This window comes from Ailuropoda melanoleuca, chromosome 5, assembly GCF_002007445.2.
Source record: "Ailuropoda melanoleuca isolate Jingjing chromosome 5, ASM200744v2, whole genome shotgun sequence".
NCBI lineage: Eukaryota > Metazoa > Chordata > Mammalia > Carnivora > Ursidae > Ailuropoda > Ailuropoda melanoleuca.
In genome coordinates this window covers 128,786,491-128,858,579 of record NC_048222.1, presented here as the reverse complement: position 1 = coordinate 128,858,579, position 72,089 = coordinate 128,786,491, and the positions used below count along the sequence as shown (strand labels likewise).

Below are 72,089 nucleotides of genomic sequence, written 5' to 3'. Positions count from 1 at the left end.
CTCGAATACATAGAGTCAGTAGAGAGCTGGATTTGGGTGTGGGGAAACCAACATACAATGTCCAATACAGAACCCATACAGGGTTCCAAAACAATTCTTACCACTTGCTTCCTTCCTACTCTGTCCCTCATGAAAATATTTTTTTAAAAAGTAGAGAACGCTTAAGGAGATTTCTAGGGGAAATAGTCATCAAACTCATTTAAGTCCTCACCTGGCATCCACCCAATCTGCTCAGACACCCAGGGAACCTGTTTCTTTTGTTTGATCGCTTTCATTCTTGTAGCAGTTGTTTCCTCTTGGCCCACCTCTGATTTCAATTGCAGCCATGGTGGACATTTCTATGCATGCCACTAAAAATCTTCCACCTCAGACATCTGCCATATTCTCTCCATTTTCCTGCCCCAGGGTTTGCAGCAAACCGAAAAGAATTCATTGGCCCAAACATGTGAGTAGTCCAGAAGTGCAAGAAGGTTTATTTTCCTAGAGATAATCCTTCTCTAGGGGCAGAGAGGAGTCAGTAGACAATGCCCCAATCTTCTGCACTTACACAATCTTGAGGAGCATTCTACATGCTCCTTTGAGGGTCCCAGCTAGTTGAACATGGTGGAAACCAGCCCAACAAATCACTCTTATCTGTTTGTCTTCGCCCTCTGCCTAACTCCCCCATCTCCATCAGTCCTGCTTCTTGGGATCACCACATGGAGATGTAAGGAGGCCTGAGCTCACATCCTTGTCTCAGGCCTTTCATTGGGGGGACCCAAACTAATTCTCCTCATTGGAACTCTGTGATAATTTTTACCTTTTGGCATTTCCACAGTATCCTTATTTTTACATACTACCTTTTGAGGGGAAGCTAGGCTTGATTCCTCTACAGAAACTAAAAATCTAGGTATGTGAACAGTAATTCATTATACAAATGTAACCATGTCATATGTTTTTCTGTTGGGAGAAACAAATATATCAGAGAGTATTTTTCTCTCAGAATCGCTTATTGGACCAAGGTATTGACTGATTATTGTAAATGTGTATGTGTCTAAGGGAATCAGCAACAATACGAAAGCATTTACAAAGTAGTCAGTGTGCCAAGTATCTGGTCCAATGATATGAGATAAAAATCTACAATCAGACATGATTTCTACTCTCAGATCATTTGTGGAGTGAAGATGGTGTGTGGGCATGGTCAGGTAAACAATGATCCATGTGGTATGTGCTATAAGGATACACAGATCTTGGTGACTGATGAAATGGGGAATGGGAACAAAAAAGACGTAGGGATCTTGGATGACTACAGGCTTTCCGGCCTGGGTGACTGGGTGGGTGGGACAAAATTAATCAAGACAGAAAATGCAAGAGCAATAACAGATTTAAAGAGAAAGATGACGTGTTGAACTTTAAATATCTGTAAATTATTCAGGTGGAAATATCTAGTAGATATAGGTGTAGAGGTAAGGAAATCTGGATTGGACTGCAGATTTGGAAATCACTGATGCATAAAGTTAATGCTATAGAAATAAATTAGATCAGCAGGAAAAGAAAAGGGAAGAAAAGCAAGTGGAAGATTAACCCCAGGAAACAGCAGGACTAATGAAAGGATTAAGAAACAGGAACCAGCAATTAGACTGAGAAGGACTGACTACAGAGGGAGAAGAATCGGATGGGAGTGTTTCTCAATTCTTGAAAACCAAGGGAAGAGAGGTGCAATTTACGGTGCCTGATGCTATGCTGTAGAGAGCTTGAGTAGGATAGATAAACAGGAGGGCCTTCAGCGTCAGTGACCTCAGATATCAATTTCAGTAGAGGAGTGGACAAAGGACATCTGGTACATTATTTGACTCACCGCAGCCTGTGTCTCCTTAGTAGCCATACAAGAAGGGCATTAACATTACCTTCTAGAGCCTCTTCTTAGAATCCCAGCTTCTTCTGACGACCGGAAGCAGATTTCTTCACTTTCCTTTTTTCCTTCTCCTTCTCCCCAAACATACTGAGATTTACCTTCTTCCTATGTGAAGGATCGTTCTCTCCTCCCCCAGATTTTTTTTTGCCATAGAGAAGATGCTGCTGTTTCTTGCCTTATTTGCACACCAAATTCTGGTAAAAAGAACTGTTATATGAACAGAAACTCTCAGAGCTGGTGCACAGCTTCTAATTTGTATTAATGAATTCGGCAATAAACACCCCCGCTGGACCATCACTCCACCAATAAGGCTATGTTGCACATGCCAGATTATTGGGTTAAAAACAATTTGACTGAAAAGACAAATTGGTACAAACCCAGAACTGGTTGCAAAACCATATTTCCAGTCACTTGTTTCATGTATTTTTAGGCACTGATGCTTATTTTACTTTATAATGACGAGTCATGTAAAGAGACTAGTCGGGCACTTGCGGAGGCTTTGCTAAGTGCAGAAAAATTACAAACAAAGCACAACAACAACAACAGCAACAACAAACCTGATTTTTTTTTTTTCAAAATGGTTGTGGGAATCACCGAAAATCAGAAGTAAATGGTGATGTGAAACATGATATGAGTTACAGCAAGCTGTTTAACCCGAAGGCAATAAATGCTGAGAGGGTTTGGGAAACTGCTTTTTGTGCTGTGAGCTGGTTGTATGAGTGTAGAGCATTGTGTGGAAGCTGGCTTGGCGATTTGGTAAGATGATTATAAATTTGGTTCTAGATATCATGAATTTGAGATAGGTCTGGATACAATCTAGAGAATCTAGAGAATAGGATGGAAAAGTTGAACAGGAATGCATAAATGGGAAAGGAAAAGCTGAAGAGAAATGAGGCTGGAGATTTGAGAGGCCGTCCACACAACTGTGGGGCTGGGTAAGATTACCAATGTAGAATATAGAGGGAGGTAAAAGGTTTGATGAGACTGCTAGGTACCTACCCAATATCCGTTCTTCTATCCTCCTTAGTAAGAGAAGGCTGACTTTTAGCTGAGCACATCACCTCCTGAAATAAAAGAACACATTTCCTAACATACCACAGAATTGTTGGTCACATGACTAAGTTCTGGCCAATTATTTATTGTCACAAGTGTTGTACGGGACTTCAAGGATAGAGCAAGTCCTCTTTCTCCATTTCTCCTCCCTATTGCCTGGAATGCAAAGGTAATGGCTGATCCTAGCATTCATGTTGGTCGTGAAGTGGCCTTGAGGAAGTCACACACAGTAGAAACACCTGAATTTCTGTTAACTTCCTGAGGCTGTTACATACCAGCTCTGGACACTCTATAACTAGATTTTCTCTTATTGGAGAAAATAAACCCTTGTGTGTATAACCCACTATAGTTGGGTCTTTCTTACTTTCAACTGAATGTAATCTAACTAATGCAAACAGGGTAAAGAAGGAAAGAAGTGCTAAAGAAAAAGACAAGACAAAATTAGAGAAGGAAGAATAAGATTGGGACAGAGTGTATCATGGAACCAAGGGGGGAGGAAAGATGAAGAGGATCAACAATATTAAATATCGAAGAGAATACATTTCTTTGTAAGCACATTAAACTCATGGTGAGGAAAGCAGATCTATTTATTAATGATAATGGAGTATGCACCATTTATATAGTGTGACAAAGCACCTAGAGCTTATAATTTTCTATTATTCTAAAAGACTTTATAATACATCTCTTAATTCTCTTTTACCTGATGGTAATCTGAACCACAAAACTTTATAAATTGTATTTCATGTTTAAGTTTGACAATAATGACTATATTGTAGAATGGATAGTAGCAAAGCGGTGGCAAAAAAATCTCTATGGGCAGAATGAAATTTAAAAGTCTCTAAAGAAATTAATGTAGTGATTTCCAATGGCTTCTGAATTATACAATAGTAGTGGATTTTTTTGCTTATTTAGTTCTCAGTGTCTTTATTCTGAGAGAGGAAATTTATATCCATCTTAATGACAATGCTCATCTTTGTTGATCTACTCTTATTTCTCTCAAAATATACAATGCTAATGTATATCGGTTTATATTTATGATACTATCATTACAGATGTATTCAGTAGCCGTAATAGCATTATTCTTCTCCCATCACTGCCCCTGAATACTGTACCAGCTCTCCATCTCCCAAAACTGAATAATATGTGAGGCAGATTCTAATCTTTTACAATCATTTTGGGATAGTGGAACAATTCCTATTTTCAGCTAATAAGAACAGGTTAGTCTAACATCAAAATCTAAATCTTTCATCCAATTAAACCTTCTACTTGCCAGCTTAGAATTGACTCATGGGTTTAAACTAGCCATAGGGAAGGAGGGAGTGGGATACTCTGCTCTTTCATTGTCCTTTCTCTCCCCTGGCAAACACACATTTTTGCTACCCTTGGTTCCTTCAGGGCCAGGGACAGAAGAGGGACAAGAAGTAAAGCATGATGCTTTAACTACTTGGTGCTGTTGACTATACTTTCTCACACTGGGGATTCAAATACTGACCCTTTCATGGCACACATTTGTGAATTCCTCAGAGATCTCCACTTGCCCTGGTTCTTGACTTAGGTGATTTCCTCTCCAGATGACCTCTTGTGATATCCCATCAGCTTCTATTTGGTGGTAACCCCATGTGACCTTGTTCTGCCATGATTTCCTTCCCCCAGTGGATAGCCTTTTGGGTTGGAGCCCTTTAGGAATGGCTCTCAATGTGGCCATTCCACAACCCGTTCACCCAGAACTTGCCTGGGGAACACGTGGCATCTGTGGTCTGCCCAGTCCTAATGCTGCTCTCTCCTCTTGTCCTGCCTACCCTCTTGGGCTGCTCTGGTTTCTTATTCACATGTGTCCCTAAGCTTCTGGGAGCACACATGAGTTTGACCCCAGAACTCATCTCTGTGCACTCTGGTGGTGGCAGCACATGGTAAGTGTTGCACCAAGAGATGTGAGGTCAGATAGATAACCTGTTTTGTTCTGGCAGATAACCCTCATCTGTAAGAAAACTTCTCTTGAGGCCTCCCAGATGCACTTAGGGAACATGTAGCTCTTATCTTTCCTCACGTGGAGAATAGGGGAAATGCCTTCTCTACCATGAACTCGGTGCAAAGAATTCTCTTCCCAGGGAGTCCTTTCTTTCAACAGATATTTCCCTCTCACTAAATAGAGATGCTTGATGATGATTTTCCTCTCACTAATAGTATGCTTGCCTTCTTCCATAATGTATGCAGTTTTTTACGTAGTTTTGACTGAAGTGTTGAAGATGGGTGTTATTTATCTTAATTCCTAGAGGACAACTTGTCATCAAACTATTTATAGATATCATTATTCCCAAGTTTTGGTCACAAAACTGAATATATCTACTGAGTGGTTTCTCTATGCTGAAGTCTGATTCACTTGAGAAGTAATGCCATGTCTATGCTGAAAGACCCTCAAGCACGTAGAACTGGAATAAAATAACAGAGATTTATTACCAGAGAAACTAAAATAAATTGTACTCATCTATCAGTGTGGCAGGAATGCTGAGAAGCTAGATCCAGGACCACCTCCCTTGAGCCTCTCTCCTGTCTTTCCTCAATTTATTCTAGATTTACATACCCTTCTGGAGACAGGGCAGCATCATGGTTAAGAATGCAAACTCTGGGGTCAGTAAGCATGGTAGCATTAAGAACATGAGCCACATCAGAATCCAATGTCTTTCACAGGGAAACCCGAGGAAAATTACTTACTTCCCCTCACTCATTCATTTTTCTCCTTTATACAAGAGTATTAATGATAGTAATAATAATACCTACCTCATAGGGTGGCTATATAAACACAGTGCCCATATTTAGTGCACTCCCTCTATAACCTCCTTTCATATTCTTTACTAACCTGTTTTCTTTTTCTTGTCTTTTAGGGGGAAAAAAAATTATTGTTGAATAAGCATTAAGCCTGAATGCACATCACAGGCAATCTGCTAAAAGATTGCAGACAGAAAGATCTCATCCCCAGTTATATACATATCTTTAAGATGAACCATAACTAGTCCTCAAGTAAGACAGTTTGATAGTACCATTTGTCACACATAGTTTATCCTCACTTTACCTCGTAATTAGAATGATCCTCTGTGCTAGCTAATTGACTTTATCTGAAGAAAAAAAAACTTCCCATTTTTATGGCAGGAGATGGTGTTGTATCTTGGAATAAGGCACCCATCTAAGCTAGGTTCCTATCCTCCTACACAAACTGGGCAACAGAGGTTCTTGTTTCCTTTGCTCTGCCCTGAATTACCTAGCAATTTGATCTTTTCAGTACTTTTCTTTTTTAAGATTTTATTTATTTATTTGACAGAGAAAGAGACAGCCAGCGAGAGAGGGAACACAGGCAGGGGGAGTGGGAGAGGAAGAAGCAGACTCCCAGCGGAGGAGCCCGACGTGGGGCTCGATCCCAGAACGCCAGAATCACGTCCTGAGCCGAAGGCAGACGCTTAACGACTGAGCCACCCAGGCACCCCTTTTCAGTACTATTTAAGGAAGTTCAACTTTTTTTTAAAAATTGAGATATAATTGACAAATAGCTTTATATTAGATTCAGATGTACAACATAATAATTCAGTATTTGTATATATGGTGAAATAATTACCACGGTAAATCTAGTTCTTCCAATCTTATGAATCTTTATATACCAATGTAAGATATCTGGAAAATCTCACCAGACTTGAATATCAAATCATTCTTATTTTCTTTTTCAAATATTTCTCAACACTTTTCTGGAACCGTCTACCTTAGTGAAATCCTAAGTCTCTTGGTCAGTTCAGGTTTCTTTCTAAGGAGCAAAGGCCAAACTCCTTGGTAGTGACTGGTGCTTTCTTCTGAGAAGAGCTGCTGGCCTATTTTTTATCTGTTTCCTGGAAAATGCCTAGTAATCGTCTTGTGGTCATTAAGGACTAAATAGTAGTCACAGTTTGAACTAAGGACTGAGTAGTGGGCCATGTGTATAATACTTACCCTCCTTTGCCAGTACCTTTATTTATAGTAACAAACTCTTAAAAAACAAAGAAAAGCAAATAGCATATCCACATTATAATAGAAGATGCTTAGGGATAATGGAATAAAGCCACTGCCGCTGAGGCAGGGGCTAGGAGTCACCTTGTTCCACTTACTAGCTGGACCCTGTCAAAGCTGGCCGAGAGGGGTCTAAACAGAACCCCGACACACAGATCAAATCACAGGGGCCTTTATTTATAATAAAGAGGGCAATTACTAAGCAGACTGGAAGTACTTCTTACCCACAGGACATTAGCTTCCTTTCGAGTTCAGGGAACCCCTTACTTTGCAATACTGACAACACTATCTGTCTGAAGGAGTTTAGTTCTAAGAAATACCTCATTATTATAACTTTGTGGTTTGTACCCAAAGGAGACTGAAGTGGAGTGTAATGACCTCTGGGTCTGTATTTTGACGTATACGTCATAGAACCAAGTATTAAGTGGCATTTTATAGTAAAGAGAACTTTGACAGAATCCAGGACAGTCCTATTTATAAAAACATTGATATGAATGTAGATTTACAAGTGGGCACATCACCAAAATTTAAGTTTAAAAGTAGAATGTAAAAAAAATCATGGAGAAAGACAAATTTATGGAATAATTTTATCACAAATACTTCCTAGTCTAGAGCTTCAAACCCTTTGAACCAGTTTCTTTAATTGCACTGCCCCCTGGTGGTAAGATGATTTAGTCCATTGACAGAGGCAGGTTGGGAAAGAAGGAAACACGAGAGACTGTAACAAGGCAGGGGCAACAGGTCAGATAGAAAAGAAGTGTGCTGGAAGAGTAGTCAGGAGATCCTGCCAGTGAGAATGTTGGGGATAGCCCTTGGCACCTTGTACGAGCTGCTTTGCTGCCCATCTATGTTGGTCAGTTCTCTTGAATTCCTTAGGACAGACAAGATTTTGCTTGGTTTGTTTTGTTTCGTTTTGCTTTGCTTTGAAGCCTTGTGCAGGGTAGGTGTTGTGATATGAGTCACACTTCTCAGCCACCACTATCCTTGTGGTCCCTATCATCTTGGAGAAATGTGGCCTAGGAAATTGGATGGTACTAGTCCACAAGCATATGCTTGGCAGAGGAGACGGCAGAATAGCTCAGTGGCCCAGAGGAAGCCCCTCTGCAGAGCATTTTGCTCTTTTTACCACCTTGGAGGCTGATAGTCAAAGGAGGGACTTGGTGCTTGTTTATAATTTATGCCTATCTAATTTCCACGAGGTGAGGAGGCCTATAATGAAGATCACATTTAGAGAGATGCTTGAAAAATAAAAAAGGAAAACTAGCAATGCTGAGGAACAAGCAGAAAGTGCAGGGGTTGAGGCACCAGGTGATTGTCACAACTGAGCATTACATTTAGTTCTATATTTCCTCCTAGCTATGGAAAAACTGGAAATACAGGGAATAATATAGTGTGCATTGCATGAAAGGAGGAAATACAAATGTCCTTCAGAGATACATAGTTTCTGTGACTGGATGGAGGTGTTAGCCAAAGCTGCAGTGGGAATCATTTGCAATAGATAAATGTATCAAATCAACATCCTGTACACTATAAACTCACACAATGTTATAAGTTAATTATATCTCAATAAAACTGAGGCAAAATTTTAAATGATTTAAGAAATAACAGAGTTCCTGGCATTACATTCCAAGAGAAATTTATCCTAGAAATGCTAGACTCATAAATAAACACCAAATTGAAAGGCATCCAAATGCATAGTTGGTTCTCTTCCACGGGAGCTTGCGGCTACTTTATCTAGTTGAGTACTGGCTGTGATGAATAGTTCCCATTTGTCAGTCGTTCCCAGCCTCTGGTGGGACCCCTAGTGGTCCATGGAGTTATTGCAAAGGGTCCATGAATCTAGATTCTAGATGCATAATTTCAGGAGTGAAAAATTAATGTTTTGTGCAAATGTACCAATATTTTTTTTAAAATGTAAGGATGACTAGAACTAGCAAAATATAAATTTATATGAAAGAATACTAAATTCACACTAGTTTTTGGTTATTATATATTTTCTTAGTTAGATTCTACTAATAAAATTGTTAAGATTTGATATTACAGGTAGGTCCTTTTACTTGACAGAGCTGTGAACCATCACTGGTGCAGATGGTCTAGATGGTGTTACTGCTCTGAGCAGAGAAGGCAGACTCCCCACCCCCACCCCTACCCCTTCCCTAGCCACTACTCTCAATAACTGTTTTTCATGTTCTGAGATGAGCTCCAAGAAAGGCACCCATGTGCTCAGATGCACTGAGGCTTTGTTCGGTAATCAGCTTTGTGGTTTTAGGAGGCCCAAAAGAACTTCAGGGCTTTCCACTCTGAGCACTTTGTTCAGGAAGCTTAAGAGACTTGTTGTGGTTTCAGAAGTGACATGCTTGAAGTTCTGGAGTTGGCACAAACTACTGTTCCTGCTCAAACGGATGGTAGGAAGAGAGGCAGCCATAGGGGCTGGTGGCCCAAAAACCGAAGCTGTGGTTATCTCCACAGACAACAGCTCTTTAGCAAGCTTGCAATTGCTCCATACCCCTTTCATGTGGGCAAAGAAAAAACTTTATCAGACAGAGAGTCTCTATTCTCTTGAAACGCTGGGGTAAGAGTAGAGGAAGTTGGGCAGTAGATCGGAGCAGAATTTACAATAGGGAAAATCACGTTTCTGTTGAGTTCTTCCTTATCACAGGGGCGACTCCACTCCCCTGGATGCGTCACAGATGCTTGTGTGCTGGCTGAGGCTCAGACTGTGACACAAGGCCCCCAGGGAGGAGAAGGCAGAGCTCTCTGAAGCAAGCCTGAAGTCTCAAGCCACTGTGCTCTGGATCACCTGTCTTGGCTTGCAGCCAATGGCTACAAGATTCCAAAGCTAAAATGGGCATTGCAAAGCCTTGTGAGAGAAACATTGTTACACAGTATTTCAGCGTTTGCCGTTGCTGCAGTGCCATTAAGCAAGCCAGCCAATCACCACCCAAGGACAAGCTGACACATTTGTTAAAGAAACTACCAAGGTCAGATTTCATATGTCTTTAGTTATAACTCTAAGGGCACATATACACATATAAATGTAAGCATCTAACCAAAAATGTCTTTTCTACTATTTATCATAGCCCCTCAGTTGTACCATTGGAAATTTATTTCTTTGAGTCAAAAGTCTTTCGATCTCTCTTAGAATACAAGCATTCTGAGGCACCTGGGTGGTGCAGTCCATTGAGCAGCTGACTCTTGGTTTCTGCTCTGGTCCTGATCTCAGGGTCATGAGATCAAGCCCCACATCAGGCTTGAACTCTGTGCAGAGTTGGCTTGAGTCTCTTTCCCTCTCTCTCTGCCTCTCCCTACCTCTCTTTCTCTTACTTTCTCTCTCTCTCTCTTTCTCTCTGAAATAAATAAAATAAATCTTAAAAAAAAAAAAGAATACAAACATTCTGGTGGGTATATCTGGTAGGAATAGAGGAAATGACTGGTGTCTGAAGGTGAGGCAGAGTGCTGGAATGGAATGATAAAAGAAAATAAAAAGGCCAGATAGATTGTGCTTACAGCTTGGAATGCTTCGAATAGTAATCCCTATGGTCAGAAACAGGGTGGCTAAAGGCACAACCACAGCCTGGACAGAGTCTGACTAGCTTAAGGCCCAAATTCTCAGCTCCGCTTCCTTTCCTGCCAGGGCCTCCTCCCCTCTGACTGACCTAACATCATACTTTAAACTCTTTCCTTACTCCCTTTGCTCCAGCAAACCTGTCATACAAAAAGCACTGAACCAAGATCATCACTATCTTGATTCTTTAAGTAAGGAATTCCACTTCTGTTTCCTCATATAAAAGACGGTTAGTGCCATCATGGTTCCCTGATGCTAAAATAACAAACAGACAGACAAACAGAAACATATCTTTCTTGCCTTTCTGAAATCTGGAAACATTTTTAAATGTGTACATTTAATATGTTAGTGTTTCTTTTTATATATATATCTCAAAAAAGCTGTTACTAATAAATACATGATGTATCTTCTGATTAATAGTCCCATAGAATTTATATATATAGTTTGTTTTTGTTTTGTTTTCGTTTTGGTCTTTCTCACAAGTTAATGTAAGGAATGAATGTGATAATTCTCGTGAAAACTTGGCAGTATATCAAAGTAGACAATAAAATCCCATGGGATTTTTTTCCTAGAGGGCCTCCTATCTCTTGAATGATGGTTCAAATGATTCCCAATGACGTCCTGTGCAACAGACACACGAGGCTCTCTTTCCTAAAGGCACAATGTTATAAGGTTGGGTTCTATTATTAGAAAACTCTTTAATATTGTAAAAATGTCCTGATCATTAAAATAAAAGAGAGAAAATACAAATGTATGTTCTTATAAACATTAAAAGTAAATATAATATATTGGGGCACCTGGGTGGCACAGCAGTTAGGCGTCTGCCTTTGGCTCAGGGCGTGATCCTGGCGTTATGGCATCGAGCCCCACATCGGGCTCCTCTGCTATGAGCCTGCTTCTTCCTCTCCCACTCCCCCTGCTTGTGTTCCCTCCCTCGCTGGCTGTCTCTATCTCTGTCGAATAAATAAATAAAATCTTTAAAAAAAGTAAATATAATATAAATTACATATGTTATATATATCATATACATTAATTAATATTTATTAAAAGGAAGCATTATAGATAGATGTTCCTTTAGGGATTTTTCTGCATGGTCTGGGTTGACCAAGGCTTCTTAAAATATGAATCCAGTGAGATTTTGTTAGGAAATGTCTGCTTATTTTCCAAAATATCCCCTAGAAAACATAGTTGGTCTTGATTACTCTACGACTTGTTAAGGTATGATGACTGCTTTAGAGATGTTGGCTGTTGGGGTTCTGGCAGACCAAGGTTTGGCTACAGACCAACCTTGTGGTACCTCTCAGTGATACCACATAAATGGCCCCCACTCTTCTTCTTGGTCTATTCTTTAGAAAATTTTTATATAGGAGGTATTCTATCTCAAGTCTCAGACTTTTAGGATGTATAGTGTCAGGGCTACTGGGGGTCTGAATGTGGTCAGCATTTTCAGATTCCAAGAATTTGATTTTCCTGAAGTAAGATGTAAATTCTTGGCAATCGAGATTCAAACTTAGAACCCCTGGCCTTGTGTCCTGTGGGAATATTTTTGGTTACAAAAATATGTTATTTGTTGAATAACTACTATGTGCTAAGTTCTATACTAGGCATGAGATATGCAAAGATGAATACATGCTCTTATAAACTGATAAGAAAATATGATAAGGACATGAACTACAAATTCACAGAAGAAAATTCCAAAAGGTCAATAAACATTTAAATGTATGTGATTCACTAGCAATTAAAAATATGTAAGTTAAGGGTGTCTATGGGGAGCCTGGTGCTGCCAGACACAGGTGACCATGTGGCAGCTGCTGACTTGAGCCAGGGGACCACTCCTGTGAGCAGCGTTGTCAGATTCTTGGGCAGCCCCACCTACCATTGCTGGGCTACAGATGCTGCTCCAGGAGGCAACTTTTGAAGATATTTCCATTCCTGAAAAGCCCAAGATTAGATTTGTTGAAAGGGCACCATTTGTGCCAAAAGTGAGAAGAGAATCTAAAAACTTGACTGACATATATGGACCTTCTACTGAAGCTACTGAGTTCACGGAAGGCAGTTTTTCAATCTTGGCACTTGGTGGTGGTTACCTCCATTGAGGCTGTTTTGAAATGGTGCGCCTGACAATGAACCACTCTATGGACCCCAAGAACATGTTTGCCTTATGGAGAGTGCCAGCCCCTTTCAAGTGCATCACATGCAAGGGTATGAGACAGCACATGGGGGAGGCAAAAGTGCCTTTGGCTACAACGTGACTCCTATGAAGGTTGGCCATCTCATTATAGAGATGGGTGGGCATTCTGAATTCAAAGAGTTACAACGTTTCCTTGACCAGGTTGCCCACAAATTGTCCTTCTCAGCAAAAGCTGTGTGCATGAGACTCTAGAGAAGATGTGGAAAGATCAAGAGGAATGAGAATAGAACAACTGAAACCTCTAGATTTTTGAGCAAGTAGCCACTGCCAAACCTGGGGATATGGAAAGTCCTGAGCCTGTATGACTTGACCCAGAAGGGGAGGTCCTGGGGCAAATTCTATATGCCTGAATATGTGTGGTGAGAATGTGAGAAATAAATGTACAAGGCTACTGAGAGAGAAAAAATCTACATTTTTATGCCCCTCAGCCTACCCTTAAAGTCTTTAGGTAGCTTTGGTGTCTAACCAAGGAGCAGCATATGAATAAATGATTTCTAAAAACTTGTACAATATTGATTGATTTTTTAAATCTTTTTCAAGTTTTTATTTAAATTCCAGTTAGTTAATATGCAGTGTAATATTAGTTTCAGGTGTAGGATTTTGTGATTCATCACTTACATACAATTAAGTAATGCTCATCACAACTGCCCTCCTTAATCCCCATCATCCATTTAACCCATGCTCCCACCCACCTCCCCTCCAGTAACCCTCAGTTTGTTCTCTGTAATTAAGAGGCTGTCTTCTGGTTTGTCTGTCTTTTTTTCGCCCGCTATGTTCATCTGTTTTGTTTCTTAAATATGAGTGAAATCATGTGGTATTTGTCTTTCTCTGACTGATTTATTTCACTTAGCATAATACTTTCTAGCTGCATGTCAATGCAGATGGCAAGCTTTCATTCTTTTTTATGGCTGAGTAATATTCCATTATATATATATATATATATATATATATATATATATACACACACACACACACCACATCTTCTTAACCCATTCATCAGTCAGTGGATATCTGGGCTTTTTCTGTAATTTGGCTATGATTGATAATGCTGCTATAAACATTGGGGTGCGTGTATTCCTACAAATCACTATCTTTGTATCCTTTGGGTAAATACCTAGTAGTGCATTTGCTGGATCATAGGGTAATTCTATTTTTAACTTTTTGAGGAACATCCATACTCTCTTCCAGAGTGGCTGCACCAATTTTCATTCCCACTGACAATGTAAGAGTGTTCCCCTTTCTCCACATCCTCGCCAACATCTGTTGTTTCCTGTATTGTTAATTTTAGCCATTCTGACTGCTGTGAGGTGCTATTTCATTGTAGTTTTGATTTGTATTTCCCTGATGAACATCTTTATATGTCCCAGAAAAAGAAGAGAGAGAAAAGGGGGTAGAAGGTTTATTTGAGAAAATTATGGTGGAAAACTTCCCTAATCTGGGGAAGGAAACAGACATCCAAATCCAGGAGGTACAGAGAACTCCCATCAAAATCAACAAAAGCAGGCCAACACCAAGACGTAGTATAACTAAATTTGCAAAATATACTGATAAAGAAAAAATCCTAAAAGCAGCAAGGCAAAAGAAATCCCTAACTTATAAGGGAAGACCTCTAAGACTAACAGCATATCTCTCCACAGAAACTTGACAAGCCAGAAGGGAGTGGCATCCGAGATGCCTTTCAACAGATGACTGGATTAAGAAGCTGTGGTCCATATATACAATGGAATATTACTCAGCTATCAGAAAGAACAAATTCTCAACATTTGCTGCAACATGGACGGCACTGGAGGAGATAATGCTAAGTGAAATAAGTCAAGCAGAGAAAGACAATTATCATATGATTTCTCCCATCTATGGAACATAAGAACTAGGATGATCGGTAGGGGAAGAAAGGGATAAAGAAAGGGGGGGTAATCAGAAGGGGGAATGAAACATGAGAGACTATGGACTATGAGAAACAAACTGAAGACTTCAGAGGGGAGGGGGGTGGGGGAATGGGATAGACTGGTGATGGGTAGTAAGGAGGGCACGTATTGCATGGTGCACTGGGTGTTATACGCAACTTGAAGCATCGAACTTTGCATCGGAATCCGGGGATGTACTGTATGGTGACTAACATAATATAATAATAAAAAAAATATATTTAACTCTCACTTGTCCTGTAGGAGTTAGGATCCTGCCCTGATGAAAACAGATTCTGAAAATGAACAACATTATGTCATATTGAAGTTTTATCAGCCTAAAGATACCTGGGAATTTTAGGATAATTCCTGCTAGAATGAAGAAATAGACTGAGTCAGTCAAGCCTATTGTATCTCAACCAATTGGGAGCTCAAACAATTCCATCACTTCCCTAAAATCTTCAGAAATCCTTAGTTCTGACTTCAAGAAATAGGCAACAAAACAGTATCTGACATACCCAGTATAATGGCCATAATAAAAACAATGGAAAATAACAAGTGCTGGCAAGGATATAGAGAAATTGGAACCTTCATACATTGTTGGTGGGGATATAATAATACAGCTACTGTGGAAAACAGTACGGCAGTTTCTAAAAACATTAAACATCGAATTACCATATGACCCAGCAATTTCATTAAAAAAAAAAAAAAAGAAGGGAGTGGCATCATATATTCAACACACTGAATGGGGAAAATCAGCCAGGAATACACTAACCAGCAAGGCTGTCATTCAGCATAGAAGGAGAGATAAATAGTTTCCCAGATAAACGAAAACTAAAGGATTTCATGGCTACCAAATCAGCCCTGCAAGAAAAATTAAAGGGGACCCTTTGAGTGGGAAGGAAAGACCAAAAGCCACAGACAGGAAAGGAACAGAGAAAATATCCAGAAACAATGACAAAACAAGTAGTAACATGGCACTAAATATATATCTATTGCTAATTACTCTGTATGTAAACGGACTAAATGCTCCATTCAAAAGACATAGGCTATCAGAATGGATGAAAAAACAAGACCCATGTATATGCTGCCTACAAGAGACTCATTTTAGACCTAAAGACACCTGCAGATTGAAAGTGAGGAGAGGGAGAAACATTTATCATGCAAATAGACATCAAAAGAAAGCCAGAGTAGCCATACTTACACCAGACCAACTCGATTTTAAACCAAAGACTGTAACAAGAGATGAAGAAGAGCACTATATCATAATAAAGGGGTCTATCCAATAAGAAGATCTAACAATTGTAAATATTTATGCCCCCAACTTGGAAGCACCCAAATATGTAAATATCTTGACTTTCGAAGTGCATTATATTTACATTAAATAAAGTTTGAGGATTACTCAGGAAAAAAAATATATATGTAAGTTAAAATGAGAAGTCATTCTTTTCTTTTTTTGCTCTGTTTAAAAATAATGGCTCTATCCAGTGTTAAAGAAAGTGTGGGTAACTTTCCTATACTGTTGATGAAACACTACCTTTCTAGAGGAGTTTGGCAATATGTATCAAAAGAAAAATGTTTATCTTTTACCAGACACTTCCCATTTGGGAACTTAAGCAAAGGCAATAACGGAGAAAGGAGCTCAAAGATATATATATATAGATTTTCATTGGAGTATTTTTTATAATAATGGTTTCACATGAGCCTTCATATAGCGTAATTTACGCTATAGCCTTTCAGTAGATTGCTGTGCGGTTGATTATTCCTATGTTAGGAAAGCTATCCACAATATATCATTAAGTAAAAATAACAGAATGCTCTATATGGGCTCATCCTATTTCTGTTTTTAAAGAAGTATACATACTTATATGCATACTAAGAAATTAAGAAAGATCATCCAAGGTGAGAAACATGGACCAATCTTCCATTTCTTTTTTATACTTCTCTGTAGCTCTTTAATTTTTTTTTGCAATGAGCCTTAATTACTTTTATTATATGAAAAAAGCTATTAAAATATAAATATCAAGCACTTTGCCCTCAGGGATATCACATTTGTATACACTGGCATATTTTTCCAAGCTGAAGTAAAAGTTATCTAATAATTCTAGAATTCGCAGAACTGGCAGAGCTAAGCTGTGAGTTCACCTCTCTTTTCAAAGTCCAAAGCCCAGTTCCAGGAAGAGAGCAGGGGACCCAGACAAGTCTTGCCTTGCTGTCCTTCAGTGAGCCAGCCACTCCAATCCTTTTCTCAGCATTTTCCTGCTTATGGTAAATCAGATCCAGGTGATGTTATTTTCTTGAGCAGAGGAGGAACTAAAATTAATCAAAAGGTTCCCAAGTTCCAAGCACTCTGTTGAATACTCAGATATCCTCTACTGATGAGGTGAGTGTTAATAGACAAAGTAAGTGTCCTTAAATCAACAGGATCATGCTTCAAATCTAGTCCTCTGATTCCAAAACCCACGCTCTTTTCATGGGTTCCTCAATGTCTACTTCTGTGTATTTGTGTGTTCTCCAACATATAGTTCCTGCTTTAGTGTGAAATAGTTTGTGCCTACATGTTTGCACTTAATTGGGTCTTCCTTAGAAGAGGTCTATAGTGGGCACATTTCTCTCATGCCCTAGCCTTCTTTTACTGACTTAGAGACCTGCACACTCCACCCACCCATCCATCCATCCTTTCATCCATCCACCTATCTATCCTTACATATATCATCTCCACTTACCTATCCTTCCATCTAGTATTTGTTAGGAGCAATATAGTTTAGAATTTAAAAGCAAGGTCCGGGGCGGCTGGGTGGCTTAGTCATTAAGCCTCTGCCTTTGGCTCAGGGTGTGATCCGGAGTCCTGGGATCGAGCCCCACATCAGGCTCCTCTGCTATGAGCCTGCTTCTTCCTCTCCCACTCCCCCTGCTTGAGTTCCCTCTATCGCTGGCTGTCTCTCTCTCTGTCAAATAAATAAATGAAATCTTTATAAATAAATAAATAAATAAATAAATAAATAAATAAATAAATAAATGCAAGGTCCATAGAACCAAATTGGCTGGGTTCAAATCATAGCTTTACTATTTACCAGATATGAGACCGTGGACAAAACACTTAAATACTTTATGACTACTTTCTCTGTAAATTGAGGATAATAACAGTACTTACCTCATAATGTTGTGCACATTAAATGAATTAATCAGTCTAAAGTCCTTGGAGTAATACCTGGCATATAATAAATACATTTCTATCATGATTAATATCATGTGCCAGGCACTAGGCTCGATACTAAAGTTTCAAAATAGAACGAAACAGGGTTTCTGCCTTCAAGACTAGCTTATAGTCTAGAGGAAGAGACAGGTACACGTATGACCATAATTCTGTGGGGGCAGCCCTGGAGAGGGTGGGCATCAAGGAGGCTTCCCAGGGAAGAGATTGTCTAATCTAAAGTCAACCAGCTAAAGGTGGGAAAGGCAGGGAAGAAGGCCTGGAGGCAAGAATGTGTGGCAAGCTTGAGGCACCCAGGTCATTCAGAACAACTGAGGTGCAGAGTGCTAGAGGGGTATGGAAATGGACTGGAGAGGGGAGGTCAGCTGGCTCTAGTTCTTTGGCAACTTTTACAGAATTTAGTGGAGCTCTCTACAACCCTACACCCCTTCCCCTTTACTTGCATTTAAACCTTTTTGCCTATTATTGCCCTTAATTAATAACAACACATTAGACCTAAAAGATAAGGTTGGAGGTCATGGGCAAAAACTCTCCTTTCATCATGCTTTCAGTTTCTGGGGAGAAATGACTAAGTGTCTCAGCTATACCTGTGTCTGGAAACTTCACCATATTTAGAGTCTCACACTGTGGAAGTGGGATTCACAGTGTCCCCAGGTTTGGGGAAAAGTGACTCCCCGAGCCATCTGGGTTTGGCAGGCTTTTTGGGACCAGCTGTTTCCTAACATAGAGAACAAGGACATATATTGGACCCACACTCCTGCCTTCAGTGGAAATCATAGTGTGCCTGGCAACTGATCAGTTTAAGCAGTCAGATTTATTTTATAGTTCTTATATTGTCTTTCTCAATAATAATTATTTTCCTAGGAAAGAACTTGAGTGCTAAAACTCCCACTACTAGGAGTTTTATGACTGTCTTGACTATTCTTAAGTACTAATCTCCCTCTATTTCTTTGTTTGCCTTTAAAGTATTAAGTATTGAAGTGTTTTTTGATTATTAAGTTTTAACTAATGCCTTATTCACAAAAATTATGTATTCTGAATTTTTGTCTTTAATCCATTTCATAGGTTTTCTCTGTGAAATATGTGTCTCTTGTTCTGTTCTGAGATTCTCTTTTGAAAATAATGTAAGGATGCTCACTGGACTGGTTGCCAGTTTCCAGAGAAGGTTCAGATCTTGTTAACTATATCTTCAAAAGGATTTCTGTAGATCTGTCATAACACCTTCAGTGTTTCTCTGTTGGCTTCTACTTGCTTTCTGTTTTTTGGTGTAACATCCTCCATAGGGTATTTTTGGCAACAGAGCTTGTCTGAATCAGTCTTCCTTTCATTTCTGAGGCAAACCAGTGATTCATCTTTGGTACAGGAGGACTTTCACAAACACAGCTATATTGTTTTGTATCATTAGGGTTTGAGTAGGGAGACAGATCAATGGTAACTGTCTCAGGGGCATTCAACTTTCCAGTTAGGTCTTCACTTTTGCCCCTGTCAACAGTACCAGGAAGAGTATGAGTGCAGGTGAAGGTCTCCTGGGCCTGATTTTGACACCACCCCTGCTCAAAAGGCCATGGGATGTGTGGAGGAAGAAAGGCTGGAAGTTAAAACCGCAAGTGCATTAAAGAGTAATAAAATCATATGGGTCCTAATGTGCTATCCTGAGAAGGGCACAGGACCCCCTATATTATATTCCTGCCAAAAGGATTTAGTCTAATTATGAGGAAATAATCAGGTACATCCAAATTGTGAGATATTTTTCAAAACAGCTAGCTTAGAATTTTCAAAAAATGTCAGTGTAATGAAAAACAAAAGATTGGGGAATTATTCTAGATTAATTTTAAAAATATGCCAGCAGCATCAGCATCACCTATGAGTTTATTGGAAGTGCAGAATCTCAGGGCCTACCCCAGAGTCAAAATTAGAATTTGGATTTTAATAAGATCCCCAGGTGATTTGTGTGCATATTCAATTCTGAGAAGCTCTGATCTAATGTATAACTGATATTCAAATTTCCCCCAGTTGACCCAGTAGTATCCCTTTTGGCTGTTCTCCAACTTACCCCAGCCCAAATTTGAATCTAACAAGTATCACACAGTGCATTTAGTTGTCAGTCTCTTATCTTTTGATCTAGAACTGTGGCTTTCAAACTTTAGCATGCATCAGAATCACATGGAGGGTTTGTTAAAATGCAGATTACCAGATTGCCATCTCCTAAGGCAAGGGAAACAAAAGCAAAAATAAACTATTGGGACTACTCCAAAATAAAAAGCTTTTGCAAAGGAAACCATCAACGAAACAAAAGACTAGTCTACTCAGTGGGAGAAGATATTCGCAAATGGTATATCCAATAACAGGTTAATATCCAAAATATATAAAGAACTTATACAACTCAACACCAAAAAAATCTGATTAAAAAATGGGCAGAGGACCTGAATAGGTATTTTTTCCAAAGAAGACATACAGATGGCCGACAGGCACATGAAAAGATGCTCTACATCACTAATCATCAGGGAAATGCAAATCAAAATCACAAGGAAATATCACCTTATACCTGTTAGAATGGGTAAAATAAAAAAGACAAGAAATAACATGTGTTGACAAGGATATGGAGAAAAAGGAATACTCATCCACTACTGGCAAGAATGTAAGTTAGTATAGCCACAGTAGAAAACAGTATGGAGGTTCTCAAAAGCTTAAAAATAGAAATACCATATGATTGAATAATCCCACCATTGGGTATTTACCCAAAGAACACAAAAAAACTGATTTAAAAAGATATGTGCACCCCTAAATTTCTTGCAGCATTATTTATCGTAGCCAACATATGGAAGCAAACTGTGTCCATTGATAGATGAATGGATAAAGAAGGTGTGGTATATATATGCAACGGAGTATTACACAACCATTAAAAATGAGATCATGCCATTTGAGACAACATGGAAAGACCCAGAGGGTATTATGCTAAGTGAAATAAGTCAAACTGAGAAAGACAAATACCATATGATTTCACTCATATTTAGAAACAAACAACAACAGCAAAACAAATGTATAAACAAAAAGTAGAATCAGACCCATAAATACAGAGAACAAACATGGTTGCCAGAGCGGAGAGGGTGGTAGGTCGGGCAAAATGGGTGAAGGTGAGTGCGAGATCTAGACTTCCAGTTATGGAATGAATAAGATGGGAATAAAAAGCATAGCATAGGAAGGAATATGGTTAATGATATTATAAAAACATCGTATGGTGACCCATAACAGCTATACTTGTGGTAAACATAGCATAATGTATAAACTTATTAAATAACTATGTTGTATGTCTGAAACTAATGTAACATTTTGTGTCAACAATGCTCAAATAAAAAATTTTAAAAAACCAAAAACTTAGAATCTTTACAGGATTCCAGGTAGATCAAAACCAATTCTATAAAATTCAGTGTTTTTGTAGTACATTTTAGTGGAAGTCTTTGTCTTATCATCTCACACTATGAAAAAATAGGCCTCTTCCCAAGTACAGTATTTCAGGAACTTTTTATCAAGCACCTGAGATAGGCACTGGATTCCAGGACAGAAAATGGAGAAAAGATTGCTGCCTCCTAATGCATAGGGCATAGGGTGGGAAAATGTGGGAATAACTGGTCTACATCACAGCTCTGTGTGAATGGTTTTAAGAAAATAGTATATCAAAACAAAGCATATTTATGAAATTCTTTGATTATATTAACAATAAAAATAAAAAATTTTAAGGGAAATAAACCCCTACAGATTTCACACCTCCTCCAGCTCCCACATATTCCATCTGAGAGTTCCTAGATGTGAGGTCAGATGCTGCTTGGCCCTGGGACCACACTGTGAGTAGCAAGGAATTAAATAATAATATCAGTTCAGTGTTAAATTTCTAAGTGTGATAATTATGTTTGTATAGATAAAAGCCTTCGTTTTTGGAGATTCTTTCTCAAGTATTTAGAGATGTAGTGTCATGATATCTACAACTCTCAAAAGATTCAATAAAATAAATAAACAACTATCTGGATGGATGGATGGATGGATCATGGATACATAGATGAATGGATGGGTGGGTAGATAAGTGGATAGATTGATAGAGCAAAATTAGCAATCAGTGAACACAGATGAACAGTGAACATAGTGACAAAAGCAATAGTGAAGTAACACATAAACTGTGGGGGGAGGAAAATTGTCTCTGCCCTTTTAGGTTTATTACCTGGAGCTTTGCATATTATATTGACAAAAGACAGAATAACAGAAAAAAAGGCATACAAATTTTATTTTATGTTAATTTTTATGGGACATTGTGGTTTTCTGGAAAAGAAGTGAGGACTCAAAGAAGTAGATAGGCCTGAGAGCTTATCTACTATTTTTTTTTTAAGATTTTATTTATTTATTTGACAGAGATAGAGACAGCCAGTGAGAGAGGGAACACAAGCAGGGGGAAGGGAGAGGAAGAAGCAGGCTCATAGCAGAGGAGCCTGATGTGGGGCTCGATCCCATAACGCCAGGATCACACCCCGAACGGAAGGCAAACGCTTAACCGCTGTGCCACCCAGGCGCCCCTTATCTACTATTTTTAACAAGGAATGAGACATTATGGAGATGTGACATGACAAAGGAAAAGGTTTTGGGCTTCCAACAGTTGTAAACTGTGGGAAGATAAATACAGTGGAGGAAACTAATAAGACATCAGGGCTATCCCAGTCAGGTTTGTTTGTACAAGTCCATCTCGGGGATGGGGGATTTATTGGCAGCCCTTATTTCTCAGTACTTTCTGCCTTTAGTCAGATAAGGAAATATTGGGGAGGCTTCTTTATGTATCTGTTGATTCTCAAATATTTTCAGTTCAGAATAATCCTTATGCCACAGTGGTAGCAGGGTTCAGAACATACTAACCCAAAATATGATACCCTGGCATATTGATTGTTTTGAGCTGGAGGAGTTTGAGAAATGGCAGGTGCAAGAAGGACTGCCTGACTTCCTCCATCTCCCCTGAATCAAGTCTTAAGACCCTCACGTGAGAGGTGTCCTCCTTATAACTGGAGAAAAGGAGTGTCCTTATCTCCAAAGATAGAGGGACACTGAGAGGAATCTGAACCAACAGGCTTTGCTAAATTTCCCCCAGTTTACTCCCTTAGTTCATACCATTCTATCCTATCACATTTTCCCATGACTCTCCACACTTCATCAAACCTAGTAAACCACTTCTTTCGATCTCATGTCCTCACACAAAACTTATGTTACATAATTTGTGTGCTTTTCTCTGTTAATCTGTCTTTTGTTAGTCTAATTTATAGGCTCCTAGCCAGTGAACCTAAGGAAGGTGGAAGAAAGCATTTTTTTTCCCTCTCCTATGGTGGCTATTTTGGAATGGCATAATCTGATCTCCTTCAAAACAAAAAATGTCTACATAGAGACTATAGCTTTTATTGTCCCTATACAGTATACCAGTGTGGAGTGTGGTAAGAGCGGTCTTTGGGCAAGTCTGATCCGCACCGTGAAGGCCGCTGGATGAGTGGAATGTAGTGTGTGGCTCAGTAACTGGCCCTTATGGTTTCAGCCTGAAAAGCTGAATGATTTTGTTAGATAAACACTCAGAGATAACCCTTCGTGCCATAAGGACTAAAAGGAGTCGTGACCGTGTTGAAATGATTTATTTCATTAATATTGTTTAAGTCTCCAGTCAGTCAACCAACATCTTTCAGTATTCCTATGGGATGTCAGGAATATTTGACCCTTGCCATCGGTGTCCAACCAGCAATCATATCCAGGGGCCTACAGCAGGAAAGACTTCAGTCTCTGGGTGGTTCAAAGCACCCTGGTCGAGGTGAGGAAGAAACGCACATTCTGCTTCAGGTAATGCTAAATTAGAGATCTGTGGCCTGGACAGGTCACTCAGGCATTGGGATTGTTTTCTTATTTGTAGCTTCACCATTAGACTGGAGCAGGGATTTTCAGACTGTGCTTTGTGGAACCTTCAGAGATTCCCTGAGGAAGACTCAGGGACTGTTGGAAAGGGTGAGGAGCATGCTTCGGACAGGGCCGGGAGGCAGTCGTCTCTGCCCCAACCACACCTGTGAACCATCCACCTCTGGAGAGCAAACGACAGTCCTAATGGGCATTATAGGTTATCCAGTGGTGAGTGGGACACTGACAGGAGGAATGGGAGGGCAGGGTGGAGACAGAATACAAAGGAAAGAAGAGTCCTCTTCCAGGGTGGGAAGCATACCAGAAAGCCTCATTCTTATTTATTTTTTTTAATATTTTATCTATTTGAGAGAGAGAGAGAGTGTGAGTGAGAGCGCACAAGCAGGGGGAGCAGCAGAGGGAGAGGGAGAAGCAGACTCCCTGCTAAGCAGGGAACCCAATGTGGGGCTCAATCCCAGGAGCCTGGGATCATGACCTGAGCCGAAGGCAGACTCTTAACTGACTGAGCCCCCAGGCACCCCAGAAAGCCTCATTCTCAACAGCATTTGTGGAGTGCCTCCTGACTTAGGCCAGATGGGCTACATAAGGATGAAAGCTGCATAAGGCCCAATATGACCACCCAAGGCTTCTTAGAGGAGATATTTTTCAATTAGTTCCCCAAAAGAGACCCTGATTCTGAGGCTGGTGTATGCCCTGCCTTTACCCCCCATAGCAATGAGAGAGGACTCTTCATGTTGTCATTGTAAATGCCTTGCGAAGCTCTGTGCTTCAGGAAGAGATGCCAAGTACCCCCTAGCACCAGACAAAATTTGTCGTAAATTGTGAACCTGAAAGAAGAGGTCATCTTTGTTGGATCATTAACTGTGGCTCATGTTTAGATATATTTTTAAGTAAACAATTTGCTACTGAAGTACAGTGTTTACACTGACCGTTATTCAGATGCTTTCTTAAGAGCACCTCTTGCCACAGTGGACTGTCGCACCAGCCAGGCCCTGGTCTGTAGGCTACTTCCTGTTACAGTAAGAAATGGCAGTGCCAGCTAACAGTTCTTGTGTTTCGCATCTGCCCTTACCAGAAACATCTCATCCCCAGTTACTGGCTGCTTATTTGTCACCAAGACATAAATGTTACTCTACTCCTTTGAAAAATGTAGATAGCATCATATTTGCTATTGTTTCAGGTTTAGTCCAGTAGCTAGTCCTAGTTCACTACTTACTCATCCAGTCATTATGCCAGACACTAGAAAATAAACCTTTAACATGTTGGAGCCCCATAGTCTCAAATGTTGCAGTAGGTTTCTTTGATAAGCCTCATATTAAACATTTCTTTTAGATTTGCATTTACTCCCACTATATCCACTGCTGCTTCTGGTTATACTGACCAGTTCATGATCTTGTGTAAGGAACTGAGCCTTTCTGAGCCTTAGTTTCTCATTTGTAAAATGAGAGGGTTGCAGGTTCCTGAATGGCCATCCTACCTTTGGCCAGATTCCATGCTGTGTCTTCAGCTTAGAAGTTCATACGCACCCTCTAGACCATTTTTGCCCCTCAAGAGACATTTGGCAATGTCTGGAGAGATTTCGAGTTGTCACAACTTGGGGTGGGAGTGTAAATGGCATCTAAGAGATAGAGGCCAGGAATACTACTAAATGTCCTATAATGCATAAGGCAAGCCCTCGCAACAAGTGATTATCTGGCCTAAAATGTCCATAGTGCCAGGTTCAGAAACCCCCTTCCAGACCTGGTAATTTCTGCAAGTCCTTTAGCCTGCAAGATAAATGTCACCTCCCACAGGACACCTCATCTAATGCCCTAAATTGAACATAAAGCTGTCAGAACACTTAGCCCATGTAACTATAATTGTTCTTTACCCATTTTTCTCTATAGGAGAAAAGGTAAGTTTTCTTATTTAGCATTTTATGTCTCTCTTGAACTTAGCACATAATATAGTTGAACAAAGAAATGGATGGACAGATGGATGATTAGTTAGCTAGGACTGCCATAACAAAGTACCGCAGACTGGGTGGCTTAAACAACAGAAATTTATTTCCTCACAGTTCTTCAGGCTGCAAGTCCAACATCAAGTTGTCAGCAGGTTTGGTTTCTCCTGAAGCCTCTCTCCTTAGCTTGCAGATGGTTGTCTTCTCATTGTGTCCTCACACGGCCTTTTCTCTGTGCACATGCACAAGAATCTTCTCTTATAAGGACACCAATCAGCTTGGATTAGGGCCCCCCTAATTTTTAACTTATAACCTCTTTTAATGTAATCCCCTCTTTTAAGGCCCTGTCTCTAAATATAGTCACATTCTGAGCTACTAGGACTGAGGTAGTTAGGACTTCAACATACGAATTTTGGGAGGGACATAATTCAGACCATAACAGACAGGTTTTTATTATCTCTTACATTCTGAGATTTAACTCCATAGGAATGTGTCAGTTAAGGAAGAACAATTCTCCTGATCCCTTCCTAATTCTGCCTTCTCTTCAACAATCTCCCCACCTTCTGCCTCCAAATCACTGACAGTTGTGAGATCAGAAAATGCAAATCACCTGGTGTAACCTTGAGGCTTACACAGGTGACCGAAGGGAGATATCAGTGTGTGGTTGGATCCTGCCTCCCCCACTAACAAGCTGAATGATCTTGGGCAATCTTAGTTCCCATTCCGAAAAACGGGACAATCTTTATATCAACATTTTAGGGTTAGTGCCAGGATTCATCAAGTTAATACATAAGGTGTACCTAACACAGTGGTTGGCACATAGTAAGTATTCAATAAATGTTAACTTTATTTGACCATTGGTTTTTCTTGGGGGGGGGTGGCAGTAAATTAGACTTTTTTTATATTACAATGAAGTTTTTCTTTCACCTTAGAAAACTTTGATCTTTGCAAGGCAAAATATTTTGCTTTCTAAGTCTTTCCTTTTAGTTGACATTATAGATAACTTGAGAAACCCAATTGTCATCTAGTTTTTACTCACAACTCCGACTCTAGTACCCTGTGTGCCACCAACTCTCCAAAGCTAATGACAGGCCAATGGGAAGATGGGACTCAGATTTCCTCTGCCAACCTCTCACCCATCCCAGAATCCATACCTGCATTAAACTTGTACATTCTACTTCTTTACTACCACTTAAAGATTTCTGTTTTCCTACAGGCCTCTCTCCCCATCTTGGCTGAGACCCTCACTCTTTCTTGTCTGGTGCCACTTTAGAGCTCAACTTCCCTGACCCTGAATGAGTCCATTCACACCCACCCCCTACTCTGCTCTTAGTTTGAACTTGCCAACAAAAAAAATTCCTCATAAGCTTCCGCTAGCTTTCAGGATGAACTTCAAACTTCTTAATCCCAAAGCCCTTTACAATTTGGCCCCCACTTCCTTCTCCAGCCTTCTCTCTCTCCCTGCCCCTTCCTCTAAAAGCACTGTGCTATGTCACACTTCTGTGCCTTTCACATGTCACACTATTTCCAGTCTCCTTCTTCCATCCTTCACCTGGCCAACTCTTACTTGTTCTTCAAACATCTACCTCTTCCTGGAGCCTTTTTACTCCCTTAGCTCCAATTATAGCTTTTATTTATTCAGGGAAGTTTGAATACAGTGAAATGCACAGATCTTAAATGTCTAATTCAAGGAGTTTTAATAAATTTATACACATTCATGTAACCTCTACCCCAGCTGAGACAGAGAGAACTCCCTGGTGCTCCCTCCCAGTCCACCTCTACCCCAATCCCTACCCTTACATAGGCAACCATTCCTCTAATTTCTATCACCACAGATTAGTTTTTGCCTGTTCTTAAACTTTATATAAATGGAATCATATGGCATATACTCTTTTGTCCATGTATATATGAGTCTATTTTTGGACTCTAGTCTATTCCTTTAATCTGTTTATCTATCTTTACACCAATACCATACTTTTTTAATTGTTGTAACTATATGTAGGTCTTAAATCAGATTATTCAGAACTTCAGCTTTGTTCGTCAAGACTATTTTGACTAATCTAGGTATTTTGCATTTCTATATGAATTTTAGAATCAACTTGCTAACTTCTACCAAAAAAAAAGTCTGTTGGGATTGTAAATGTGATTGTAATTGCACTGAATTTATAGAATTTTTAATTGAATTGAATTTTAAATTGAATTTTGGGGAAAATTGACTCAGCAATATTCAGTCTTCCCATCTATGAACATAATATACTTCTCCATTTATTGAGATCTTTTCAAATTTCTCTCAGCAATGTTTTGTAGCTTTTATTTATTTTTTAAATTTATTTGTCAGAGAGAGAAAGAGAACACAAGCAGGGAGAATGGCAGACAGAGGGAGAGCAGGCTTCCCACTGAACAAGGAGCCCAATGTGGGACTTGATCCCTGGACTCTGGGATCATGACCTGAGCTGAGGGCAGACGCCCAACCAACTGAGCCACCCAAGCATCCCTGTTTTGTCGCTTTTAGAGGTTTTGCATATCTTTTATGAAATATGTTGCTAAGCGTTTTCTAATTTTGATTCTATTATGAATGAGATTAAAACATTTTCATATCAAAGTTTTTGCTGTTGGTATATATAGAATTGATTTTGTATATTGTCCTTATATGTTGCAATCTTGGTAAATTTATTTTATTAGCTATAGTAGTTTTTTAGATTCCATGGGGTTTTCTATATAATCATGTCATCTGTAAATAAAAGTTTTTCTTTTTCTTTCAAATATTTGTAGTTCCTATGCCTTTTGTCACCTTATTACACTTTTTGAATGTCCAAAGCAGTAATAAAAGTGAGAGTAGATATCCTCATCTTGCTTCTGATCTTAAATGTTAAGAGTTTAATAGTTCACCATTAAGTTTGGTGTTAGCAGTAGGTTTTTAAGAACTGCCTTTTGTCAGACTAAGGAAGTTTTTTTTTTCTTTTTTAGTTTGCAGAGATTTTTTGGTTGTTGCAAAACCATGAATAGATATTAAATTTTATCAAATGCTTTTCTGCATCCCTTGAAGTAACAATTGGCTTTTTCTCTTTTATTCTATTAATATAGTAGATTACATTGATTGATTTTTTTTTAAAACATATATTTTTTTAAAGATTTTATTTATTTATTCGACAGAGATAGAGACAGCCAGCGAGAGAGGGAACACAAGCAAGGGGGAGTGGGAGAGGAAGAAGCAGGCTCACAGCAGAGGAGCCTGATGTGGGACTCGATCCCATAACGCCGGGATCACGCCCTGAGCCGAAGGCAGACGCTTAACCGCCATGCCACCCAGGCGCCCCTTTTTTTTTTTTTTTAAAACATATTTTTTTTAAAGATTTTATTTATTTATTCGACAGAGATAGAGACAGCCAGCGAGAGAGGGAATGATTGATTTTTGTATGTTAAACAATCCTTTCATTCTTTGAATGAATTACAGTCAGTCATGATGTAATAAATTTTTGTGTGTTTCTGGATAAAATTTTAGAACATTTTTTGTATCTATGTTTATGAAGGATATTAGTCTGTGATTTTTCTTTTCTCAAAAGATTTCTCTCAGGGGCACCTGTGTGGCTCAGTCAGTTAACTCTCTGCCTTTGACTCAGGTCATAATCCAGAGTCCTGGGATTGAGCCCTGCATCAGTCCCCTGCTCAGCAGGGAGTCTGCTTCTCCCTCTCCTCCTGCCTCTCTCCCTGGCTTGTGTCCTCTCTCTCTCTCTCTCAAATAAATAAATAAAATCTTTAAAAAAAAAAGGATTTATCTCAGATTTTGGTATCAGAATGCTGGCCTCATAAAATGAGTTTGGAAGTATTTCCTCATCCTCTGTTTTCTGAAACAGTGTATAAACTTGACATAATTTCTTCCATAAATGTTAGATAGAATTCACTAGGAAAGTTATCTGGGCCTAGAGTGTTTTTGTGAGATATGTTTTTATTATGAATTCCATTTCTTTTCTTTTTAAGATTTATTTATTTGTGGGAGAGAGAGAGAGAGAGAGAGAGAGTGTGTGTGTGTGTGTGTGTGTGTGTGTGTGTTAGTGAGTGGTGGGAGGGACAGAGGGAGAGGGAGAGAATCCTCAAGCAGACTCCCTGCTGAGTGGGGAACCCAACTTGGGCTCATCCTAGGACCCTGAGATCGTGACCTGAGCCAAAATCAGGAGTCAGACGCTTAACCAATTGAGTCACCCAGGTGCCCCTGCATTCCATTTCTTTAATGGACATAGAGCTCTTCAGATATCCTATTGTTCCTTGTGTCCATTTTGGTAAATGTATGTTTTAAGGAATTTTTCCATTTCATTTCATTTTTAAAATTTATTGACACAAAGTTTTAAAAATAGTATTCATTGTTATCATAATGTCTATAGAAGCTGTAGTAATGTCTCTTCTTTTATTCATATTAGCTGTCCACATTTTCTTTTTTGTCCATCAGCCTTGCTAGTTTTTAAAGTGGAATCTTAATTAATTTTAGACCTCTTTATTGTCTAATCTAAGTATATAATACTAAAAATTTCCTTCCACACACTACTTTAGATACATTCCACAATCTTGATTTGTTGTGTTGTTCTTATTATTAATTAAAAATATTTTCTGGTACTTCTTATGATTTCTTCTTTGATTCATGAGTTATTTAGAAGTCTGTTTCTTAGTTTCTAAATATTTAGGTTTATAGGGATATCTCATTAAGGAATGACTTCTGATTTAATTTCATTGTGGTTCAAAAATATATAAATATATATTAAGATTTTGAAATTTACTGAGATTTATTTGGCCAAGCACATGGCCTACCTTGGTAACTTTTCCATGCATACTTAAAAAGAATATGTACTTTTTACTTGAAGTTGATGGTGTTCCAAAATAGTAGTCAGATCAAGTTGGTTGATAGTGTTTTTCAAATATGCTGTATACTCAGTATTCTATCAATTACTAAAAGAGCTATCTTAAAATCTCCCATTATAACTCTGGATATGCTTATTTGTCCCTTTAGTTTTGTCACTATTTGTTTCATTTATTTTGAAGCTCTATATTAGATGCATACACATTTATAATTGTTATGTCTTCTTGATGAAGTGATCTTTTTATAATTATGAAATGTTCATCTCTTTCACTGGTAATACTTCTTGTTTTTAAATCCATTTTGTCTGATATTAACATAAGCCCAACACTTTATTATACTTACTGTTTTTATCATATATCTTTTCCCATCCCTTTAGTCTGAACCTGTTCTTGGGTTTACAGTATATCTTGTATGGAAAGCATATAGTTGTGTCTTTTTTTTTTTTTTATGTTGCTAACAGTTGCTGCTTTTAAATAGGGAATTTAGTCCATTTTCATTTAGTGTAATTATTTACATATGGTTGGATTTAAATCTGTCACTTTCCTATGTGTTTTCCCTTTGTTCCATCTGATTTTTTTCTTATATTCCTTCTTCCTGCCTTTTTTAAGGTTAATTAAATATTTTTACTATCCCATTATAATTTCCCTAATTTTTAGCTATTCCTTTTTAATCTTTTTTAGGTTTTTGCTTCTAAGATTACAGCATGAATCCTTATCATAGTCTGTGTAGAGTTAATATTGTACCATTTTGTGTTAAATATAAGGACCCTGAAACAATGTGATTAAATTTGCTATCACATCATCTTATATGCTGTTGTCATATATTTTTTATAATTTCCACAATAAAATATTATAATTTTTCACATTGAACAGGCATTTGTCTTTGAAAGAAATAACAAGAAGGAAAAAAAATACTATTTTATGTTTACCCACACGTCTGCCACTTCTAAGGGTCTTTATTCCTCCCTCTATATTTGAGTTCCCATCTGCTGTCATTTCCTTTAGTTTGAAGAACTTTCAATAGTTCTTGTAGGAATTCTACAGGCTTTTAGAAATGTGTTTATTTTGCCTTCATTTTTGAAGGATATTTTTACTGACTATAGAATTTTGGGTTGACATTTTTTGAAGAATGTTAAGAATGTTTTCTTCATTGTCTTCTATCTTTGTTATTTCTGGTGAGAATCAGACAGTATTCTTATTGTCATTCCCCTGTATGTAATGTCTACACATTCCCCTGCCATGCCCACTGATGCTTTCAAAAATTTCACTCTATCTTTGGCTTTAGCAGTTTGACTGTGGTGTGTAGATGTGGTTTTCTTTGTCTTTATACTCCTTGAGGTCCTCTAAGCTTCTTAGGTTTGTAAGTTAATGTTTTTCACCCACTTTAGATAAATTTTGGCCACTATTTCTATAGATTTTTTTTCTGCTTAATTATCTCTTGTCTCTTCTTCTGGAACTCCAATTTCATATATTAGACCAATTGATGTTGTTTCATATGTCTCCAAGGTTCTGTTCATTCTTGCGTTTTCTTTCTCCTTGTTCCTCAAATGGGATAAGTTCAAATATTTCTCTACGAGTTCTGGTCTTTCAACCTGTTGAGCCCATCCAGTGAATTTTTTTTTCCATCCAGTGAATTTTTTACTTCTGATATAATACTTTTTGATTTTATAATTTTTGTCAATTTTATAGCTTCTATGCTTCTACTGAAATTCTAACCTAATCACTCATTATGGCCATTTTTCCTCTAAGTCCTTAAACACATTTATAATAGTTGCTTTAAAGTTGTTGTCTGCTAATACCAATATTTGAGTTATCCTGGGGTGTGTTTCTTTTGAGTATTTTCTCTTGACTACGGGTAACATTTTCCTATTCTTTTGCATGTCTACTAATTTTTTTATATTGATATCATGTATTATGCATTGTAGAGACTCTGAAGTCTGCTGTCTTTCTGTAAAGAATGTTGATATGTGTTATAACAGGCATTTAAATTACTGCCTCATCCCTTGAATTTATGGAGGCTTGATTTTTACATTTTGTTAAGGTGAGTTTCTTTTAGTTAAGTCTGGGTCATGGCCCTCTTCACTCTTGCAGAAGGGAATAGAAACAAATAATATTCAGTCCAGCCTAAATAGATTTCCCCACTAGCACTGTGGAGCTGCGGTGGATTCCAGATCAGGGGGAAAAAAATGTAGAGTAAGGTAATTTAAAGTGCTGGAATTGAGAAGTCTATGAATTTAAAGCTCTTCCAGCCATAGTGACAGAAATACAACTGAAACTAGATTAAATATAAAAGATTTATTGGCTCACATAATTAGGTCTAGTGGTGAATCTTCAGGCACAATCTCTCTCTCTCTCTCTCATTTTGCTTCTCTGTGCTCAGAAAGCACTCCTCAAAGAGTGGCAAAGGTATCCACTGGAAGCTCCAGCCTAAATCCCAACAGCTTAGCAACCCCTGTAGGAGGAGAACATTTCTTTCTAAATAATTACAACAAAAGTCACAGGAAGGCTTCTCCATGCTCTGGCTTATGTTATGTTCCCACCCCTGGAGCTGGGGAGGAGGTGAGACTAGCCCCAAATGACAAGGACTGAGAATTGGTCAAGGAGGGATTCCCAAAGAAAAAGAGGGGTTCTAATACCAGAGGAGGCAGAATAGATGCCAGAGAGACAAAAACAAAGGGTTTGGGTTCTTTCTTGGTTTGTGTGTTGCTCCTCAATAGGGAAAAAAAGAAGTTTTGGCATTAAAAGTAGAAGAAATAGAGGCCAGAATATCTGAGCCATTGTTAGTCTAGATCTGATGAGAGGGCAGAAATAGGAAATAAGGGAAACAAAATGATACAGAATTGGTTAAAACACTGAGACTATATTGAGGAGAGTTGTGTTATGCAGAAAATAAACTTTTGGAGGGAGGGGACATGAATAGAAACAGCTGAGAAAAAGTGATTTAATTGATGTGTTTAAATAAAGTGCTGTAACCTCAAATCTTTCTTCTGTGGCAACCACTGGGAGCGCTTTTTAAATTTATTAAGAAACTGCATATTTTTTTTCAAAGATTTTGTTTATTTATTTGAGAGAGACAGAGAAAATGAGCAGTGGGGAGGGACAGAGGGAGAGAGAGAGAGAAAGAAGCAGACTCCCTGCTGAGCAGGAAGCCTGATGCTCCATCCCAGGACCCAGAGATCATTATCTGAGCCCACCCAGGAAACTGCATATGGTATACAGTTCAGTGAGGCCAAGGTTGTGGAAAAGAGGTTCCTTCCTGAGCTATTTGTAATGAGAGAAATTCCCTGAGCAGGATGAGGTGAATGGGATTTCAGCACAAGCTAATTTTCACTAGTAGCAAAATAAGTTTTAAACAAACGCCTGCATTATCAAATGTGGAAACACTTTACAAGGCACTCTTCCATGCCTCATTTCCTTTTATCTTTGTGAGTACTCTATGATGTTGCAGATGCTTGTTTTTTACAACTATGTCACAGTTGAAATCTGCAGTGTATTTCTGGCTTCATCCTAAGCAAAGGATTAACAATGTCTTGGCTAAGAACTCCTAAAAACGACCCCAGCTAGATTTCTATTACTTTACTGGAATCTAGTGGCCAAGCATTCTGCCTGTGAAGCATCCTGCAAGGTCTCATCTCAGATGCTCCTCTGTGAGCAGGACATCAGCTAATGGTACCAGAGCAGGTTTCAAACACTCCCATTTTTGTTCACACTGAGCTCTGTAGGTCCAAAGAGAAGCGGTTTTCCTGGTCCTGAAGCTCCTTTTAGAAATTATCTCAGTACTGAAAATTTTCATAAAGTCCAGGACTGAAAGAGCTGAGAAAATCTTTTAGAGTTGATACCATTTGCTTTTCACAAGGTCCTGACATTTTAGAATTTGGGTGTCTGTGTGTATTTGTATTGTTTCAATAGGTGGCAGCACGTCCTCGCCTTTAAAAGGTATCTTTTTAAAAGGCCGTTCTCAGTGAAAAGCTTCTGTAGGGAAAATAAGAGGTACTACTAATAATACAGGCAAAAGGTAAATTCTCCCTGTGACCCACCATGAATACGCTCATGGTTGCAAGTCATTCAACAGGCTTTGATCCCACAGTGATAGCTTTAGAACAAACGTTGTAGCATGACACTTCTATTTCAAATTCGAATGCTCTTTCGTTCTCGTGACTCAGCTTACCGGAAAAATTCAGCCAAGACAATACCGAACACTTACCCACCCACCATTTTGCGGCTAATTCTGTTTCCAACCTGGCCACACCCTTCCCTTCTGCACCCTCTTCAGAGTGACCAGCTCCAAATTTTTCTCTTTTCAAGATTGATTTATCTATCAATATATATAAATGTTTTAATTCCATTTACAACGGCGTTTCTCCCAAGGGATCCTCCAAGAAATGGTTGGTACCAAGTCAAAAAAAAAAAAAAAAAAAAAAGGAATGGGAAGGCTTACTAGAAGCTTGGACTCCATCAACTGCCCTCTATTCTAAGACTATGAATATCTTATCAGGGAAAATCTCTTCTGTTTGCAGCACGAGAATGAGGGCTGCCCCTGGGGGGGGGGGGTGGTAATGAGGGAAGCAGTTCCTGCTGGTATTCAGGACTTGGGATGCACATCACTGGTGTCATATTCTTGCCCTTGAGCACTCACTCTTTGTGCTAAAATACATTTCTCTCCAAAACTGGGTTCCTTTAGGTTAAGTGGGCTTCTGAAAATGAAATTGTGGCTCTCAAAAGGAAATAACCTATATAAAATATATGCATAATAAATATATACATAATTCTATATAATTACATATGAACAAATATATCCTAACTTTCCTAAAATTAACTGTTTTGTTAATAAAATTAATCTTTGCCCTGAGCCTTCTTATCCGAGAAAATAAACTTTTAAAAGAAAAAAACATCATTCTTACTGTAGTAGACAGAATTGATGCCTGCCCAGATGCCCTTGAATTCTTTCCATCAGCTCTATGTACCCATCCCATCTGTGTGCTTTGATGGCACCTTGTACTTGGGACACTCAGAGGATGGCCCCTGGGCTCTGGAGCAGCCTCAATTCTGTACTGAATGAAGTTCCAAAGACAAAAAGAGTAGTTGTCGGAATACAAGAGCCCAGTTCCTTTGTCTCCAGGCAGAACTAACAACTCTGAGATGTAATCTAGGCTCCAATGCACCTTGCAGGATCAGATAGAATCTGAAAAGTCATTTGAATTTATCCCCAGGCCTGGATATCCCCCTTCCTAATCCTGCTGTCCACACTCCCTTCCTGGTTTCTCTGGGAGCATTTCCTTAGTAAGCTGTTTGCACCAGAATCCTTGATTCAGGCTCTACTTCTGGGAAAACCTGACCACTGACTAAGGATATTTACTGTTGTCACTTCATTTTTTTCTCTTCTCTTTTCTCTTCTTTTCTCTTTTCTCTCCTCTCTCCCCTTTCTCTCTCTCCTTTGTAAGTTATAGTTGGAAAATTGCTTGAATTAAGATTATAGAGGGAAAACACCCAGCAACACAAACTTTTCTTCTCCAAATCAACCATCTCTCAGCCTAATAGGAAGACTGTAACATAATCAGAGCCATTTTAAAAGTACAATTTTTAAAATGTTATTTTTGACTAAGGTACCACAACCTACAATTTTCCTTTGGCAATTGCTGAGTTTTTCCCTTCCTCCCTCCCTCTCTTCCTTCCTCCCTTCCTTCCTTCCTTTCTTCCTTCCTCCCTCCCTGTTATCACTTAGTCAACTGTTTCTTTCTCCATAGCCTTGTCCAAGTTTTGTATTTCTGTAAGTGCCATGTATTGTTCATCTGAAAGAGAATTTTTCTAAAACACCTTTTCTATCATTTATTTTCAATAATTGAAATTTAATTTTATTGAATTATACATAGAGAAAATGGTATAAATCATAAGTGTACAGCTCAATAAATACCTCCTCCTGGGCCAAGAAATACAGCATTACTAGCACCCCAGAAATACCCCTTTATATTCTCTCTCAATTACTATCTTATTCTCCTCCCCAAGGATTACCACCAATGACCTTCTAATACTATCTATCAGTTTTGCCTGTATTGAAACTTTATGTAAATGGAATCATAAAATATGTATTTTGTGTGTAACATCTTTTGTTAAATATTTGTGTTTCTTTTTACAAATTTTAATTTTAATTCAATTTAGTTAACACATGGTGTATTATTAGTTTCAGGCATAGAATTTAGTGATTCATCAGTTGCATGTAACACCCAGCGCTCCTTACATCAAGTGCCCTCCTTAATGCCCATCACTCAGTTACCCTATCCCCCAAACCCCTTCTTCTCCAGCAACTCTGTTTGTTTCCTATAGTTAAGAGTCTCTTATGGTTTCCCTCCCTTTCTGTATTTATCTTGTTTTATTTATGTTTCTGAGATTCAGCCATATAGCTACATTCATTTTCTTATTGCTATGTTGAATCCTATTGTACAATTATTCCACAATGTATTATTCATCTTTTAAACAAATAATTAATCCTATTTAAAATATCTCCAAAATTGTCTATTATAAAGAGTAAGCTCATCTTTTGGGTGTTGCCTTTGCTGTTAGGGCCTCAGAGAGAATTAAATTGTTGCAAAAAGATAATGATCTAGGAAAAGTACAATTAATGTACTTATAATTTTGTAGAATATATCATCTCTCTCTCCTAACCATAATGTGTCAGCATTACTTTGATTCATTCTGTGGTTCTCAGCCCTGACTACACACTGGAATCACTTGGAGAGTTTTAAAAAATATTAATGACCAGGCCCTCAGACATTCTAATTTTATTTTAATTAAATACCCAGTAGTATTTTTTTTTTTTTTTTTGGTATAAGCTCGGAAGATGACTATGATGCATGCCAGGACCAAAAACCACTTGCTAATTTGTTGACATTTGTTAGATGATTCATTTGAACTAAGCCTGTTTCAACACTGTACCTCAAAGAATTCTCTTTCATGTGACTGCTGCTCACCTTTGTAGTATTCCTCACTTAAATTCACTGGAAATAACAAAAGATTCCACTGGATATAGGTTTTCATTCTACTTAAAACTATTCTCCTCAGGGGCTCCTGGGTAGCTCAAGCTGTTGGTTATCCTGCTCTTGGTTTTGGCTCAGGTCATGATCTCATTGGTCCTGAGATCAAGCCCTGCTTGGGCTCCACACACAGCAGGGAGTCTACTTGAAGATTCCCTCCCTCTGCCCTTCCCCCCTTTTTTTCTCTCTCTCTCAAAAAATAAATAAATCTTAAAAAAGATGTTTTTCTCCTCATGTGTCCCACACATGCCCTCCACCCATTCCCTTTCTCTGCTTTTTTTTTCTCCAGAGCATTTTATCATCTCATTCATAGTGAATGAATAAAGGAAAGCTAAAAAAAGATAAAAATGAAATTGAAAAAATAAAATAATTTGTAACATACAAGGAACTTTCTTAAAAATAATATTTTACTATGAATCATGGTAGAAAAAAGACATTTTTAGAGACTCACAAATGGTTGTATGGATGATTTGAATTTTCTATTTTTATAAAGGGAGAAGGGATATCATTTGGAAAATATAGAAGAGGTGTGGTCACATTCGATAAGAGGATGGGGATAAATTTTTGGAAGACACAAAGTATCCAGAGATCAGGGAGAAACTATAAAAGAAAAAATTCAATACTACACAACTTGCGTCATAAAAAAAGACAAACTATGTGTTGGGAATTAAAACCCTGTGGGAGAATTCCATCCAGTGCCAGCTATTGTAGAACCCATCAATTCTTTCTACAAATTTTTCGTGATTTTATTCTATGTTCAAGGGATTGTTTTGGATGCCAATTATATAACAGTGAACAAAACAAATAAAAATCTCTCCCCATATTCAGCTAACATTCTGGTAGGAGACAGAGACAATAAAAACATAAATTGTTAAAATATATATTTTGAGGGTGGTAAATGCTCTGGAGAAAAATTAAGTAGTGGTATTTAGGGGAGTTGCAATTTAAAAGAGAATGGTAGTCAGAGAAGACCTGGTTGAGGAAGGACATGAAGGAGGGGAGGGAATGGACCATGTGGACATTTGGCAGGAGAGCATTCCAAACAGGAAACAAAAAAAATGCAACTGCCATAGGCAACAGTATTCTTGGAGTGTTGGAGATAGGAAAGAGTGTCAGTGTGGCTTGAGTTGAATAAAAAGAGTGAAAATGAGGTTAGAGAGGTGAGGGATTGCGGCGACATGATCATGTAGCCCTTTTTGTGGGACTCAAGCTTTATCCTGAATGAGGTGGGAGCCATTGGAAGGTTTTGAGCTAAGGGTGACATACTCTGGTGTTTTGAAAGATCATCCAAGTTGCTTGTTGCAAGTAGCTTTTGGTGAGGGGCAAGAATAAAATCAGGAAAACTATTTAGGGAAGTATTACAATCATCTAAGTGAGAGATTGTGGTGGTATCGAACAAAGTGGAAGCTGGAGATAGTGAGAGGTGATTGGCTTCTAGAGATAATTTTGAAAACAGAGTTCACTGGCTTTCCTGATAATTGGATTCAGTGAGTAAGAGAAAGAGAGATGTCAAGGAAAATTTTAATGCACACTTGTGTGTTTTGTATTTGGTTCAATTCAATTTTGTAAACATTTGTTTTCTACTATATTTTATCTACTATTTGTAAGGCACTGTGCTAGCAAGATGCAGTTCCTTCTACCAAAGAGGTTTATGTTCTGGAAAGGGAAACAGATGTATCATTCAATAAATGTGTGTATACCACATTAAAACTAATAACCAAAATATGATCACGTTCTAAAAGTGGGAAGAGATTAACAGTGTCACAGAGATAGAGTAAGATGGTGATGGAAATCCTTCTGGAGGAAGTGATGACTAGGTTGAATATTGACAGATGCATGAAGATTTTTCTGGGTGTTGAGGAGTAATATTCCAGGAAGAGGACACTGAAAGTGCAAAACACAGAAGAATGAAACAGCATGGCATGTCCAGGGAATTAGAAGCAGATTGGACTGGCTGGAATTTTGACGTTCAAGGTGAAAAGAGGCTGGGACCAGAGTGGAGCAGATGATAAATGGTCTTACGTGCCTAGCTTTAGGCCTGGGCTTTACCCCAAAGAAGAACCAGTGAAGGGCTTTAAATAAGGAGAAACTGTGATTGATCAGAGTTAGATTTTATAAGGTATTCTGGTGACTATGCAGAGATAGATTGGAAAGAAGAGAAGGCAAGAAGCCAGAAACCCAATCAAAAGATATAACGATTATTGAGAGTCTGCATTAAGATGATGGCAGAGGGAGTAGAAAAGAAAGGATGTACTTAAGAGATAGAAATAGCAGGGCCCAATGACCAGTTGGTTATAGTGAATGAGAGAGAAGGCAGAGTCTGGGAGGCTGGAGATATATTCCCATTAAGATTAGGGAACACTGTGGGGTGCCTGGGTGGCTCAACTGTTAAGCGTCTGCCTTCGGCTCAGGTCATAATCCCAGGGTCTTGGGATCGAGCCCCACATCGGGCTCCGTGCTTGGCAGGAAGCCTGCTTCTCCCACTCCCACTCCCCCTGCTTGTGTTCCCTCTCTCACTGTCTCTCTCTGTCAAATAAATAAATAAAATCTTAAAAAAAAAAGATTAAGGAACACTGAAAGATAGAGGAGGTAATGGAAGTGGGAGTGATGAGATCAATTTTGGCATGTTGAGATGGCAGATAAAGATGGAAATCTTTAGGGAGAAGTTAGGTATACAGGCCTGGGAATCAGCAGAGAGGTCTGGCCTTTGCCTATAGATTTGTGGGTCAAAAACATACCGGGGGGGGGGTTAAAACAGCAAGAACCCATTGGACTATTGAGGGAAGAGGTTTAAAGTGAAAAGGTGGCCAGACAGAATCCTTAGGAGCATCAGCTTCTAAGGGGAGGATACGGGAAAGCAAACCAACAACTGACATTGGGAATGTGTGGTAAGAAAGGTAAGCTAAGACCAAGAGAAGGAGGGCCCTCCGGAGTTAAAGAAGGAAAAGAGAGAAGGATTAAAGGTAGCAAAAGCCATGATAAAATCAAGTAAGAGAAGGATTTAGACACGTTTGTGAGTTGGATAATTTGAAGGTTATCATTGACCTGACAAAGGGCAATTTTGATATAGTGATAGGGTATAGGATGTTAGAAATCAGATTATAGGGACACCTGGGTGGCTCAGTTGGTTAAGCATCTGCTTTCAGCTCAGGCTGTGATCTCCAGGTCCTGGGATCGAGTCCCACATCAGACTCCTTGCTCAGCAGGGAGCCTGCTTCTCCCTCTGCCTGTCATTCTCCCTGCTTGTACTCTCTCTCTCTGTCTGATAGATAAATAAATAAATAAAATCTTTACAAAAAGAAATCAGATTATAGTGGTTTGATGAATGAATAGAAGTTGAGGGAGTAAAGTCACTTGTAGAGACTACTCTTTCAATGAGCTTAACTGTGAATTCCAAATCTCTCCCCGCCACATGAGTTGAGGCTGTTCCTGGATTAACCCGTGGACTAGAACAGGTGGAGGCAGATACTGAAAGCAGATGAGTGTTCAGAGCTAGGCATGAGTGGGAAAGTAACTCTAGTGAGCCAGATAGGGAAGTTCAAAAGGGTCCCCAAAGATGAGGGGCCAGATCATGTGTATGAAGCTGGAATAGGGGACCAAGATTAGAACAGCTAGACAGGGAGTTTGTAGGCAGCTACTTGAGAAGATTGCTGGGTCTGAAGTTCAAGGAACTGATCAGAGGCCTAGACTCTGTGGGGGGACAAAGGAGAATTAACAAACTGAGAGAATGAGGAGAGGCAAAGGCCTGGCTGTTGTGATGGGGTCTTGAGACAGATGTGGCAGAAGTAGGGAGTTTGAGAACTAAGAGACTAGAAGGTGATGGCTTTATATATGCAAGGATTTCATACAGAGAATAGTTCCAGGCGATAAAGTCTGGCACGTGGCTTAGGAATGGGATGATAATGGGATAAAAGAGGCAGGTGTTTGGAACTGAGGTAGCCAAGGTTCTAGGAAGTTTCAGTGTTGGTGGAATCTTCCCCAGGGGCACTGAAGTTACCCAAGATGGTGACAGAAGTTGAATTCAAGGGAAAGAACATGCCTAACTCCCCAGGAAAGATGAAAGAGTGACCAGGAGCGGACAATCATCAGTAACAAGTAAGGGGAGAGAAAAGCTAAGTGGGATAAATGTCAAAGCAGGAAAGAGTTTTAAATAAGAGTGTACACATAATGGGCATTGGGAAGGATATCTTCAAGTCTTCCAGGACTTGCCATACATTTGGGAGAGTTGCAAAAGGAAGTGATGTCTTTAAGGTAGAGACAGGAGTGGAAGGTTCCATTTCAGTGAAGTATATAAAGAGAGAAGATTGTCTTTGTAATATACATATAAAAACAATATGCTCCCAGAAACTGAGGATCATCTTTTATTTTCTGCTAAGGCTATTGAATTAAGGGTTTCCAGGGAATCACAAAGACAGTTGTACTGACTGGGAAGTATTTAATATGATCAAGTCTTAAATAAGAAGCCATGAACATAAACATTTAAAACCAAATATATAATAAATAATTATTAAGTTATAAAGTACATAGTTTGCATTAAAACTAAATTCTCAGATGCAAATGTAAATACAACAGAGCAATAATACAGAATAATAATGCTACAATTTTATACAAGCGTCCAAAGAAGACACTTTCAGCTACAATAGTAAAAATCATGATTAATTTTCCCAGAATTTCTGTGACCTACTGCAATGTTTTTCTGTCTTTCATTTCTTCCTTCCTTCCTTTTTTTTTGTTTTTATTTTTGTTTTTGGAACATCTCTTTTGTTCCTGCAGTGAGTGTTGCTACAAATGCTATTGAATAAGATTGTGTAACTGAACATTAGATTCAGTAAAAGTTTTACTCAAAAGTATGGTCAGATGTTCCCATGAGAGTATCCAGAACTTTAGAGACCCATAAACACATAAAGCTCTAAAAAAAGGCAGAATAGACCTTGGAGATTCTGTCCAACACCCTCATTCTACAGAGAAGGAAATGGAAACCCCCAAAATTTAAGCAAGTGACCACAATTTCACAGCCAGCAAAATTTCAGGCCTCCTGTCTCACTATCCATAGGTGAAAGTAATGTTTATAGGTAAGCCTTATATCCCTTTTGAGGGCTGGGTAAGCCTTGAACATGGAGCAGTGAAGATGGAGCTGTTCAAGTCTTACTTCTTCATCTTGTTTATTCCAATGCAGTGCTTTTCTTGGGTGTTGCTAGGATCTTTACCGGAGTCTTTAAACTTAGTTTAGTAATAAAGGCTCTTAACCAACGCCCCATTAAATTATTTTTACTTTTAAGGCAGAATCTCTGGTCAAAGGATTAGAACAGAGATTTTAACAGTAAACACACCAAAATAAATATATTATTTTAAATATAAAATCACAGTGTCAAAGAGGTCAACAACTATAAAGCCAGAAACAAGAAATACAGACTTCACCCTTCCCTAGTCAACTTTGCGGCTGCTTTCTACTTTTATCCCAACAGTCTGGGCTGGCACCATTTGATACGTAGGCAGGCTCTCCATGCATTTTATCATCATTATTGTTTACATGATCCCTCTGTAATAACATTTTAAAATTTTAAAACAGAATACCTTGTTTCTGATGATACATTTCATTGAGAGCTTATGAAATCATTGATGGCTAATATATATTTTTTAGAACTATAAATTTATCTGTACTTGTTTTTAAAATACTTTTAAGTAGATAATTTTCTCTTCTCAGAACATACAGTGTGTCCCATTCCACATCCTCTTGCACATTCACAGCCATTTTAACAATAAGAGATTCTCAAATAGCTTATAACGTTCTAGCAAAAATTTTATTTTTCTAGAGTTTTTAACTTCATATTTAAATAAAGTCTGCTGGAGTTGATATGAAATGGCAGTTAGAGCAGGTTTCTTATTTTTACTGTCCATGGTTGAAAGATTGGAATGTTTATGCAAAAGTCTGTTTTCTGTGAGAACAGGAGTCTTGGCCTCTTGATTTGTCTCCTGTTTTTGATCTTATATAGGTGATTAAATTTGTCTTATGCAAAGCATGCAAGCACAAAGTGTCTGTCACTTTAAAAAGAAGAAAGAAATGAAAGGAGAAAAGAAAGGTGACAGACATTTGGAGTTACTAGCTCGCTCCCATACAATCATTATAACAATTAGAGATGAGAGCTACAAGACTTTTTAAAAATATATTTTGTCCCAGAAGACCACCTGATGTATGTCCCTCTATAGGTTTTAGTTGCCATTTCCACAAGCTTAAAATGTTAGCTTATAAGGGAACTTGAACTGGGAAAGGTACTATTAAACCCACTTAAAGAAAAAAAAGAAGACTAAAGAGTGTATTCCATAAATATATTCATATCTATAGCATTTAAATATTTTTGATAAATCCCAATAAAGGAATAAGACTTTTATGTAGCCATCTAGTAAAACTATCCCCTGGCACATAAATAAACTATATATTTATACATTACATATTCTGAGATAAAAAAGTAAACTCTTCACATACACATTTTTAAACACTCAGTTTTCATTTCCTTAAAAGAATAAAGACCAACTTTTCATCTTGACTCTACGCTTTTATATTTCTCAGCTTGAACGAAGGTGTATAACTTTTAAGTTATTATCATCAGAGACCTCATTCTTGTGCTAATCAAGATCAAGGTAAATATAAGATCAATAAATTCCCAAATTATGTTTTTGGTTAAAAATTTTAAGTGTCTCCCCCAATAAAGGAATGTCATAGTTGGGCAATAATATAAAGTTAAAACTTTAGAAACCATAAAAATCCATAACATAGGAAATCAAATTCTAATTGAGTAGAAAGCTTTTTCAAGTTGACTAAAACAGAGCATGTGGATCAAACTGAAGTATTGCATTGTAATTGGGGGGAAATAATCCTGACTTTGAACACTTATCTGAGTCTTTTCCCCCAGATCTAATATGTTGTACTCCTCCATTTAGAAACCAAGAAGTGAGTTTCACGACTGTGTTAGAGTATGTAATATAGTGTCCAGCTTCAAGTTAGATCCTCAGGAACCTTCATATCTCATGTGTTCTAGGAGAGATGCTGATGAATCATCTGTGGAAATAATATACCATGAGTAACATAAACATAAGAAGCAATCTGGATAGATAAATATGAAGTTGAAAATCAAATATAATTGCAGCTACATACCCTTTGGATGAGTGATTTCAGTCTTTCTAGGAATTCTTTGGGTGGTGTTTTCTCATAAGAATCACATGAGGGGCATGTCTAGAAATCAATGGAAGAGTAACATTCTCCTTTAAAACATTTTTCCTATTTAATAAAATGTTCAGTTAAAATTTATTTTTTCCCAATTAGAAATATAAATCATGTTCACTGAAAAAAATTCAAGACGTGCATAAAATTGTTTAGGAAAAAACAATGGGAAAAAATCACTTGTAATCCTATCTTCAGAAAAAACCCCTGCAATCTTTTGATGTATATCCTTTCAGTAATGGTTTTTTCTCTGCATTTATGTTTTTTACACTGGATGGTAATTTGCTTTATTTACACTCAACATATCACAAACATTTCCTACATGTTAAATATTCTTCAAAAATATGATATGTAATGATTGCTTTGTATTCCAACATTGGATCAAACTATTACTATTTTTGGACACATAGGTTGTTCTAACTTTTTACTATTGTATGTAATGCTGCAAGAACATTTCTGAATAATTTTTATATGCATCTTTATTTTATTTGATAAATTTCTAGAAGTAGAATTACTAAATTAAAGGAATAAAAATTTTTGTCTTTTGATGTATGTTGTAAAAAAGGTTTACCTCTATTCACGCGGACCATTTTTACTATTATTGAGTATTGTTAAAAATTTTAATTGGAAAGAAGTAGGATTTCCTTAACTTGCATTTATTTGATTATAGGAAGACTGAACAATTTTTCATATGTGTATTGCCTGTTTATATTTCTTTAAAAAAAAGTTCTAGGTTTTTCTTCCTTATCCTTACTCTTTTTGAGAGCAAACACCAGCCCATTGCTTGGTATTCAGCATCTCTAAGTCAGTTTGATTTTGTGGTGACAGCATTTGACTGAAAGGTAGGAGATATAAGTTCTAGTTCCATTCTACCACTTAGTATTTGTGTGTCTTGGGACAAGTCACTTAACCTCTTTAATCTCTTTTTCCCATTTACCAAATGAAGGTGCTTAACTAGATAGTCCTAAGCTCAGTGCCAGCACTGCCATTTCCATGAGTCTTTGCTATTGGGTTGCAAAGACAGGCTCAGCTCCTTTCTTTCCTAGAAAAGTTTTAGTGGGATACTCTTCACATTATAACCTGGCTAAGCAATTAAAGGAAATAAAAGTCATTTGATAATGTCATTAAGATTTCATTTGAATCATATGTGAAATTCCTTGGAGGAGAGAAAACTGATTAAAGAATATTTTGGAGGAATTTATCTTAGGTGTTTATCCACCGGTTTTTATTAATTCTTGAGGTAGTCATGAGAGTATCAGCTTTGCTTATGAGTTGGCATAAGAAGAGATACACAAGAGGGTATATCTATTAGGACCTCCTAAAACCAGGGAGTGTTAAAATTCTCCAGCCAAATAATGAAGTCTATTTAAATGTAGTATTAACTGTATGATTGTATAGGACAATAATATTCTTTTAAGAGAAGAAAGCAAAGTTTGAGGTTTTTCTTAGTCTTTCATAGGCTGTCTCTTTTCTCATACAAAAACTGGGATCTAGGTTCTGTTAATAAGAATACAAGTTATATGTGACCATATAAATGAGAGAAAAATGTTTAACTCCTAAGTCACAGTTGGATTCTCTACCTAGTGAATTCCTCACCTTGGGAAGTTATATTAAATTATTCCAGCTACCAGGGACTTTTAGCAAATTCTGAACAGAATTTCTGGGCACTTTCAAGACTGTGAATTTGGAAGAGGTGACCCCACTTCTCAAAATATGCCATATATGATAACATGTAACTGGAAGGAAGGCACTGGAATCTCTGGTTACAATTGTGTTTGTGTATGTGTTATGTCATGTAAGAGATATAGTTAATAAGTACAATAAGATAGATGACAAATGACAATCTTACTGGTCTGTGTTTCTGTCTTCTGCCTGCATTTGTGGGAGGTAGTTTCCTCTTCAGCTGTTTAGTTAATACACTGATTAGCTGTTCATTGCCTCCTGTATTTGCTGTCTTTATTTGGGCCTTCTGAAAACATGAAAAAGCTGACTGCTCACAATGTCTCTGAAAGAGAAACAATTTGTATATATGTTAACAAAAGTTATTCAGAAAGTAAAAATGACCTTCCCAATCCTCTTTTTCTACTTCTACTATGGTGTATTAGATCTTAGATCACATTTATTTCAGCAGATGGTGAGGAATGAGTTCACACCCCACTTAATCTTTGGACTAAAGAGAAGAAGGCGCCTGCAATGTAAGATTTCACCCCATATTAGGGAAGAGAGAGCACATCCCTGCCTCACAGGCAGGAGGGAGGAGGCTCACTTTCCCACAGCTCTTTATTCCTAATTCCACTTGAAGTTTGGGTGGTAGGCAGGATCTTCGTGTTTTGTGACAGTTGGTTTGGTTTTAGAACAAATTTTCTAAAAGTTACACTGTGACTGGTTGCAGCTTTGGGTGAGATATGTTGTAGTCCAATTAACAGTCTCTTTATAATCTCTTTTATTTTTTATTTTTATTTATTTTTGTTCCTCTCTACAGTGTACATGGGAGCATCTAACAGTGACATGTCTTGAGCAGCATCTAGGTGCACAGTTGACAAATTAAGTAAATGAGTCAAAACCCCAACTTTGGGGAAAGGAAGTGGCTATCTATCTCTGATGGCATATTCCATATCCAAGATTCAGTACACCTATGATGGACTACACATGACTCTTCTAAAATCCTGTTCACACTCTTAGGTCAGTTAGGGTAAGATTCTGCCTGAATCAAGAAGTCAAGGAACAGAATTTGAGACTTGCCCAACAATGGGAGGGAAGAACATTCCGTAGAAATTAAGAGTACTGTCTCAAAGAGTGGAGAAGTGGACAGAACAAGGATCAAAATCTTGTTTCTTGGTTTAGTCAAATAACTAGTGAGTAGTGAATAAGTCAAAAATCTTAAAAATCGAAATAAATATAGAATAGAATTCACTGGAAGAACAAAATTTAAACTGACTTGTTGAAAACACTTTAATGCTGACCTAAGAACTTGTATCTAAGTTTCTTTTTTCTTTCAGCAAATGTGTGTATTTTGCTCTTCAATCCCCAGCCCACCCCACCCTAGTTGCTATACCCTCATTTCACTAATGTGTCTGGAAGTCACTGCCATATAACCAGAAACCTCAATCTCTCTCAGTCCCTACAAGGACAGTCCCATATATAACAAAATTACCTGAGTCTTCTCATGGATAATCAGCTGAAAATAGCATCTGGCCTGCTTTGCATTTTCCAACCCATATGCTTACCCAGTATGAATGTTGATTAATAACATGCATCTTTAAGACACAACCCCATCAGGTTTGCTTTGCATACATAGCCACAAGCCGAGAACGAGCTTATCTGGTTTCCTTATATCAGAACAGCTTGCCTGTCTCATAAGGGCAAGGTAATATCCTTTCCATATGTTTGCCAAAATGCTTATTTAATAGAAACTATTTATAAATGTTAATTATAGCACTTTTTTTTCCTTGAAAACCACATGTTCATGTTTGTTGAAGTTTTTTCTTTTCTCTTCTTTTTGACCACAACCGGCTTAACTTACTGGAAAAAAATAATATTCATATTTAAAGAGGTAAATTTTCCAGCTGAAACTGAAAACACTAACTGCTTCATCCGTGATGATCTGAGAAACCAGCATTTCTCACAGAAGCCCATTTTGCTGAGTTAACATTTACATGTGTATGTTGAAAGAGTTATGTTCCAAAGAAGTATAGGGGCCTTACCAAATGAACTCCATTGATATTGCCAGGAATGGTCAAGATTAGTGATGAAAGATTTTATACCTAAGAAAGCTTTTCTGAAAGCCTCTGAGTGGCATCCAGACACTGAAACCAATATTGACAGGCTGTGCTGTCTCTCCTGACCTTTCTTGTTCACCCATGTCAATAAACAGTGGTGGTTGCTTTGTTCTTTCTGCAAGCAGCAGAGCGGTCCCTGGCGATGTGTGGTCCCGGACAAATAGCTGCTGGATTTGGCTTCCGATGCACATCAAAGGCATCCTCAAAGAGGAAAAGAAGTGGAGGAGCTATCCTGCCAGCTGCCTTAAGGATGTACCGAGAAGGGCGTGAAGAGATTAACCTTGCTTCAGGCAGCCTCGGGTGCCCTGTCACTTATGGGGTTTATAGGAAGAACCCAAATTCAAGCAGAGCACCACCCTCTGGGAGTATAACAATTATTTTCCTTTGCTGTGCCTCGGTGGCAGCAAACTAGGAGGGCAAGACTTTGATTCATTCATCCCTGAACACATGATAACATGAAGAGTTGTGTGTCCTACTTAATATTACAGAATAGAGGGAGAAGTATGGAAGTCAAAAGCAAGAGTAAAACAAAGAGAACAGTCAAGTGCTGCTTTTGCAAGGGAGCACATTTGGCTTTGTTGTTTTGCAATTGAGTATTTGAAAATGTTTACCTCCGTATAGCTTATTTTAACCCCCTCACAGAAAGACCCGGCCACTCACACTAGGAAGTGTTGGGCGAGATTACCTTTGTCCCCCACACATACCAGGTTTATATCAGGGTTTCTCAATAACAACACTACTGACATTTTGGGCTAGATAATTCTTCGTTGTTAGGACTGTACTGTGCATTCTAGAATGTTTAGTAGCATCTCTGGCCTGTAACTACTAGATGCCGATAGAAACCTCTCCCCTACACACAACTGTGACAACCAAAAATTTCTCCAGACAATGTCAGATGTTCTCAGGGGGGTAAAATCATTACCAGTTGAGGACCACTAGTTATGTAATTAGAAAGAAAGAGAATGATGCCTGGAAAGGCCGATTAGGGACTGAAGATAATCACTATGTATAAACATTTACATGCAACATGTAAATGAATTTATTTTCCTTAAACTTTTTAATCTTTTCAAATGGCTTATAGATCCTTCTTTGATGCTAGCTCTGAAAAACTTGATTTAAAGCTACTGTGGCCTTGAACTATTTAAGTTTGCCTGCCAGCATAGCTGAAAGATCTTAGTTACACCATTTCTCACTTGTATCATAACCAGCATTGTTGGATAAGATTGTCAGATAGATACAGTGTCACCGAGACAAAATCATCTCATTATGATGTAAGATAAAAAAAAAAAACCTCTATCTTCAACAAAGCATAGATATTTAACAAAGGAAGCACCCACTGGATCAACTCAAGTTAAAAAATGGGAAATCTTCCTTATTTCTCATTTTGCAAGTTACAGACAGGGCTAGTGCAAAAGGCCTCTAACCACAACAGTTAAACAAAATGCGTGAGATGCTGAAAATGCATGTTTTGATAATCAGGTCATGATTAAGAAATATTCTCACTTATTGGAAAAGTCTTTCCAATAAGCTGAATGTGCTACTTTCATTTTAGATGCTGCTTATTAGAAAAGGACCTAGTAAATGAGAGTGGTTAGGTTCAGAGCTAGAGAGTGAATTTTAGAGAAAAGCAATAGTTGTGACTCATTCACTTTCTAAACTTTTACACATAGTCATTTACGATAATTGTTTTCTCTGCAATGTATCTTTATATGTCTCCCCCTTTGTAGTGTCCTAATTACTGGTAGCACTTTTATAGTAACTCTAATTTATGCAGTTAAAGGTCTGTGACAATGAAAACATTTCCCCAATTGCATTTATCTCCTCAGGGTACCAGACGTGAAGACTAGAGCGAAGTTACTAAGGAAAAGATCAGCACGCAGCACTCTTGAACTATATCCTAGATGTTTTTTTCCTGGGACCTAATGGATTTAAATGGCTTGAGAGATTGGGATGAGTTTGTGAAAATAGTCCTTTTGAAAGACCTCTCCAAAGGCCAAAGACAAGACTCACTGAGGCCAAGGTATATGGGAATTATATTCTACAGAACAGCCCTGATTTTCATTCTACCATTCTTCCATGCCGTGCCTGTAATCTTTTCCTTTGTCTTTCCTTCTCTTTCTTCCTTCCTTTCTTTTCTTTCTTTCTTGTCATGAAAAGGTGAATTCTGCTTCTTCCGGTGTGTGTCTGTATTTCTTAGATAGGTTTGCCAGGGAGGGCTGAATAACTTTCAGGCACAAGGGCTCTTAAAATGTAATTACTTGGTCATTGTTCAGAAACTGATCATAGTATAGTTTTGTTATTCTGTCACAACAATACTACTTGGAAGTACTCTTAGAGATATTTGGAGATAAAAATATATTTTATAAGATATGCAGTGTTTTATGGGTTGGTTTGCTGGTAAATCAATGAATGTTTGACCGAAATAGGAATAACTATTTTACCAACTATTAAACCCCCAAACTCATTGAAATTAAGTATTCCTAAATAATTGTGTTAATGCCTTTCTTAATTGGATTTAAAAACTTGTACCACATATATTTTCACAAATAAATTCAACTGGTCTTACCTTTACATCTTCTGGAGCTGGCAGAGATTCAGGGTCCTAGAGCAAAAGAAAATTAGTTCTGGGTTATTTTTATAAGTCAAAAAGTTCCTTTCATATTAATTGAAGAATATTATTTAAATTTTGTTGTGACAAGTATGGCCTTACCAAGTCATTCACATATTTTTTCAGCTGATCAACAATATTTATAAGTTGACGCATTCTAATCAAGAAGCGATCTTGCTCTTGGAAGCTTGACTTATGAGCCACTGTCCCCAAGAAGATGACCGTCAGGCAGATGACTATCTTCTCCATGTTGCCAGCACTGGATCTCATAAGTGCCAGTAGAGCAAGACCTTGGTCTCAGTTTTCACTGCAGTTTGACTGTGAACAGGTTGGCAGTAAAGCTACCTATTTATTCATCCTTCAGGGAGAGGTAAAGCCCTCCCATTGCAGCCTGGAAATCTTTGTAAAATGGATGAATGTGAGTAACTCTTTTTTCTTTTCCACTGGCTAGGTATACGTGTGCATGTGCTAATGCGTGGGGGCAGGGATTGATGGAGTCAACGAAATGTGCCCCATCTGCATCTTAGACAGGAAAAAGAGAAATGGGTGAATTCCAATTTTCAGCATGAATCAAGAAGTATGCATGGTAAACAGTAGGTACTACAAAACTTCAAAGAAGTAAACAAAAACACTTTGATCTCTCTTTCTCTGCCTCCCCTAGCATCTTACCTGTTCCCCTCTGGCAGTCATAAGGGCACTCCAATAATGAGTAAAGTGGCAGCATGTGCTTTCTTGCAGGACTTATTCTTAGGATAATAACTATGTCTTTTGACTGAGATCATCCAGTATTCCATCAAAAAGGTAGGAGGGGAGCTACATTTTAGAGAAGTTTAAATATCAGGGTTTATTTTTTGAACTAGCGAGAATATTTTAGGATTTTAATGAGGTTAAAGGGTTTAAAGTAGAATTTGCTTACAGTTCTTCCAAGAACATCTTTAAAGAACACTAATCTTGGTTTCTAATATTTTACTTAACAATGTGGTTTTAAAATATATCCTAAATGATTCTAAGAGATTCTGAAGAAATTCATCCCATCTCCCAATCAGGATCTCACTCTACCTTCATACAAACAAACAAACAAACAACCCCTCTAATGTCCATCTCTTCTATATAATGTATCAATTAGATGAATGAAAGGTACTAATACTCATTCCTGTCCAAACCAAAAATTTTTTCAACAGCAAAATCAAAAATACCCATAAATGATTCTTTTTCTTTTGAGGTGGTGTTACTTATTTCTTTTAGACATTAATTCCTCTGGGGATGAGTAACACTATTGTAACTACGACCAGGTAGAGGTTATAAAAGACTCAAAGTCCAGGAGGGGTTTTATCATCTTCCTCTCTGATGTTCTTCTGTCCCTGCCGCTCTACCCATTTGAGAAAGTTAAATTCTAACCAGAAGTAGTTTTGTACCACAGGCAGTTAGGTCTTACAAATTAAACTCGTGATTATAGATTTTACTTATTCATTTATTTTTCACCTATTTTGTTGCAGGCTTACAGCCATACTTTATGCTAGACTGCTATGTAGACAAGATAAATTAGAGTTTTTACTTTCGAAACTTTTACACATAGTCATTTACTATAATTGTTTTCTTTGCATGTACTTGATTTGCTTGACTATAATTTTTTTATCATAGAATATTGATTCAAGGTTATTCAGGTTTGGTCTTACAGAGTAGATAAGAATCCTTACTGTATGATCAGGAGGGCCTCCCTATAATCATTAAATTCTGTAAGGGAGGGTTCTGGATAAACCTATGAAATACTGTGGACAAGGGGGTGCCACTTGGCACCTCAACATTGCCTGCATTGTCTCTGTACATGCTTTTCTTATCTGCCTAAAGAGGCGTGAGTCTCCTTGTAGACACTAACCACAGTGGTTAGGAGATCAATTTCTAAAGCAAAGTGCTTAAGTTCAAATGCAGGCCTTAGCCATTAATAGCATATCTGTTCCCAGGTGTGTTAATGCAAAAGGAAGGTAAATACAGACCTAATCAGAGGATTGCAGTGAGGGTTAAATAGACATTCCAGGTAATAAGGCTGAATACCGCACATGATAAAAATCCCAGAAAGTTTGTGTGTTGATTATGGATAAGGAAGAGCATGGCAGGTCAGTGGTCATCCAAAACACACGGGTACAGCTGTGCTGATTGTAAAAAGGTCAAAAGTCTTTCGTACTGCTTAGAGAGAACCACTCCTCACAGCCCCGGAGCGCCTCACCAACATCCTATGCACCCCAGTCCCTCCCTGATACCTCCCAGCCATCACTACAATCCATCAACCAGTGTGTCCAGGGTCCTGCTTCAGCACTATGACAAGACTTTTGTGAGAATCAGACACCCTGCCTTAAGTGGCATATCAGTTGTAAAGCATTTTGAATATACCGCTGGTGTGGTGGGCTAATCCCTGGAACCCGTGAATATGCTACCTTCACAAGTAACAAAAGGGACTTTGCAGATGTGATTAAATTAAGGGTCTTGAGATGTGAGAGTATCCCAGATTATCCAGGTGTTCCCAATATAGTCATGGGGGTCCTTATGAGAGGAAAGCAGGAGTGTCCGAGTCAGAGAAGATGTGAGAACAGAAGCAGAGGTTGGAGTGATAGGGACCAGAAACCAGGGAATACAGGCAGCTTCTAAATGCTGGGAAAGGCAAGGAACAAATTCTCCCCTGGAGCCTCCAGGAGTGCAGGCCTGCCAACACCTTGATTTTAGCCCCTTAAAGTTCATTTTAGACTTCTGACCTCCAGAACTCTGAAATAATAAATTTGTGTTGTTTTAAGCCATTGATTCTGTGGTAATTTGTTACAGCAGCATGAGAAAACTATTACCCCACGTATGGAGTTTTTACTCTTGGAAAAAAGGTGGGAAAGAGCAGAGGGGGTAATGAGAGAACCCATAAAGTCTGGAATTTTGTTTGTTGGGTTTTTGGGGGATGCACATAGAGGGGACAAGAAATGGTGGAGAAGAGGGAAGTAAGATTAGTGCTGGCTGCCACGAGGTGTGGGATGATAAGGATGATAAGAATAAAAATGTATAATGACAATTTTTCAGGAAGTTTGGTGCATATTGTTACAAGTTCTCCCTAGCACCAAGAAGGCTTTGCTCAGGCTTGACAGTATGTTTCAAAGTTATGGAGCCAAATTTGCATTTCACTTGAATTTATCCCTAGTTGAGATGGAATTTAGGGTGAGAGTAAGGAAGCTCAGATTTAATTAAGTTATATGTTATGTGCTTCAAGATAATCTTATTGCTACCTTTATGGCATCATTCCATTGGGTCTCAATGGCTTTAAGGTACAATCACTTTTATAATCTAGATTTAGTCAGTCCTGCTGTAATGCTTGTGTTGAAAATGAGCATTTATTCCATTGATTAAATATACCAGGGAACAGTTTGGGTATTACAAGAATTTTGTGTTTGCCTACCTGTGATTTCATCTACAAGAAATGCTAAGTGAATGCAGGAAACTGCCTGCAGCTGAACTGAGCCGTATAGGAATGCACAGAATGCGTGCATGCCTCAAACATCCTCTGGCTGCCTCCGTTCACCAGGTGTATGATGAGCCATACTTGTCCACATCTGATGTTACAGGGTCTGTCCTCGAAAACCTTCTGTTGCCATTTCTCGATAGCTCGCAGGCTGCCACATTCACCTGCATGTGCAAACCTCCGGTCTTTTTCTAGGTAAAGTGCCATATTTATAGTAGTCTTTATGTATTTCTTAACTATTTAACATGTAAAACTGCTGTATTGTTTTATTAGGTTCCTATCGTCTTTTTTAAGTGTCTCTGACAACATGTTTTGAGTACTGGGCCCCTCATCTCATTTTCCCCATAAGCTCTGTGGTTGTTATTGTGCAATATTGTATAGTACAATGATTTTTAGGAAAGTATGTGTCACATTAAAAGCAGAACTGACTGTATTTTGTCTGGAAGTGGCCACATTTAAGCCTCAACAGCGACTAGTTCTATCCAGGTAAAGACCAAGACTAGGAGGGAGGGTTTATTCTTGAGGAGGGAGGAAAAAAGGGAGATGGTGGAGGGAGGGAGAGAGAATGGAAAACAAACTATTTCTTATTTTTACACGTGGCCCAACTGAGCTTGGGTATTTTAAAACCTTGGTGCCATTCCTCCCATGGCCTTTCCCCGTCAGCACAGGGGAGTCTATCTTGGCCTTTGTGCACTCCCAGGAACCACTGTCAATGTGTTTCAGAGGTCCAGGAGCCTCCTGAAATCATTTGCAAAATTTTGTGTTCATGTTTGTGGTAAGAGGAAAACCTTAAACATTCCATCTGCTCATTGGCAACTGCTGTTTATTTTCCAGGCTCCCAAGACCTCTTTGAAGGGCAGAGTGGTCCATACCTCTTCTGCATATATGCACCATTGTGTGTAAGTGTGGCAGCTTCAGACCTTGTATCCGGGAGAAGCTGAGGGGCAGCAGTCTGGCTGGAAGGGATACTCATGTAGCAAGCACACTGCTTTTATTTAGCTTTCACGTTTATTTGGTACCTTGCAGTGAGGTAGTGGGTTCTGCTAGATGCATTCTTTCCAGGAATGTAACTCAGGTCATCACCATGAAAGCACAGAGCTCTAGTCACCTACAAAGGGGATTTGTGGACATATTTTAAGAATTTTCTTTAATGGACTATGCTTAGAGACTACCTGGTCTGTGTAGGAATGAAGCCTGGGAACCAAAGGAAGGCTTCCAGCCAGGGAGAACAGGCTGAGGGTGAGAGGAATAAAAGAAAGGAGGAGCTGAAGTCTAAAAATGAATGCTGCTAGTTCATGGTTTTGCATGGGGAAAGCTGTGCTGGAAACTATTTGGCCCAAGGCTCCTGTCCTATCTTCCTTGTGATCGCCATCTGTCAAATATTTCGTTTCTGTTTTCATTTGCTCTGTCCCCTCATGGGTAGAATTAGATGTTTTGTATGGTGATCTCTGAGAAGAGAGGCCTCCACTGTTTCGAATAATATTAAGTTATTATAATATGTAGAGCTGCTACAAAGTAAAGGTATTCAGACAGATGGCTGGTCTCTAGGTAACTATGACCTCCATCAGTGAGGCTAGAGATCAGGTGTCCTTCATTCCATCAACCAAATTCCACCCCAACCCCACATCAGGAGATATGACTAGCTCCACCAGCTTCGCCTAGAATCCTTATCTATGGTCAAAGAAACACCATTCTCTCCTTCCCTAGAGTGATAAGTAGCTATAAACATCTGTCTTGGCCCTGCAGCGCCTAATGCACAGTCATAAAAATTAAAAAATGTGATGTTCGTCTTTGCCGCGTCTTCTTCCTTGGATGTCTACTGAGCCCTTGTTAATTACCTGAATAGGAACCTCCCCTAGCTTCCTACCAAGGGGCAACATCAGGATCTCAGAGAGAGGAGTCTGCAGACTGAATGCAGGCCTCATTCTGGACAGTTATTTCTGTTTCTAGGAATAAGGATCATTTTTGGAAAATTACTAGTTTTCATCTTCTTTTTTAAGATTGATTGATTTGAGAGAGAGAGAGTGCCAGTAGGGCACAGGGGGCCACAGAAGGAGAGGGAGAGATAGAATCCCAAGCAGACTCCCTGCTGAGCTGGAGCCTCATGCAGGGCTCGATTTCATGACCTGAGGGGAGATCAAGAGTTGGATGTTCAACTGGCTGGGCCACACAGGCACTGCACTACTTTTCATCTTTTATTTACAAAAGTAATATACCTGTGTCATAAAACAAAGAATTCAAAATACATATAATTGTATGAAGTAAAAAGCAAAATATAAAATTACTTACTTTTCTTCCCTAATTTTCACTCCTGGGGTACTCTTGAGAGTTTACTATGTATCATTCTAGACTCTTTTCCCTTGTACATAGAATATCAAAGAATAGATATAGATATACGGAGATGGAATAAAATAGAGTTATATATGGAGAAGAGATATATGGAAATAAAGAGAGATAGAGCTGCAGATACAGAAAAATGCATTTTTAATACAAATTTAATCTTACTATGCATATTCTAATTTTTTTTTTTTACTTGACAATATGTCAGTGACAGCAATCCATACAGTATTCATATACAGGGCTATGTCATTTAAATAGTTGGATTAATATTTCATTGTATGACTGTATACCGTAATTTATTCATTCATAGCCCTATTTATAGATATTTATATTCTTTCCAATTTGTATCTCCTACAAACAATGCTGCAATGAACACTCTTAAACATCTATATCTTTAAGCGTATGTGAAATATAACCTTTTAAGATACATATACTACTTTTCATTTCCCAATGGAAAGATTATATCCTTTTAATAATTTGGTAGAAACTACCAAATTGCCCTCCAACATGTCATATATACATATTTACACTCTCACCAACAACTGAATTTCCTTTGCTCCTCCACTCTCAAACACTTCGTTGCTTAGACAGCAACATGATATGTTGTCATTGGTTTATCTTTCCTTGATCAATAGTTAAGTTTGGCTCATTTTCGTATCTTTATTGTCGGCTTATTTCTCTTCTGTGAACAGCCTTGTTCATATTCTTTGCCATCTACTTATTTGTAAGGCTCTTTTTCTATTATATATATTTCCATTTCATATGAAGATATGTTAAACATATTACTATTATTCCCTTTATGTCATCTTTGCCATATAAGAAATTTTGAGTTTTTATGTTATTATATCTGAGAATCTCATGTTTCATGTCATGAATTCCTGTTTAATATCAAAAATGTCTTACTTTCTGTAATGGTAAATGGTAGTAATGACTTTAGTGTTCATCTTGCTTAATTATTTTTTATTTGTAATTATTATGTTCTTTCTTGAGTAATTCTAATTCTGGGGCATCACTATGAATTCAGGAGTGTTTTTAAATCAATTTGCATTTAATTCATCATATGACTATATGCTTTTTTGAAAAATAATGCATATATGGTTGAAGATGATTTAACCAATTTCTAAACAATACCCCATGCATTGATGGATTCTTGGGCCCTCTGAACACCACTGTTTTAGAACAAAGATTAGATACAAGCCCTTTACCTAATATGTCATTTGCAAATATCTTTTCCCATTCAGTAGGTTGCCTTTTAATTTTGTTGACTATTTCCTTTCCTGTGCAGAAGGTTTTTATCTTGATGAAGTCCCAATAGTTCATTTTTGCTTTTGTTTCCCTTGCTTTGGAGACACATCTAGCAAGAAGTTGTTGTGGCCAAGGTCGAAGAGGTGGCTGCCTGTGTTCTCCTCTAGGATTTTGATGGATTCCTGTCTCATAGTTAGGTATTTCATCCATTTTGAGTTTATCTTTGTGTATGGTATAAAAAATGGTCCAGGTTCATTCTTCTACCTATGGCTGTCCAATTTTCCCAGCACCATTTATTGAAGAGACTCTCCTTTTTCCGTTGGATATTCTTTCTTGCTTTGTTGAAGATTAGTTGACCATAGAGTTGAAGATCCATTTCTGGGTTCTCTGTTCTGTTCCATTGATCTATGTGTCTGTTTTTATGCCAGTACCATACTATCTTGGTGATTATAGCTTTGTAATAGAGCTTGAAGTCTGGAATTGTGATGCCACCAGCTTTGGTTTTCTTTTTCAACATTTCCTCTGCTATTCAGAGTCTTTTCTGGTTCCATACAAATTTTAGGATTATAAAAGATGTGGTGTATATATACAATGGAATATTACTCAGCCATCAGAAAGGATGAATACTTACCATTTACATCAATGTGGATGAAACTGGAGGGTATTATGCTGAGTGAGACAAGTCAATCAGAGAAAGACAATTATCATATGGTTTCACTCACATGTGGAATATAAGAAACAGGGCAGAGGACCATAGGGGTAGGAAGAAAAAACTGAATGGGAAGTCATCAGAGAGGGAGAAAAGCCATGAGAGACTCTTAACTATTGGAAACAAACTGAAGGTTGGTGGAGGGGAGGTGGGTGAGGGGATGGGGTAAATGAATGATGGACGTTAAGGAGAGCATATGATGTGATGAGCACTGGGTGTTATACGCAACTGATAAATTATTGAACACTACATCTGAAACTAATGACGTACTATAAGTTGGCTAATTAAATTTAAATAAAAAAGAACAGAGACTAGACATAATATATAATTATTTTGTACATATAAATCCAATCTTAAACCACACTCAGGGGGATAAGGTACTGAAGAATCCTGAAAAGACATTTGAGCCATCAAAAATCAGTATTTTTCATTGCCATTTTAGTGATGAATTAAAGGTTTTATTACTTCAGTCTTTAAATATTTATTGTCCGTGTACAGTGTGCGTAAATGAGAGTGACTGATTAGCAAGGTGGAGGACAGGAAAACAGACTCTCTGAGATTTGCTCAAAGACTCAGGGCTCAAAGTCTCAAAGAAATCAGCCTTTAAATTGATAAATAGTCACACCAGAGACTTTTCTGCTGCTAATAAGGGGGGCAGGGGTAGTTCCTGCTGGGAAAAGATCTTGGACCAATAAAAAAATAGTAATATTAATAATTATTAGAACACTTATAGGGGTGCCTGGGTGGCTCAGTTGGTTAAGCCCTTGATTCAATTGGTTTGACTCTTGATTTCAGCTCAGGTCATGATCTCTGGGTCATGAAATCTGGTCACGTTGGACTCTGCACTCAGCACAGAATCTGCCTGTCCTTCTTCTTCCACTCCTCCCCCCGCCTTGCACTCTCTTTCTCTCAAATAAATAGGTAAAAATAAAATCTTTTTAAAAAAGAAATAAAAAAAGAACAAAACTTATATAGCTAAGTGCTTTACAGACATTATTGCATTTAAAGCAACAATGTGAGAAGTAAGTACTCTGATTATCCCTCCTTACAGACAAGGAAACCAAGGCACAAAAAAGTAAAACATTGAATGATTGGATGAACTGCCTGTAGAGCCTGACCCAATATCATTGGGTTATAACAGAACAGTCTGTGCAGTTCATGATACTCCATGAAAGGATTGGACCCCAAAGGTGATGCGTCTGACACATGGATTTGGGGTAAGGTGGGGTGAGGAGTACTTTTGCAAAATTATTCTTGGTGGTATCCAGAATGTAAATGTATATCTTGTCTGGGTTAATTAAATAATCAGCTTCCAATCTGGGTTGTAATATCCAGTTGCCTCTCTTTTATGTATTTAACCAGTGACAACCTGGTCCAGGGTAAGACTTGACAATAATTTTCTGATGTTTTATATCCATAAAAGAAGAAATAAAAACATGAATAAACTCCTACAGCCATTTGGGCCTTGAATAGCATAGACAAAATCAATCAGAAAATCAGCTATCTTGACAATTTAATGACAAAAATGTAACTAAGTTATTTACATGTATTTCATCAATTATCATTCATTTTCCATGTTATTTAAGCCTTTTCATGGTAGAGAGCATTAGAACACTCACCTTTTGCTCCAGTTAGCCCCCAGAATTTTAAAATAGATACAGAGGGGGAAGTCAGTACAGAACAAAAGAAACATAAAGAGAGTTAACTAAAATTAAGTCTTTATGATATGAAGAGATGGATAGTTCAGTGTTTGTGGATATCTATAGTTAAGTCATCACAGGTCATCACAGGTCATGCCAGTGCATTTAGCAAAAGTCTGTTACTTCTGCCACCTGTATATGCATCAGCTGGTGACTTTAAGGGCATGACAGGGATGTAGGACTGTCTGGCCCTTGACTTGATTTTTACCTAGCTTTTAGAACCACTGCTCTGATCATTGCTGCTGTGTTTAGAGAATAATTTCTGATTGAATTGGTATTCAGATCATCATTTAGAATGGAGACCTTAGAAATGTAAGAATTAAGGCAGTTGAGGAAGATCAACAGTGATCATTGAGAATGATGACCCCAGATGACCACAACCCAAATGAGCCACAGAGTTCAGGAAATCTCTGAGTGTCCACCTCCCTCTGCTTTTGACTCTGCCTCACCTTCTCTCTGGATCTCTCTATTCTTCCTTTCTCTCTTGTTTCTCACTCCAGATTTCTTCTCTTTTCTTCTCTTTCCCCAGCTTTATTTGCTTTCATCCCAATTTGTGTCTTGTTCAATCCTCATACCATGAAACCAACATATATTTTAATTATAATTGTTTTATTAAACAAAGCTTCTAATTTCTAAGTATTTATTTAAAGTAAGATGACTTGAGTGCTATATTCTCTTTTAGGAGCAAAAAAAGCTTTTTTTATGACCTTTGGTATTTGATCTTTGTTGGGTTTTTTTCCCTCTCTCTCATTAGTCAATGATATTTTTACAAGAAAACAACATTCTTTGCCTTTTCCTGATCTTTGAAAATATAAGTCATGGAAAGCTGTAAAAAGGCAATATCTGCTTAGTATCTGAGGAAAAGATAATTTGGGAATATCATATGTTTTCTTTCTGAATCTCTAAGGAGCTATTTTATTTTTGAAAGAGCTCTCTTACCTGTGTTAATTTTTCCCTGTGTTCAAAGCTCTCTGAGCGCCACAGTCATGGACCTCTGTGGAAACCTCCACACTGTTAGTTCCTACTCTGCACATAACACACCCCAAACCTGAGACACACACACACAGAGACACACACGCATGCACAAATACACATCCAGAAGGTACCACCAGAGAGAAAACACTTTCATGTGAGTATTTCTATTTTATTTCCTTCATCTACTAAGTTTAATGCAGATAATCTAGGAAGAGAAAGTTGGTTGGTAGGTTTATATTTCCCATATAATATTGCATATCATAATTGGTGTACAATAATAGTTTATTAAATTCCATTTATTATTGGTTGGAGGCTTCCTGGGGCAGAGTTCAAGGAGGGTTTTAAGAAAAAGACATTAGATTAAAAAGTCCTTGATAACTGAAAGCTATATGTGGAATATATATATGTTTAATGCTCTGGAAGCATTAGACAACATCTGGGGGGGAGATCATAAGGCGACTTGGTTGAGATGGAAGGACAGTCTCAGACACATGCAACAGATTAAGGGAGTGTTGAGACCAAACTAGAGGAAGGTGAGAAATGTACACTGAAAGTGTGTTCTGCGTACATACCTGGTGCACATACCAGGCATTAATATGTGCCACAAATGAGGTGACATTTCAGTAAGGTAAAATGTGACACTGTTTGGAGTAATTGACTGACACACATCTGTAGAAGTTTTGGGAGACTCATTGTCTTATTACGTTAACAAAGTGATATTGCTGCCCTGACAGGGCTCGTTGGAGAGGCTGCCTTGCAAGTGAAGGGGAGGGAAGCTGGACAGCATTTTGTGCCCGTCCACCCCTGCTTTCATCAGAGAAAATCCTCTTTTATCTGTTTCACACATGGGGTCCTGTGTAAGATCTAGTTTTAAAAAAAGGTTTACCCTTTAGGGAAAAAAAAAAGTTTTAAAGTGACTGATTGAGCTTCCTATTTACCGAGCCCAGGGTAGTGGAACTTCTGCCCATGCCCGGGTGTTCTGCCTTGGGTGAGGAATCCACACCACGGCCCATAGAGGGTTTGGCAAGCCCACTTTTGCTCCGTGGCCTATGGGTTGCTGATAGATCATTACAGTTAACGTTTATTGGGTGCATATTCTGTGCCAGGCATTATTCTCAGTTTTGTACATATTCTACCTTTTAGTATTCTTGGACAATACATTCATGTGTTAATATATCATAAACCAGGCTGCCTCTTACAATCAATGGCAACTTAGAGTCAATGAAGTACAATAAACCACCTAATCCTCACCTTTGCGAGGCAACTATTATTATCATTCACTGTAGAGATGAGAGAACAGGGTCTGGGGAACTTGTCCAAGGCCACGCCTGTAAGTGCTAATGTGATGTCTGCTGCTCAAACACATTGGCAAGGTGGTAAGAGGCCCAGGATGATTCCTGTTAATGCTGGGAACAGACAATTCGACATGGGAACCAGTGGCATTCTATGAAGTTATGCGTCACCTGCGAGGAAAAGGAAGCCTGAGACTCACAATTCTCTGTATTTCTGTAAACTCTGCCCTCTGTCACTAATCTTATTCACAGTAAAAATCATCAGTCTTTTAATGAGAAAGATGACAAGGAAGTTTTTGTCTTTAAAGGATATATATTAAGGCCATTAAAACTTATCCTTGCACATAGCAGGGACCCATTAGCAGGGATCCTCATGGATCATACTTTTAAAATGTCACAGTGGTGGCTGCCACATGTTAAATTTATTTGCTAAATAGGCATTGGGGAATATTGTGGTTAGAGCTTTGACAATCTCAGTTGATTTCTGAACAGATTTACAAGATGTAAAATAATTTTCCTGACTACTCGAGAAATAGGAAAGGCCTTTAGGCAAAGGGGGATCATCTATAATTGTTCACTATAAGCTCACTGGAATAAAGGTGAAGAGAATTAAAATGAATCGCTCTGATCAGGTACAGAACGTCTTAATTGTTAGAAAGATGAATAAGAACAAGACCCACGGGGAGCTCGGTATACTTCTGCTTTGTGTGTGCATGAGGTGGGGAAAATACACGGTTTCCCTGTCACCTAGTGAGAGCAAATGGGCAAATGACGTGAATTTAGCATACGTCACCTAGGAGGCCTGTGGCTTAGGAACATGCTGAGTCAATTTGCTACTTGTGAATTTACATCACCTTGATGGTGGACTTCCCCAAAAGTGGAATTCTAAGCAACCTCACATCCCTACCTGGGGAGAGCAGAGATTTCCTTTTTCCTCTCTCTGACAGTCCAAATAGTGAGGTGGATTTAGACCAGGCCTTATTCCCTCCACCCACATTTTCCTTTACATAACAACAGAAAAAGATTTTTCCTACAGCTTAGTCACTGGCAGATTAAATAGCATTCTGAAAATTAGGAGGCAAAGTGACAAAACTGCTTTCAAGGAATTTGTTTTTCATGTCTAAGTTGATGAGTCTTGAATTCATTATTCAGCACTTACCATAAACATGTACCAACCCAAAAGATAAAATAAGTTGCTACTTAAAATAATAAATAGGAAGCATTACGTCATCAGAAAACACTCATGGAGCCTGTGTGTACTTGGTATTTCTTGAGATGCTATCAGGTCACTGCTTTGTGAAGACACACGGCAAACCTTAATGACACGCGTGCTTGAGAAAATGAAAGCACGTTGGCCTTTATGTGTGAAAATGACACTAAATGTGATCAGACAAATGTGCGCTCGAGGTTTGTTTTTCAGTCGCACTGAGGTTTTTTTTCCCATAATTTCTGTTCACATTTACTGCTGGTGACCCGTGTCATGATTTTAAGATGATTAGCAAGAGTTAGAAGTATCATCTTTGCTCACAAAATGTTTTTTGTCTTCGAGATTTTCACAGGAATTAAAACCATGAGCAAGTGCTTCACATCATGCTATGAATCTTCGGTAAAAATAATCTGGACTTATGTGAATTTGGGGACAGGCTAGTAACACACACGTTAAGACATTGGTAAGATATGGAAGTCATAACAATATTAGTTACATTTGGATTAATCTGATAAAATCAGGCAAATTAGTATGGAATACGAATTTCAGCCATTTAACATGCTGGTGAGATGCCTTCCTTAGGCTTAGCATTAGAATTCATCTTGATGATATTGGGTTAAATTCCTTGGTCATTTTTTCCCATTTTTAGGCAGTGCCTCAGATAACTGCCACCTGCCACAGTGTAAAGACACCATATGACTATCTTGCTTGAAGCTTTCTTTCCAGGGTCCGGCACAATGTCTGGCACAGAAAGGTACTTAATAAATATTTGTTGCTTGTCTGCATGAATGATTGATTTATTGAATGATTGAAAGACTTCATTAACTGATTATTGGCATGTACAAGAAATGTAATTGGATACCAATCACCTGCTCAACCCTGATTCTTACAAATAAAATGAGACTTAGGCACCAAAATGAAAGAGAACAAACCTTAGTCTTTTAACCTAAGCATCAAGAAAGCAGATAACTCAGGTTCTAGAAAATAGATAGTGACTTCCCCGCAGTTATAGCCACCCAAAAAAGCCTGCAGGTGTACCCTAGATAAGACAGTTTCCGCTCGTGAAACAGAAGCACTCGTTAATTAACGTAGAAGCGGTCACTTGAACAGAAAGCTAGGCAAATGCCTTGAGCCGTTAAAAAAAAATTTCCTTCAGAAAAGCATTTCTTTTGATGATAACTTTTTAAAAATAATTTATGTAGTTTCTTTTTCAGTAGCCGTGCTCGATCTGTATCGTGCAGCATTATTAGCGTTTGTTAACAACAGAAGTGGTAAGGAAATTACTCACCACAATTGTTAGATTGGGTTATTAGAGGCAAGGAGGGAAGAGTGGCCTTCATGAGTACTCAGTTCAGATTGCTGCAGTCAGCAGAGGTGTGGGCCACAGTGGGGGAGGATGTGAGAATGGAGGAGGGAATTGGCTTGCCTCAGTTTCTGGTGAAGCATTAAAATTTGTAATGCAAGCCACCTAGCTTGCAAGAACAATTGGTTTCCTCTGTTCTAGAAAAGAAGTGTTGCTGGGGAATACATTCAGATGAGGAATAAACACGGCTCTAAACTTTTTTTGAGTTTGAATTTCATGAAAGCCTCACTTACAGAAGTAAGGTGATGGCTCAGAAAAGCAGTATATATACTAATTTTTAATTTTTAAGATTGGAAAATTAGATTATATCAGTCATTTCTCAAGAATGGTTTGGTGCCATGGCTTAGGTCTCCAGTGACAAATTTGCATGTTCCATGCGCTTTGGTCCCTGTGTGTCTGCGCATAATGAAGACATCTTTGTTTATTTAAAAATCATTCATTCAACATTTATTTGTTGAACAGCAGCTAGTCACACTTTCTCTATTTTTTCTGTGCGTGAAAAAATGGAATGGTCTTTAACTGTGCTTTATTGCACCCAACTAGCAAATGTTTTAGCAGGATTTTTGTGAAAATGAAAAACAACAACAACAACAACAACTCCCTCTCTGTGCAAAAGAATTATTTTTGAAAGTGCCCCTGCCTCTGAGAGGAGGAAGCCCTACGTCCTGGTTGAGGGGAGTGTATTCTGGATTTCAGCCCCTAGCTGGGCACCATTTTGCAGTGCACAAAAAGTATACCTATATGTGGAATCTAGTCTTAGGTGCAGCCTTACAAAAACAGTTTGGGTTTTGTCCACTTTTGGGTGATTTGGACCAAGTATAGGGAGAGTTCCTTCAGTCTATGTTAGACAAAGAATGTGTATACCAAAGACTCTGGTCTCAATTGTTCATCTCCCAAATGAGGGAGTTGGACTAGATTCCTTTGTCTTCCCCTAAAAAAATACGTCTTTTGGTTATACAGTAGGGAGGTCAAGAGCATGGGCTTTGGGGCCAGACTACTTGAGTTTGAATTCTGGCTCTATGTATGATTTAAGAGCAATTTCATCTCGGAGAATCTCTCTGACCCTCAGTTTCTTTATTTTAAAACAGAGATGATCGTACCTAGTACCTAGTTCATAGAGTTATTATGAGAATTAAATGTGATATGGCATGCAAAGCACTCAATACAATATCTGGAATAAGTATTCAATAATCATTATACATGACAACGATTATGATGATGACCATGTGATTCCATATCTCAAGAAAACCAAGGGCAGCGAATCCCGTCTTTTGCCTAAGGGAGTTCTTGCATCAGTAATCTCATTAATACTCAATAGTTTATCCACATTTTCTACTCAGCCAATTATAACACCTTCTGGGTCACTTATCTACAATAAATATGGACATTCATTTCATAGGCCTTGATAAGTTTACTGCCATCTATCACCTAATACTATTGTAATACTCCTTTAGATACTATCTTTGCTATCTTTCTAGGGGAAAGTCAACTAGCACGCAATTTTGCCTGCACCAAATAATTGGTGTTTGGACTGACGCCTCTTCATACTCCCGAAAGCAGCCTCTAAAGATTCTCAAGAATAAACCCTCAAGCAGATGAGTTCCTGAAGCCCCTGAGAACCATAATGTATCAGTTAGCCATTGCTGTGTAACCAACATCCCCAAAACATAGTGGCTAAAAACAATGACCATTTATTATTTCTTGTAAGCTGTGGGATAGCTTAATAGCTCTGCTGATCTGGGGTAGACTTAACTGATCTTGGCTGGGCTCACTCAGGTGTTTGCAGTCAGTAGCAGACTGGCCTTGGCCTGGACACTAGGTTCTCCTTACATGGCTCCCGTGTCTCTCCAGCCTAGGCACATTTTGATGGTGGTGGCAGGGCTCCAAAAAAGAAAGTGGAAATAACGAATCTTTTTTTAAAGTCTTTCCTTGGCTCAAGTTTACTACTATCTCATTAGACAAAGTAAATAACATGGCCAAGCCCAAAGTCAGCATGGAAAGTTACCACCAAAGGATACGGATAGAGGGAGGCATGAAAAACTGAGGTCACAACTACAGTCTACCTCACACAGTAAATATTACTTTGAAAGATTTCTAGCTTATAATTTTATCTTATAAAATTATCTAGTAGCCAGCTTCATTGTTTTAATATTCAGTCATATATATATATATGGATATATATATGGTTGTTTCTTGCTTTATTCACAAGAAATGTCTTGAAAAGCATTACAAAATCCAGAAATAAATTGCTGGTTTCTAATTAAATAATAAAATCATGTCTGAAGCATTCTGTTTTGTTTTCTACTTCCCTGCATAGCTTAGTCAGGATCTTCAGAGAATTAGTCATCTCAAAAATATAATTGTCACCACCCAGTGCAGCTTAAAGACTTTCCTGTACCCCAAACATTGTTTTATGGAGGACCCCTAAAAGCCCCATGTGCACTTTAAAGAACAGAAATTTGCATGCTAAAGATTGAGCAAAGTCTTGATCAAGTTCTCTTCATGAACTTCCTCTAATATGTTCTTTTAGAAATCAGTTAGCAAAATCCCTCTAAAGAAGATAAAAAAAAATAAGGGAGGGTGAATTTATCCCTGCTAAGGTAAAACTGAAGCATTGACTTATACAGTTAAGTCATACGCTAGGGGATGCCACCTAAAACAGTATGAAGACTGGGCTTCTCCTTTTCATAACAATTAGGTGTCCTGGCTGCATAGAAGCCAACTCAGAGAAGGGAGATAGCACCCATCAAAGAGCTGGTTCGACGTGGCTTGCAAAATCCTAGTTATCAAAACCTTCAAGTCCTCCAAAGTGTAAGTTGTCTATTAGAATTCTCATTTGGACCTTCACTTTAGGATCTGCAAAAACACTATTGAAATTGTCAAATATACCTCCTAATTTAGTTTATATCTCCATATTCTGTCATAGCAACACAAGGGCTCAGACCCTTAAGAAAACCTTGACATATTTGAAGACACCATGTGGTCTGCTCTCCTCTAAATTATTAACCAAGCCAGTTTAATATTTTCTCGTAGGACCTAGTTTCCAACAATATCATCATTTTGTTCTCTGTTTTTCTCTAGACCTTGCAGCCCTTTGTCACATCTGCTCTTAAATATGGTGACTGTGCTGCCCAGAGTATGATAAATTGGGACAGTTCCCAGGTTCTACACCTTGTGTATCCCCTCCCACCACCACCACCACACCACACACACATTATAACGACAGGTGGCTAGGAAATGACTCAGGAGGTAGAGTGTGCAGGAACAAGAGGAGATTTCCAGCACACATGTAGAAAAACACTTGAAGGTTTCATATATAAATGTACGCCATCAATAAATTCATCCTTCCTTACCACAACAGTTAGTAGCAGAGTCCTTCCATTTTTCCACGGACTCTGTAAGATAAAAGTAACTAATTAAGATTCCTATCTCCTTCCAAGTATACCTTTATTTATTTTTTTAAATTTTTTTAAAAAGATTTTATTTATTTATTTGACAGAGATAGAGACAGCCAGCGAGAGAGGGAACACAAGCAGGGGGAGAGGGAGAGGAAGAAGCAGGCTTATAGCGGAGGAGCCTGACGTGGGGCTCGATCCCATAACGCCGGGATCACGCCCTGAGCCGAAGGCAGACGCTTAACCGCTGTGCCACCTAGGCGCCCCCCAAGTCTACCTTTAATATTCACTGTAACAAAAAGTCATCTGAACTAAGAGTCAGCCCCAAATGATGTGATTTACCCTCACCTATCTCACTGAACCAACAATTTTTGATAACCACCAGTTATAAGTTATTCTTCTAACCATGCAGCCTGATAGCTGTTTCTCTTTTGATCAGTACTCCAATGCTTACTATATTCAGTTGGACTGCTATAACTCCCTGGTCTTTTTCCCCTTGTTCCTTTTTTCTTTTCTTTTCCTTTTTCCCTTAAGAACTCAAATCTTAGTATTTTCTCACAAAAGTAGCAGGAATGGATTGGCTGAGTGCAATAAAGAAGAGAGTTATCCCTATGGGTCCTGCTTTGCATACTTGCCTCTTCCTCCTGGAGCATTGCATGGGACAAGTCCTCCAGAATCCACTCTGAGAACTCTGGCCTAACTTATAAAGGCACGTCCCCAGCACAGAGCACAAGCATCCCTCCCAAGGGAAGTAGCTGAACAGAACAAGCTTCCCCCACTCAGGTTTTCTACCTAGTCATTGAATTCCAACAGGCTAAATTTAGCTGCCACCACTCAGAGGTATATGGGGAGATAATATAAAATATCCTTAAAGATCTCTTTGTTAGTAATCTAGCATGTAAGTAGGGATATTTCCTGTTTTCTCCCACTGATTTTCCAAATCTAGAGTTTAGGATCATTCATTCAATCAACGAATATTTGAATACATATTTTGTGCCAGGCAAATAAAGCAAGAATGTCAGAACTCATGGAGATTATATTCTGGTGGGTAGAAACAGATAATGAACAGATAACAACACAAAATGTAAGGTATGTCAAATTCTGATAATTGCTTAACAGAGAAACAGTAGGAGAACATAGGAAATGCGGGGGTTGGGAATAGATGCTGTTTTTCATAGGTACACAAAAAAGGCCTAGGAATGAAGAAATGAGGAAGTAAGCCACGTGAATATCTGCTGGAAGAACACCCCAGGCAGAAGGAATAGCCAGTGGAGATGTAAAGTAAGCAGCTAGATGTACAAATCTGGAGTTTCAGAGAAAGTTCAGGTCTGGAAATATAAATTTGAGGTGATCAACGTGCGTATGGTGTTTAAACTGAGCAGTTGGTTGAGATCACCAAGGGAGTTAGTGTAGATGGAGAAAAGAGGAGGTGTGAGAATTAAGCCTCAAAGTTTGAAGTTTGGGGTGATGAGGAACAATCAGCAATGCACAGTGGAGGAGGAATGCACACTGATGAAGGAGAAAAACCCAGAGAGTGGAAGCCAAATGAAGAAAGATTTACTGATTGATCCTATGAAATGCTAATAGATGAAGTGAGCTGTAGGCTGCAAACTTACCTGGTTATAGCATGGGAAGTTTTAGTGAACTTGAAAAGGGCTATTTCAGTGAGTTCATAAGGACAAAAACAGAGTTTAAGAGAGTAAGAAGGGAGAGAAAATAGAGTCAGTAAGAAGAGATCATTATTTCAAAGAGTTTTGCTATAAAGGGGAGGAGGGAAATGAAATCATAGGGAGAGAGGGGTGAACAGTCAAAACTACTGTTTTTAAGATTTATTTATTTATTTGAGAGAGAGCACAAATGGGAGAGGCAGAGGGAGAGAGAATCCCAGGTAGACTTTACACTGAGCCTGACCTAGGGCTCGATTTCACAACCCTGAGATCATGACCCAAACTGAACCCAAGAGTCAGATCCTCAACGGACTGTGCTGCCTAGTTGCCCCAAAGCCATTTTTAAGATGGGAGAAATAGTAACCTGTTTTTATGCTCATGGGAATGATCTATTAGAAATGAGAAAATTGATGGTTAGGGGGTGGGGAGAATTGCTACAGTGACGTCCTTGAGTGATTAAGGTGGGATCTAGTGCACAAGTAGAGGGCTTGCCCTAGAAAGGAGTACAAACTGTTTTTTCAGTGTAACAGGAGGGAACGCTGAGTATATGGGTACAGCTACAGCTAGGTAGATAGATATATAGGGTGGTAAGAGCATGAAGAAGCTCTCTTCTGATTGAGAAGAGAAAATGGAAATAAGGTCATTAACTGAGAATACCAATGGGGAAGTAGGTATTGGAAGAGAGGATAAGATGTGTAATAATCATATGGGAGTGGGAAAGAGTGAATGAACTAGGGAATTTTGTGAGATTATTGGGTGGCTCTGTGGCCCATTTGAGGTTGATGGTCATGTATTTTTAGTGAGACCAATAGGCATGGATGTGTGTTTCTCTGCAGCCAAGGTCAGCTGTGTGCATGTGAGCCCAGAGTAGGTATAGAGGTGGTTTTAACCATGGTTGTACTTTTGCTACGTAAAGACAAGGGAGTAAGGGGATGATAATGGTCAATAAGAGGCAAGTGATGGCATGAAGATGGAGTAGGGGGCAATCCAAAGTTAGTATGATCAGTAAGTTTCTGGAGGTGACATGAAAGATTGTTGGAGTTGGGGCACTAGAGAGTATAAGCTGAAAACAGGAGGTGGTGGTCAGAGGGTGGGATGCTTGGAATTGATGTTATAAAAGGATTAAAAGTATTGATAACAAGAAGGTCTAGTAGAATATGACTATGGAAGTGAGTGGCAGAAGAATGGTATAGGCAAGATCTTTGAGAGAGGTGAGTCAAGGAACTGACAGGCCAGAACATCAGGAGGATTATTTATGTGAATATTTAAATTGCCAAGAATTGTCAGGAGCAATGTTGAAGGAAGTAAGTGACAATTAACTAAGAGTTAAAATTTCAGGGGCGCCTGGGTGGCATAGCGGTTGGGCGTCTGCCTTCGGCTCAGGGCGTGATCCTGGCGTTACGGGATCGAGCCCCACATCAGGCTCCTCTGCTATGAGCCTGCTTCTTCCTCTCCCACTCTCCTGCTTGTGTTCCCTCTCTCGCTGGCTGTCTCTATCTCTGTCGGA

General features: G+C 38.5%; 1 protein-coding gene and 1 pseudogene across 1 annotated transcript; one reads left to right on the top strand and one right to left on the bottom strand.

Moving 5' to 3' along the window:
- The first annotated feature begins 12,340 nt into the window (after positions 1–12,340).
- On the top strand, positions 12,341–13,095 carry LOC100483276 (annotated as a pseudogene).
- A 31,139-nt stretch (positions 13,096–44,234) lies between these two features.
- On the bottom strand, positions 44,235–51,494 carry IL21 (interleukin 21). Its single transcript, XM_002923817.3, has 5 exons — positions 51,299–51,494; positions 51,155–51,190; positions 46,659–46,814; positions 44,744–44,821; positions 44,235–44,647 (listed from the first exon to the last, which is right to left on the bottom strand). Exons 1-5 carry the CDS (start codon positions 51,464–51,466, stop codon positions 44,624–44,626), a joined length of 462 nt encoding a protein of 153 aa, XP_002923863.1. The 5' UTR covers positions 51,467–51,494; the 3' UTR covers positions 44,235–44,623.
- Between the last annotated feature and the right edge of the window lie 20,595 nt (positions 51,495–72,089).

Excerpts from the sequence above, each read along its gene's own strand:
- IL21 (XM_002923817.3), bottom strand. The coding sequence starts at position 51,466 with ATGAGATCCAGTGCTGGCAACATGGAGAAGATAGTCATCTGCCTGACG. Across the intron at positions 51,191-51,298 it reads AAAAATATGTGAATGACTTG|GACCCTGAATCTCTGCCAGC; the intron begins GTAAGGCCATAC and ends CTTTTGCTCTAG. Across the intron at positions 44,648-44,743 it reads TGAAATCACTCATCCAAAGG|ATGATTCATCAGCATCTCTC; the intron begins GTATGTAGCTGC and ends TTATTTCCACAG.